The sequence below is a fragment of the Lynx rufus genome, unplaced genomic scaffold (genome assembly GCF_022079265.1).
Source record: "Lynx rufus isolate CCGP_SWC_20201006 ecotype Redwood Valley unplaced genomic scaffold, mLynRuf1.p SCAF_4, whole genome shotgun sequence".
NCBI lineage: Eukaryota > Metazoa > Chordata > Mammalia > Carnivora > Felidae > Lynx > Lynx rufus.
This window is the reverse complement of record NW_025814856.1, coordinates 146955263-147014469: the sequence shown is the minus strand read 5'-3', so window position 1 is coordinate 147014469 and position 59207 is coordinate 146955263. Positions and strand designations below refer to the sequence as shown.

Below are 59207 nucleotides of genomic sequence, written 5' to 3'. Positions count from 1 at the left end.
TTAGGAAACTTTTTACTAGTGCTTTTTTTCTAGTACTTTTGTGGTTTCCTTGTTTTATCTTTTAGTTTTGTTCCATCTGGAATTAACTTTTATATAAGGAATTGGTTCGCGTCACCTTTCAGACATATTCTTCAGGAATATGTTTCTCAGCATTTTATACGTGTTCTTTAATTTTGATCTCTTTTTTCCCCACAAATGAACAGAGGGCTTACATCCAAATAGGTGACTGATGCTAAAATGCACCACTTCGAGGATGTCTAATGATTTCCAGCTTTCTCTCAACTGAACTAAATTTGTAAACTCTCCTTTTCTTATCGCTAACATCAACACATTCACTTTTCCATGTATACATGTCAAGAACTAAATATTCAAATAGATATATAAACATTGACGAACAAAGACGGCGATGCCGTTGAAAGCAAACAAACGCAGTTGCTTAAAATGTTCATCTGTGACCTCAGGTACAAAAATCCAATTTCTAGGAGGTTAGGCATATCAATGCATCATGTCCAAAAAATCCAGTTATTTGACCTTGAAACATGAGAGGAAGAAGGATGGGGGTTCTTTATAGTACGATAGGATCAGGGCTACAACAGGGGGCTTAACTGTGGGAGCCCAGAATTCCTGGAAGAGCCACAGGAAATATTTCCTAGAGCGGTGATCTTTGAGATTGGTCTTAATAGCGAGGAGGGCGTCAACATTTGAGGAGTCCAACATCCGAAGATTTGGTGACTGGCATTTCAGGTAGAGGAATAAGTGTGGGAAAGGTGGTTAGGCCGGAAGGGGCTTCTTAAAGTCCTCTCATCCTCCCCTCACCAAAGGAGGAAAGGATCCGCTGTCAGGCTTATTCTTACTGACTGATCATTTGACCTCATTCATGATAAAAGTATTGTTCCAACCCCGCATATACATTTCATACCTTCTTACCTTAAAAGGCTTTTCCCTCCTTAAACTTCTAACAAAAACAAAGCAGAGCGGCAGATTGTACAGGCAATAACTGAATGACCAAACTTAGTCAGGTGTGGTAGCCTTAGCTTCTCACTCCCAGAATGCCTCTCCTCACCGGCAGGAGGTAAACACTCTCCTTTGGGTCAAGGCCTAGATCCTGCCCTCGCACAGGTCACCTTCTTCCACATCGTTCCAGTTGCACTCCCAGCCTTTTTTCCTTCCTTGGTCTGAGCCCCCTACCTCCCACGAAGTCCCAATACACCCAGATCGTTATTACACTAAAAAAAGAATTTTTCAGTATTATTTAAAAACTTAATCCTACTTGCTCTCCTCCCTCAGCCCCAAGACTCTGCACATTTGAAATTAATTAAAAACTCAAAAAAAAAGAAAAAAAAGAAATTAATTAAAAACTTTTAATACCAGTATTCCCAGTTTAGCAACCACCAGGATATATCCCTGGACCTCCTATATAACACGGATTTTCTGCCAAGTGTGCTACGGGCTGTATTCCTCAGGCAGTGATGTTCTGGAACCGTCTCAGACCAGCTCGCCAGAACCCAACCTGCTCTTCCCTTCCCAACTCCACGTTCACTGATGCCACTTTGGTAGCTGAAATAAGCAATAGTGGGAGTATTTATATCATGCAAATCAGCAAGCGCTACAAAATCAAGGCTTTTAACAATCAGAGCCGATTGTTAAACGTTTACCAGCACACCACTGTTTTAATGATTCTTTTGGTTTCCAGTAATAGAAACCCACTTGAGCTAGAGTAAGCAAAAAGGGGAAATTATTATAAGAATCTGCTAGGGAAGTGTCGGATGCCTATGAATGCATAAACAAAGGGGTCTCAGGAATTAACAAGAATCAGGGACTTGGAAGCCATCACATCTCTCTGCCCTTCACTGCCGGTTTCATTCTTATCTTTCAGTCACTACCTGCCTTCTCTGGTTCCCAAAGTAAAGGGAACCGTGGACCCCCAAAATCTGCCGTAAAGTCCAGTCACCTGAGACTGATCTCTTTCCTGGTCCCAATTCCAAATCTGCAGGAAGGGACTCTGATGGAAAGAAAATCCTCCTGAAATCCATGCCTGCATGGGGTGAAAATGAGATGGGAACAAGCAGGATCACTATGTATCGACATTCATGAGAAGCAGGGGGAAAAAGAATCTCCCGGAATAAAAAAGGAATGAGGCGGTCAACTGAAAAAGGTCCACAGCATTTACGAAGATCTTTTCTCAGAGATTAATAGTTCCCACCATCGTCATCACAGGCAAAGTCCAGCCCCCATCCAAGGAGCACACACACTTTATTAGAAGTTATTTATCTTCAAGGGGCCCGTGGCTGGCTCAGTTCGTTAAGCGTCTGACGTTTGGTTTCGGCTCAGGTCACGATCTCATGGTTCATGGGTTCTAGCCCCACATCAGGCTCTGCCCTGACAGTAGGGAGCCTGCCTGGGATGCTGTCTCCTCTCGCTGCCCCTCCCTTGCTCAGTCTCTATCTCCCTCTCTCTCTCAAAAATAAATAAACATAAAAAAAAATAAACATTAAAAAAATATTTTTAAATAAATGAAAGAAGTTATTTATCTTCTAGGTGAAAGGAGCTCTCTAAGAATCACAGAGAACAAAAAGATGGCTAAGACCCTGTATTAGCTGCAAGTCACAGCAAAACCAACTTAAAATGCTCAATAAGGCTAACTTTCTTGCCCAAAAAGAAGTCGAAAAGTAGGATGTTTCCAGAATTTGTTAATTCAGCAACTCAGGTCCTAATCTCTTCCATATTCTTGCTGGGAAGTGTTCAGAGTAATTCCATTTGGATACAGGTAGCTGTCACTGTTGCAGCCATCGCGTGCAGACTAGACATCTTTCACCAAATGAAAAGGGACCACTTCTTCCCTGTGCAGGTCTTTATAAGACTGAAGAAACCTTTCTCAGAATGCCCCCCACCAGCAAACTTCCCTTTCCAGAATTAGCTGCCATGCCCACGTGTGAACCACCCGCTGACAAAGGAATGGGGGCAAGAATGAAAACCCCCACAGATGCAAAGAGACAAGACAACCCTGGCCTGAGGTGGCATTTTTCCAAGTCCCTTTGTCCCACACTCAACTCAATGACCTGTTAGTCTTACTAACTCTGGCTGCAGACCCTTCCACTGGGGCCTGGTTTCTATCTCCCTGCTTCCCTCTCTTGATTTATACTAATTAGTAACAGAGTTGGCTCCCCACCTGATATTCTCACTGCTAAATCAAGATTTTGAGCCCATGAAACTTCATGGTGACAGAAGGCCCTAATAAATGAAGACAATACTAGACAACAGGTCCTTGTAATAAGGCAGCTTGAGGAAGCATCTATGAAAGAGGCCAAGCTCCAAAGATAAAAGGTAAGAACTAGAAGAGGGCATTGCCTGGGATTATAACATTTTTGTTTTTTAGAAAAGTATTTCATGCATGTCCTTTGCGCACTTAGCTGAAATCTGCAATGAGAAATAAGTTATTCAAAGCAGGACAATTCTATTTTTTTTTTCATAATACATCATTCCACTGCTAACTCCTCGAGGTCTCTCTAATAACTTCCAGTCTCCATACCAAAAAAAGCTCCGTTTTCTGTTTTTATCTGTAGCTTCGTGAAATTTAGATATGAAGTGAAGCTCTTCTTTATGCTGAAAAGTGCCTATCAATGTACCGTTCGGTTCACATGCAATAGATACTTTAAAAAAAAAAAAGGTATCTTCTCCCTTTTGTCTCCTTCACCATTCCCGCATGTTTGTGCATAATTTGTATTTCCTCTTACCCTCCCGTGCACCTCTGTGACCACATGTTCCTGACAGATAGAGAAGATCCAGGTGGCCTGGTACTTGGAAACTTGTCAGATGTTATTCAAAGCAATAAAGAACACATCACACAAGTCTTTGGTATATTGTTACAGGGAAACCCTGTTTAGAACGTACTAATTGGGAATTTGCGATCATTTGAGGAAGGGCTGGCTGAAGTTAACCTTTGTACTATCTATGGAAGAAAAAAAAAAGAGTTCACTGAAGTTCTGAATAGCGTAAACAAGATTGGAAGGGGAATAATTATCTACTTAAAAGAACCAGTTGTTTTGAAAAGCTTTAGAAGTATCCTTTTACATACAAACAGGGTAATTATGATTTAAACAAAGGCTGGCCTGTTTCTAAGCCTTCTTTGAAATGTCAATTACAAATTACTCTTGTTTATTCATCAAGGCAAAACCCACCCCTGCTTACCAAGCAACAGTTGGTTAGCTTGCTTCCACCTACTCTATTTGAAAATAATAAACCGAAGCTCTTTTAAAGCAGTATCGTTTAATTCAAGCTTTTCACTAATCTTGACTGTTGGTCCATCCTACAGTGTGGGTGAAGAGTTACTAAGTACTAGCATACAGCAATCGGGAACGCAGAGTGACGACCGCCTTCACTAACTTGGGGGAAAAGCTGCCTGACACAGAAAATCTACAAAGAACACTACTCCAGAGCCGCGGCTTTTATTTCTCATTTTGCCAGAGTAAGAAACACATTTTGCATGGCAACTCAGTACGCACACACTGAAACAAAAACAGTACTTACCCTTATTATGCGCAGTACACTGTTATTTTCTATTTATTTTTTCATAAATGCTAGTCACAGCCCTCGAAAATTGATTTCACAATCTATGAATGGGTTGCTGTTTTGAAAACACGAGGATCTGTTGGGAGATAGCATTCCATCCTGAGAGAAAGGGGCTGGTGCTGGGGAAGAGCTGTGGTTGCTCCCAGATTTCTTGGCTCTCCTCTCAAATCCTTGGCCATCAACCTCACTGCTCTAGTCACTACTGCCTCTTCTTGTTCCTGGATGTGCTGTGCAAAGCTCGTTTCCTATCCTCACCAGCCCTCCCAGCCGAGTTTCCAGTTCCCTCCTTTTCTTCAAAAGGCCACCCTGAGTTTCTGCCTGAGCTATCAATAAGCTGGCCATGCTCACCAATGGCAGATGAGGCGAGCTGATGCTGTGAGGTCTCTCCGCTCCACGGTGGGGACCCTCCCCAGCTTTACCCAACTGCTCCCATCTCTGATGCTTGGCTCCATTTTCTATGAACAGTCCTCCTCTGGTATCTGGGCTCGGTTTGGTATTTAGGTCTCCCAAGTTCTTATCTAATTGCTCTCCATTAAGGACATGGATAATGTATTACCATCACAGTGAAAACAAAATCTTTATGGACAGACAAAACCCAAGACCCAGCTCCCCCACGCTCACCACGTCCGTGACCTCGGGTATGTCGTTCAATTTCCCTGACCCTCAGTTTCATTATCTGTGAAATTGGGAAAACACCTATTTTGCAGGCTTGTGAATCCTTACAAAAGGGCTTATGCTGGGGGCACCTGGGTGGCTCAATCGTCTGAGTGTCTCACTCTTGAGTTCGGCTCAGATCGTAATCTCACGGTTCGTGAGCTCGAGCCCCGCGTTTGGCTCTGCGCTGACAGTTCTGAGCCTGCTTGGGATTTTCTCTCTCCCTCTCTCTCTGCCCCTTCCCTGCTTGGGCTCTCTCTCAAAAAAAACAATAAACTTTAAAAGTAAAATAAAATGAGGGTGCCTGGGTGACTCAGTTGGTTAAGCTTCCGACTTGGGCTCAGGTCATGATCTCCCGGTTCGTGGGTTCCAGCCCCACGTCGAGCTCTGTGCTGTCATCTCAGAGCCTAGAGCCTGCTAGGGATTCTGTGTGTGTGTGTGTGTGTGTGTGTGTGTGCGCGCGCGCGCGTCTGCCACTCCCCCACTCGCACTTTGTCTCTCTCCTCTCAAAAATAAACACTAGAAAACATTTTTAATAAAACAAAACAAAACAAAACAAAACAAAACAAAATAAAATAAAATAAAATAAAATAAAATGCTTGCTTCAGTGCTGGCACATAACAAGCATTCTCTAAATGTTGCCTATTTTATCAGTATTATTGTTGTTATTATTGGCTTCGATTTAACTAGCTCCTCTCTTCTCCCTCCAAAACCACACCACCCAGTCTTGGAAGGCAGATACTGGTTCAGAGTTTGAGACGGTGTTCCCTGTAGACATAGTTCTCATTCCCCATTCTCCAGCCCCTCTCCAAATACCTCCTGTGTCATACTCTTCCTTCACTACATCCATCTGCTAGACCCTTGCTTCCACCCCATAGTTCTCTGCATTGCAGTGCTTGACAAGAAGTGTGATGCGTGATGTAAGCGTCCAGAAGTCAGTTGTGACCGCTTAGCTGCCTGAAGGGGCCACAGATAGGAAGCAAGCCCAAGAACCCCATGCCTTCCCTCAAGCAAGCTACCCAAACAGGTTACAACTTCAACCATGAAAAGCAGAGGTGGCGTACTTTATCCCGTGCGGCAAGGAGGGACTGAAGAACTGTAGAGCAACCCAGGGACCCCATCCTTACAGCTCATGTCAGGCTCTACAGGCAAGCAACAGCCAGCCACGACTAGTGTTTGCAGCCCTGGTTTTGTGAATTATCTCCTACCTCACAGGTTCTATTCCTCTCCCATTAATCCACTTCCAACCATGCCTGGCCATGCTTTGGATCCTCCCCTACGCCACCCTTGCCTTGTTCCATTGATTCTGTGCATTTCTCTCCTTGGCTTGGGCTGTCCCCCCAGCTGTACTGGACCTCTGTTTTGGTTTAATGTATTCACAAATTTACCCTAATCTCATCTTTACAGCCCCTGGTTTAACTCAATCCTGATTCCTTCTTCTACCCCCACTATCTCCTATCCCCCACTCTAATCTGTTCTAGCCCCCATGGATAAGACCAAGAAAAGTAGCAGTCTTTGATAGGACTCTTCAGATTATAATGTTTGTATTATATAATGTGATTTAAACTCTAAACCCACAAGCAAAACATCTGAGACACGGGTCCTCACTCTCTTATCCGGAAAATAGTCATCATCTTCCTTTTCCTGGTGAGATCATGTCGCTTGGACATCACTTCTGGCCGTGTGAGAGGTGGTGATTGACTTACCTTGAAACCAAGATCTTTTAGGGGCACCTGGGTGGCTCAGTCGGCTAAGCGTCCGACTTCAGCTCAGGTCACGATCTCGCGGTCCGTGAGTTCGAGCCCCGCGTCGGGCTCTGGGCTGATGGCTCAGAACCTGGAGCCTGCTTCGGATTCTGTGTCTCCCTCTCTCTCTGCCCCTCCCCCGTTCATGCTCTGTCTCTCTCTGTCTCAAAAATAAATAAAAAACGTTAAAAAAATTAAAAAAAAAAGAAATCAAGATGTTTTATCTTCAGAGAATAATGGCTAAGATCAAGGTAATTAAGAGCCCAAACTCTGAGGGGTGCCTGGGTGGCTCGTTGGTTAAGCGTCCGACTTCCGGCTCAGGTCGTGATCTCACAGTCTGTGAGTTTGAGCCCCGCATCAGGCTCTGTGCTGAGAGCTCGGAGCCTGGAGCCTGTTTCAGATTCTGTGTCTCCCTCTCTCTGCCCCTTCCCTGCTCATGCCCTGTCTCTCTCTGTCTCTCAAAAATGAATAAACGTTAAAAAAATTAAAAAAAAAAAAAAAAAAAAGAGCCCAAACTCTGAAGCCAGACAATGCGGGTCTAAATCTTGTCCCTGCAACCTGCTACTATATTTTCAGCTTGTTCCTTTGTTTTTTTGTGTTTGTTGTTTTGGGGGGTTTGGGTTTTTGTTTGGTGCTATTTTGGTAAACAACAAGCATCTTGATCATATCAAGTTAGAAATATCAGAATCATTCACTACGCCTTGGATATTGGCCCCTGTCCTGTCCTGTCTCTGCTTTCCCCAACCCCTCCTTTTTGCAGTCATGAATCTTTTTTTGTATTTATTCAGCTGCATTATTTATCTGTCATGTTTTCTGGCACTGTGCTGGGTCATAGAGATACTAAGATGACAAATCACGGACTCTCCCTTAAAGGTGGACAAATATGTATAGAGGTCAGAGGGACATGCAAAGAAATCCATTCATTAAAATGTTAAGGATGCTGAGATAGAGAATGCTGCAAAGTACGCTAGAGCATAAGGGAGTGCACAGTGAGTTCTGCCTGAGGGAACGACGTGGAAGAGGGTGTCAAGGAGTTAGGGAAGGTTTCATGGAAAAGGTTGATGCTTCAGGTGACTCTTGAAGTCCTGCTCTTCGCTCATGGCCTCAGACCTGTTCCAAAACTCAGGCAATCTGAACAAGACAGTCTCCACAAATAAGTTCAGAAATTTCACCCATGTCCTGGATTCTAGTCACCTAGTTCCAGTGGTTGGGGTTCCCACATTGCCCCCCAGTTCCCTTTGTTGCCATCAATTAAGAAATCTACCATCAGGGGTGCCTGGGTGGCTCAGTCGGTTAAGCATCCGACTTTGGCTCAGGTCATGATCCCACAGTTCGTGAGTTTGAGCCCCACATCGGGTTCTGTGCTAAGAGCCCAGAGCCTGGAACCTGCTTCAGATTCTGTGTCTCCCTCTCTCTCTGCCCCTCCCCTGCTCACACTCTGTCTCGCAACAATAAAGGTTAAAAAAAAATTTTTTTTTTTAAAGCTACTATTAGCAGGAGTAACCCCTGAGCCAAAAATCAGAGCTTGTGATCTCTCTGCCAGTAAGTCATGAAGGGCTCAGTCCCCAGTATCAGGTTGCAGTCTTTATCATATATAATATCTAAGTCCTTCCCCAATATTTAAGGCCTTCTTTGAACTCTAGCCCAGGGACTACAGTCCCTGCTGTTTATCTTGTCCTTGCCAGCCTTCTTCTCTGGGATCTGGGGCTTCCTTTCATATCCCAGCTGGGGTTCTGCTATCCATCTGGAGAATGGTCTCCAGAATGGCCACCCATCTACTGAGACCTGCCTGAATGACCCACTGCTGGGGTTCCCACTTAACTCAAAAGCCCAACCTCACATATGTCTGGATTGTGGCTAACTTTCCATAAAGACTCTCTCTGACCAAATCTTAGTCAGGCTCCTCTGAGCCCTCTTCACACCCAGATCTCAACTTTGGTGCCTGGCCCAACTTTTAGCAAGAATCCAGCTAAGTAAGTTTAGTGAGAGCTCCCTACCCTTAATATCTGATCAATATCCTCTTCTTCTATCTTTGATGCCTAAATCCTTGACTATCTTTAGCAAGAATCCTGTTAGGTCAGGTTGTCAAGAATCCTCTATCTTTGATGTCTCCTCTTAGTAATTTTCCATTCATTAACCCCCCCCACCCTGCTCCTTGGCTGTAAATCACCCCTCGTCCTTGCTGTATTTGGAGCTGAGCTTGATTTTCTACCCTATGGCAACAGATTTAACCCCTATTACAATACTCTTTTTCTTTTCAAGCAATGGTTGATAGATTTTTTTTTTTTGGTAGCACTTTGTGGCATAGTTTTTTTTAATTCTTTAATCTCAACTTTACTGAGATAGAATTCCAACTTTATTGGTGTATAACATGCATAATTTATAACATGTATAGTTTAAGGTGTATAACATGATGATTTGATACACATATATATTGTGACAGATTACCACAATAAGATTATTTAGCACTCCATCACCTCGCACGATTACCATTTTGCTGTGTGTGGTGGGAACCTTTCAGATTTACTCTTAGCAACTTTCAACTATGGCATTGTAACAGCATTGTTAACCAGAGTCCCTATGCTGTACATTAGATTACCCAAAACTTATTCGGGTCTTTCTCCAGGCTCTCTTCCTCCTCACCAACTGTAGCTGATACATGTGCAGCAATGCAGCTCAGATAGAGTCACCTGAAAATACGGACCTGGAGAATGTGATCCATTCCATGCCAACCAATGTCACCTAATTCATTCAGTCAGTCAGACCGTCAAAACATACGAATACATTTAAATGGTTTGTGAACATAAATATATTTTCAAAGAGCTTCCTTATTTGTAGTACAGACATAAACAAAATACAAATACGCAAGGAATAAAATATGTCTTCTGCTCTTTTGAATAAAAAAAACCCATAGGAGATACAGATCTTTGATGTTGTAACGGTGCCATAAACAAATTCACTGGCCTGTTTTTGGACAAGGGATTATCAGAAATTTTACCTCTTGGGTTCCAAGTATGTTTTTGTTGTTAGTAGAGAGACTCTAGTGTAAAAGCCTCCTCACCTAGAGCTCTGGTGATTTTTTTGTGTTTTATTCATCTCTTTCATTTGGCTTTGCGTAAGGTAAGGACTTGATAAAATTCAAATTTTGCTGTACTTTGTGCTAATGTCAGGTACACGATTTTCCTCTTGAATATCTGCCTTCGTGTGGGTTGTTCCTGAAGTGTTTTGAAGGAAATGGCGTGTCAACCACTCACTGGTTCTCATGGCTTTGCAGTGGAGGCAGGGCCTTTCCCTGGTTTGGTAGCTTCCCGCATTCCTTTGCCTCTGAGCTATTTTCCTCTTCTGAATACTAGCTGGTGATGGGTGATGTTCACTTTCACTCTCCTTCCACGAAGAGGCTCCCGAGTTAGATTCTTCACCGTCACACTCGGTAGTATCACTATCACGTTGGGTCTGATTCACCCGGCTGAATTGAGAATGGCGCCTGGCTCGTTTTTGTTCCAGAGAGGCGTTGACCAAAGTCACTTCAGAGTCAGTTACAGGGGTGAGTTGGCTCTGCTTTGGTTTTTTCATCATTTGTAAAGAGGCCCAGTCACCATCTTTGCTTTGCCACTTAAAGGAAGCATCTTTGCTCGCTAACAGCCAAGGAAACAGATGAATATGTTAGGCATATTATTGGTCACCGGAACTTCATATTCCCTAAGGAAGCCTATGGCACGTGTGGACTCACTCTCAGTTGCCATTTGCCAAGCCACCACTTTTCTCCACTCACTTGCAAGTGTTGGCGTCTCCCTGCATCTGTACGACTTGTACTACACCAAATCTCCTAAAGACCAGGAGGGTCAAATGGATGCTTGACACACTGCTTTTGAAGTTTTGTGGGCCCCTGATATAAGACCAAGGGAAAGGTCTCTAAGCCTTTCCAGAGAAGGACCCTTTTTTTTTTTTTTTTTTTTTTTAAAAAAAATTTTTTTTTTTTTTTTCAACGTTTTTTTTTTTATTTATTTTTGGGACAGAGAGAGACAGAGCATGAATGGGGGAGGGGCAGAGAGAGAGGGAGACACAGAATCGGAAACAGGCTCCAGGCTCTGAGCCATCAGCCCAGAGCCCGACGCGGGGCTCGAACTCACGGACCGCGAGATCGTGACCTGGCTGAAGTCGGACGCTTAACCGACTGCGCCACCCAGGCGCCCCTCCCTTTTTTTTTTTTTAACGTTTATTTATTTTTGAGACAGAGAGAGACAGAGCACGAACGGGGGAGGGTCAGAGAGAGAGGGAGACACAGAATCCATAACAGGCTCCAGGCTCTGAGCGGTCAGCACAGAGCCCGACGCGGGGCTCGAACTCACGGACCGCGAGATCGTGACCTGAGCCGAAGTCGGCCGCGTAACCGACTGAGCCACCCAGGCGCCCCGAGAAGGACCCTTTTTAACCTTGCCTTGAAGTCTTAAAGATTCCAGTATGTATGTGAATGTGATTTGGGTAGCGGGAAACTAAAAAGGATCTTTTCTCTACACAGTGAGTGTGATGGAGTTGTCTTTTGCCCAGCTGGCTGGCAAAAACAGATTGTTAAGCTTTCAGGAGTTTAATAAGATAGCTGTTAAAACACAGCCATTAGTAAAAATGAAATTATACAAACTCACCATTAAATCAATTTAGGTTACATAAATGTGATAAATATTCAAAACTAATCACTTCCTAATTATTTTATTACATTTTATTATGAGGTATGCTCTTAAAGCTATTTCTGTCCTATCTGGTTGGAAATACCACGTAATCATGTGCTACTCTGCATCTCTCCCCTGTAACATCACACTGGTAATTTGAAATCAGTTTTGATGGATGGCGTAGAAATCAACAAGCACTAAAAATCAGGTCTCGGTTTATGGTTTTGTGGATTGTCTAGGCTTAAAGTGATGAAAAACAGGTTACTAACGTAGGTTACATTTAAAAGTGTCATGGGCAGGGCGCCTGGGTGGCTCTTGACTTCAGCTCAGGTCATAATCTCTGGTTCTTGAATTCAAGTCCTGCATTGGGGTCCTCACTGACAGTGCAGGGCCTGCTTGGGATTCTCTCTCTCCTCTCCCTGTCCCCCTCCCTCTCTCTCAAATAAGTAAACTTTTAAAAAAATGAAATAAAATAAAAAATAAAAGTGTCATGGGGTGCCTGAGTGGCTCATTGGTTGCGTGTCCGACTCTTGGTTGTGGCAGGTGATGATCTCCCGGGTCATGGGATTGAGCCCCATGTTGGGCTCTGCGCTGGGCATGGAACCTGCTTGGGGTTCTCTCTCTGTCCCTCCTCTGCTCACACATGTGTGCACTCTCTCTCTCAAAATAAATAAATAAACTTAAAAAAAAAAAGTGTCATCCTGTAGCTACCACATTGTGAATAGCACCCAAAAACAAGGGAAATATGCTTCCAGAGTATTCTAAAACTATTATCCAATTCAGCAAAGAAGTCACATCATTGACAACCAGGTTAAGTTCTAACATATATCTTGTTTCTTTCATCTTACTCCTTAACTTAAAGGAAAAGAACATTCATTTTGGAGCTACACTTGTTCGTCCATTGCAGCCACAGGCCGGCCAAGGATGCAAGGATCTGGCAAAAATCAAGGAAAGCATTTAGCTACAACTGGCAATCTATATGGAATTTACTATAAAGTGTATTACATGTTTTGTTACTTGTAAATTGTGCGACATACATCCTTCATGTCAGCGACATTTAAAAAACCCCACATAGACACACATCCACATTTTTGGGGAGCCAGTTGTTAAAACACTTAACAGCACACCACAGCTTATAGGTTATTTAAAAAGATGTCATACATGGGGCGCCTGGGTGGCTCAGTCGGTTGGGTGTCCGACTTCGGCTCAGGTCATGATCTCACGGTCCGTGAGTTCGAGCCCCACATCGGGCTCTGGGCTGACAGCTCGGAGCCTGGAGCCTGTTTCGGATTCTGTGTCTCCCTCTCTCTCTGCCCCTCCCCCGTTCATGCTCTGTCTCTCTCTGTCTCAAAAATAAATAAATGTTAAAAAAAAATTAAAAAGATGTCATACAAAGCTCACAATGCTGTAGCAACCCGAATAATAAAGGCTATGTGAAGGGAGAATGTTGAGGAATGAAGCGAGAGCTTGAACTCTACCTACCAGTAATTTATTTATAGACTCTAGCGGCTCTGCAAAAGCAGGTAAACTGTCCTGGGCTAAAGCAAGGAGCTCCCGCAAGGGGCCACCACAGGTCTGGGGAGGCCCTATAGCCATTCTGGGCTGTTCTCCTCTGTACTTTGCTTTCCACATTCAGCACACATTTCTCTCATCACAGTCCAATACCAAATATGTACCCACGCTCACCTTTACTGACCGAGGTGCTGGTCCCACTGTCTTCATCCTTTTTCTTCTCTGACATCTGTTTCAGAAATACAGATTAGTAATAGCAATCTCAGTTGGTTGGTTTTCGCTTACATTTACTTGTAAAACACTGCTGCCCTAGGGGCACCTGGAAGGCTCAGTCGGTTAAGCGTCCGACTTCAGCGCAGGTCATGATCTCATGGTTTGTGAGTTCGAGCCCCGCGACGGGCTCTGTGCTGACGGCTCAGAGCCTGGACCCCACTTCAGATTCTGTGTCTCTCCCCCTCTCTCTGCCCCTCCCCTGCCCATGCTCTGTCTCTCTCTGTCTCTCAATAATAATAAATAAACATTAAAAATTAAAAAAAAAGTCCACTACTGCCCTAGACTCTTGGACAATGTCTAATTTTAAACATTCAGTACGATTCCATAAATTCTTTTTTTTTTAATTTTTTTTAACGTTTTTATTTATTTTTGAGACAGAGAGAGACAGAGCATGAATGGGGGAGGGGCAGAGAGAGAGGGAGACACAGAATCCGAAGCAGGCTCCAGGCTCTGAGCCATCAGCCTAGAGCCCGATGTGGGGCTCGAACTCACGGACCGTGAGATCATGACCTGAGCTGAAGTCGGATGCTTAACCGACTGAGCCACCCAGGCGCCCCCGATTCAATAAATTCTTACTGAGTTTCCATTACAGTGATCCATCTGCTGCCCACTGAAGATCAGTCTTTGATGCCGAATCTGCCAATGTGTTTTGAACCAAACCAAATGGAACAAAGACTTGAGAGAAAATAATACTGATAAGGATCTGTAGGTTATAAAGTTTTCCTGTATTCACACTGTAAAGACATGTTATTTAAACATCTTTTTTTTTTTTTGAGAGAGAGAGAGAGAGCTTGAGTGGGGGAGAGGGGCAGGGACAGAGGGAGGGAAAGAATCTCAAACAGGCTCTGTGCTCAGTGTTGATTCCCCTGAACCTGGGATCATGACCCAAGCAGAAATCAGGAGTCGGATACTGAACCGACTGATCCACCCAGGTGCCCCTAAATATCATTTAAAAACAGATTTGATGGTACTGGGATTGATTTTAAATTACTTAAAAATTTTTTTCAATGTTTACTTATTTTTGAAAGAGACAGACAGACAGACAGTGTGAGCGGGGAAGGGGCAGAGAGAGAGGGAGCACAGAATGTGAAGCAGTCTCCAGGCTCTGAGCTGTCAGTACAGCTCGAACTCGTGAACTGTGAGATCATGACCTGAGCCGAAGTCAGACGCTTAACAGACTGTGAGCCACCCCGGCACCCCTTAAATTACTTTGTAAAGGACATTTCATCAGGTCTCCTTTTATTATCTTTGAAGATCTTTACCAAAGTTCATAAACTTAATATCTCCTAAATCCTTTAGGAACTGTCCTCCAAAAGGCAACCATAACGCATTATCTGTGAATCTGGCAACAAAAAAGATATGGATTTCTTTGAAGAGTTCCAATTTCAAATATTCTAGCCCAATATTCCATAAATAAGTCTGTTCTATTGTTCAGATCCGTGCCCCATTTTTTGATGCTGAACGTGATTTTGCCAAAAGATATAAATATAAAGCAACTCTTTCAGAATGTATCAAAATTTTAGAAATACTGGTAACACTTTTGACACACAATAATTCTCACTAGGAATCTAATAATCCAGGGAATAATCCCCCAAAGAGAGAAGACTATGCACAAAAATAATCAGAATGTAATTAAGATAATATAAAACTCAAAATTCAAAAGGAGTCAATGGTTACATAAACTATGGTACAATCATCATATATAGTTGTAAAAACTATTATAATAAAGGCATGTCACAACATAAGAAAATGCATGTTATAATATTAAGTTAAAAATCAAGATGCATGGGAATGCAAGCTGGTACAGCCACTCTGGAAAATAGTATGGAGCTTCCTCAAAAAATTAAAAATAGAACTACCTTATGACCCAGCAATTGCACTACTAGGCATTTATCCAAGGGATACAGGTGTGTTGTTTCAAAGGGACACATGCACCCCCATGTTTATAGCAGCACTATCAACAATAGCCAAAGTATGGAAAGAGCCCAAATGTCCATCGATGGATGAATGGATAAAGAAGATGTGATACACACACACACACACACACACACACACACACACACACACACACAATGGAGTATTACTCGGCAATCAAAAAGAATGAAATCTTACCATTTGCAACTACGTGGATGGAACTGAAGGGTATTATGCTAAGTGAAATTAGTCAGAGAAAGACAAAAATCATATGACCTCTCTCATATGAGGAATCCAAGACACAAAACAGATGAACATAAAGGAAGGGAAACAAAAATAATATAAAAACGGAGGAGGACAAAACAGAAGAGACTCATAAATATGGAGAACAAACTGAGGGTTACTGGAGGGGTTGTGGGAGGGGGGATGGGCTAAATGGGGAAGGGGCACTAAGGAATCTACTCCTGAAATCACTGTTGCACTATATGCTAACTAATTTGGATGTAAATTTTTTTTTTAATTTTTTTTTTTTTTTTTTTTTTTTGGGACAGAGAGAGACAGAGCATGAACGGGGGAGGGGCAGAGAGAGAGGGAGACACAGAATCGGAAACAGGCTCCAGGCTCTGAGCCATCAGCCCAGAGCCTGACGCGGGGCTCGAACTCACGGACCGCGAGATCGTGACCTGGCTGAAGTCGGACGCTTAACCGACTGCGCCACCCAGGCGCCCCGGATGTAAATTTTTAAAAATTAAAAATAAAATTAAAAAAATCAAGATGCAAATTTGTATATGCAGTATGATCACAAGTTCACTAAAAATATGAAAAAAGACTAAGCAATGTCCACAAGTGTTAGCAATGGTTGAGTTTGAGTGAGAGAGTGTTAGTTTTCCTTGTAACTTTTGAAGTTGTCTCCAGTTAGGAAAAAAAATGAATTTTTGTAGAAAGTCCAACTTCCTTCGGGTAGAAAGTGCTGTTCTTGGGTACTCATAACTACAATCCAGGACCCTTGGCCCATTCCTTTCTTAATATCTGATCTCTACAATAGCAGGCAAGTATCTTTAACAAGGTGCCTCTCTCCTTTTTGGGTTACGGCAACCATTCTCTGAAAACCTTAAGAATGGAAACTTCTTTTAAGAAACCAGTCTTTTGAACAAAAGATACAATGGGCATTAAGGAAGGCACTTGTTGGGATGAGCACTGGGTGTTATATGTAAGTCATGAATCATTAAATTCTATTCCTGAAATCATTATTACACTATATGTTAACTAACTTTGATTTAAATTAAATATATATGTACATATATGTATGTGTATATATGTACATATATGTATGTATATATGTATATTTAATATATATTTATTTTAATATATTAACTTATATATTTTATATAATATATAAATATATATTTATAAATTTATATATTATATAGAAATTTTTATATATTATATATTTATAAGTATAATATATATTAATTTATATATAATATATATTCAATTTACTATATATTTTAATGTATACTTAATATATAATACATATATACATACATATATGTACATATATATACACATACATATACATACATATACGTATATATATAAAAGAAACCACTCTTAGAAATGATTGGGGGGGGCTTATTTTAAATTGAATATGTATAGAGATAATTATTAAATGATTAGCAGTTTATAAGCCTAAAAGTTATAGTAGTTGGTTATTTTCATGTAATCTGGAGTGATTTTTATTTCATTGCTTGCACTTTTCTATAATTTCTACGTTTTCTATAATGCATACTTTTGTAATGGACGAGGAAGGGGGAATGTTTAAAAACATTTATTAGGTTAATTTCATTTTCACAGAAAGCCTCTATATTTGACTTAATGTCACATTAAAATATAATCACAAAATCCTGAGAAAGATTTTGCATCAAGCTAAGTGGGATCATACGAACTGTGGTTATCAAAAGCATTTTATTAACTATCTGCGTGTGACTCCGTGAGTGAAAACAGCAGCAGAGCCTGCCCTGAGGAGTAGGGTAGAACAGAGGAGAGATCTAGGCTAAGGCTACCAGGGGACAACTCTGCAATTTCTCCGATTCACTTAACACCTCTTAAACTCAGTTTCCACATATGCAAAACAAGAAGCTTGGGCTGGCATTGTTGGGAAAAATACCAGCACCAGCAGTCTGAATAAACACTAAACAAATGTGTAAACTAAATATAGTGTTCATAGTCTCTGAAAGCAAAAGAGTAAATGCATCCTGAAGAGTGGCAAATCCAGAGGAAATCCCTGTGCCTCGCAGTGGAGGATAATTACCACCACATTTCCATCACACTTTTACCATTACTTCAAGGTTTGTAAATAAAGGCTCATAGGTTAGCAGAGAAAATGAAGTTCAAAGTGAAAGAAAAATTCCATCCTCCTTGACTAGCTCTCATATGGTTCTCAGATTTCAAACCTGGGACCCTTCAGAAGAAGCAGTTCAACCAATTGTAACTGCCATAAGGATACAAAGTGAAAGACGAAACCTCTAAGATAATTAAGGTTTTAATCAGCACTGAATAGATTTAATTCAACATTTCAGCTATGCTTTGAAGCAAACGAATTATATGGCAGGAAACCATGGTCTGTATCTCCTCTGTCACTAACCACTTGTGTGACATTGGACAAGTCGCTTGATTTCCTTGGGGTTTATCAATTAAAAAAAAAAGGAGGGATACTGATACCTTACTCGCCTACAGAAAGGAGGCAGGACAACGTGCTCTCTTCAGGTCCTTGAAGCTCAGGACTCTGGGACTCCAAAGAGCTGACGCAAGCAAAGGAGAAGAATAGCTTAGACCTCGTAAGTGGTCTTCATGAGGAAATTGCCAGGAATCAATTTCAATTTTTTGTTAATTTTCTAAAGTATCTTTTCTGGCCCATCCAGACAAATTCAATACACTTAGCTAGGGAGTTTAGGACACATATCAGCGATCACTATTCTAAATCTCCTTTTGGCAAAGTATCTACTTGAAGAAGCATTTAGACTTTAGATGAAACTTCTCAGGGGGAAGAGGTGGTGAGGGGAAGAGTCTCTGATTATCATAATGGAATCCAGCTGGCATAGATAGACCAACCCTCCTGCTCTCCTTCTAGAGCTGATGCAGCACTCGGTCTAGCTGCCCATTGCCAGCCCAGTGTTCTGACTGTAATGCCAAATGATGGAGGTTTGATTAATCATCAGCCTGTATTAATGGCCAGCAAGGACTCCATGTCAGCAATTTATAAGAGCTCGGTTACTCATAATACATTGGAGATTCACAGTCCTGAACATTTGGGCTATGTCCTTCCTAAGAGGATGGTATTTTCTTCTGCTAGTAGGTAGTCTAGAATGGCGACCTTCGTTCTGTTTAGTTTATTTCTACATCTTATCTGGCGGGAGAGTATAGTGCCTCATTCTACAAACTCCCAAATCCTACAACACGTCTTCTATAAATACGACAACTTTAGTATCTTTGATTAGAATTACGTGGCTACAAAAGGAATGTGGAGGTCATTCACCAGTAGGGAAGTTCATCCCAGCATTACATAGCCTATGGACAAACTGCAAACCTAAATGTCTCAGAATCACAGATTTGTTCTGGTGCAACCACCAGAAGTCATGCAGTCATGAAGTCATGAGGAGTGCTGCTGTGTGAATACGATTTGAGGAAGTGTTACAATATAATACTAAGTTTTGAAAAAGCAGGATACGAAAATATGTACAATACAATGCCAACAATGTAAGATCAAGGAGAAATGGAGAGAAATATATTGAGATAGAGAAAAAGAAAAAAAAAAACTAGAATATACTCCAAAATGTTAACAACGGTTATCTCTAGAGAATAGGATTACGTTAGCTTAAATTTTCTTCTTCATCCTTTTCCATATTCTTGGATGCTCTAGAGCGAGATTGCATTATTTTTAAAATAACTTTTAAAAAGTAGTTGGATCGAAGTAAAGTGAATTTATTTTATGGAAAATCCCCTATTCTACAGTCAACATATTATATAAAATGAAATTGGATAGCCTACCCAGACAGAAGCCCGCGAAAAGAACATCAGGACCAATATAATGACAAAATACCAAAGCAGGAAGCTCCCTATTGCCCCGCAAGAGTCATCCTTCTGGCATTCATAATCCTGACTTGGAATAGGAAAACTTAAAGGTAGGGGAGGAGGATCCACCTCCCAAAATAAGGAAAAAAGGTCTCCCATGATGGCTTCTCGCTTTGGAAATAAAGCATGCTCAAAAGAATGAAGATGACTGAGAAGTACTTCACTCCATGTGTATGACAATTTCCTTGGCAACCTATTATGACATACACTTCAGTAACTGTGACAGGAACCGGCAAACACTTCTTGGATTTCTAAGCTTTTGGAAGATTTACCTAAATTATTTCTACGAAAGGTTATGGTATTTACCCCCTACATCAATAGGGTGCATTCTGCCCTAATCTTTTTTTTTTATTTTCCTGAAATTTGTATACACTGTATTTTCCTTAAATTTTAACGCCTATACAATCTAAGTCTCTGAGGTATTCATTGATTTTTTTCAGTGTCTTTTCCATGTATCGTATCACATACCATATATAGATTAACACACGTGGGTCTAATGTGTTATAGACTGGATTGTCTTCCACCAAATTCATACGTTAAATGAATAACCCCCAATTTGACTATAATCACAGATAGGGCTTTAAAGAGACAATTAAGGTGAGGGGCATCTGGGTGGCTCCATGAGTTGAGCGTCGGACTCTTTTTTTTTTTAATGTTTATTTATTTGAGAGAGAGAGAGCACAAGCAGGGTAGGGGCAGAGAGAGAGGGAGACACAGAATCCAAAGCAGGCTCCAGGCTCCGAGCTGTCAGCACAGAGCCTGATGCAGGGCTTGAACTCACAAGCTGTGAGACCATGACCCGAGCTGAAGTCGGAAGCCCTATCGACTGAGTCACCCCGGCGCCCCAAGCATTGGACTCTTAATTTCGACTCAGATCATGATCTCACAGGTTCGTGAGTTCGAGCCCCACATAGGGCTTTGCACTGACAATGCAGAGCCTGCTTGGGATTCTCTCTCCCTCTCTCTGCCCCTTCCCTGCTCACGAGCTCTCAAGAATAAATAAATAAATAAATTTTTAAAAAGAGATAATTAAGGTTAAGTGAGGTCATAAAGATAAGGCCCTAATCCAATATGACTGATGTCCTTATAAGAAGAGTAAGAGACGCCCCAGGGGTATGTGGACACAGAAAAAAAAGGCCCTGTGAGGACACAGAAGTCAGTAAGCCAAGGAAAGAGGCCTCAGGAGAAAACAATTCCAACCTGGAAAACTGTGAAAAAATTTAATTTTTGTTGTTTAAGCCACCCACTCCAGGGTACTTTTTACAGTAACCCTAGCAAACTAATACATAATGCCAGCTATATATCAAATTTGGATAGTAGTACCATTCCTTTTTAAGCCTTCAACAAATGCACGATACCTTAAGGACATCAAGAGAGGAACGATGAGTCTGTTGTAAATGACATCAAATGTATACAATTTCCTAGGAGAGAGACATGGGATGGGGAGGAACCTAGTATTCTAATTTTGACTGTACATTGAACTCTTTCACTACGAACAATTTTTGAGTTAGTTCGTCTCAATCTAAAACTAGAGCAAAACGCTACTGCTGCTAAGGCAGTCCAAAAATTATTAAAATCGCAGTTAAAAAAAATCTGTTAGATCTTTTAAGAGCATAGCATACCTGCAGATTCCATTGCATATTAATGATAGGCAGTAAATAAATAATAATTATCTATTAAGGAAACAATTTTCTTCTATTTGACTTTAGATGCATTTTAGGAAACTTTTTGGTCATTGAGACGTACATGACGTAACAATCCACTAGCTTCTTGTGAAAAGGTGTGATGTTTTCATTAGGGTAACATTTCTCCACATCCCCAACGGCGGGTCCCAGCGCCCTGCTCTTCCTGGCTGTTGGCCCTGTGCTTTAGGCCGGCGTCGCCTCTTCCAGGAAGCTCTCCTTCCGGGAGCCCATCCGTGGCACGCCTCTGGGTTCACCTGCCCCCACGTCTCCTGCCCACCTAGGCCACCAGCTGGCTGAGCTCTTCCAGACACTAACCAGGGAGCTCCACTTTCGCATCCCGGCGCGGCTCAGTGGCACAAAGTAGGCGTTTGGATTCGTTCAATGAAACCAAACTGAACTTCCCGATGAACCTCTTTTCCCCCTCAGGATCAGTTCCGAAGAATATGCAAGAAAAGGAACGATTGCATTTTTTTAAACCTCAAAACCACTGGCAACTTTGACACGTTTGGGGTTTTCTTCTCACTGCTGCAACCTCATCACAGGGATATTTAAGAATTTACGCTGGGTCAGAACGCTTTTTTTTGTGAGAAATGCTTCGCTGAGGCTGATGGGTGTCTGGACACATTACCACATTCTTTACCCTACAATTGGCTACCCTGCTTAATAAAATCTGCTTTAAAAAGTGAGTCCATAAATGCTCTAAGGAAGCTAAAGTTATATTAGTATATAGAAATTCAGCTTGTTACAGTTATTTCTTTTTACTGCGGGTTCAGAGCTTGGTCTGAATTTTTGCTGCCCAACTTTCTCCCCGCAGCTGAGCGGGAGCCACAAACCCTAAAGCTGTTTCCCTGGTAACGTTCCTAGCTGTAGGGCTCCCAGCCGCCCTCCCCAACCTCCTCTTCTCGCGAGAAGGTCCGTTCTTCCGGTAACTGTCGTTCGGCAAACTGGTTGACTACGCCTTAGTGCTTGGCTTCGCGCATGTGCAGTAGAGAGTGGCGCGAGCCAGCAGCTTCCGGCCGAAGAACATGGTGGGTTTTCGGGGTCATTTTTGTGCTTAGTGGACGCGGAGTCCACGCGTGCTGTGGGGTTTCCACGACTGCGGATCTGCAGAGGGTTCAGCCAAAGGGGGGTGTGGCCAGGCGTCCCTCCACCTATAGCGGAAAGGCAGAAAGAAACGATAGGGGTTGCTGAAGTTTGTGCTGGGAGACCCAGGGAGGGAAGCTCTCGGGACTGGGAAGTTTTGACTCGCGGACTGGGTGGCGGGAAGAGCGCTGCTCTGTACTTTCTGGGCAACGACTCCAGATATGGAAGTCTTAATGTTTTTCTGCCGGAGATGAGGCCTAGCGAAACAAAGGAAATATAAATCCCACGTGGACCCAAACTGCACACTCCCCAGTCGCTCTCATCCCCTTCACAACAGGAGCGTTCACCCTTATAAAACTTCAATCCTCACACTTTATCGGCGGCAACACAAAATTGGGATCTTTGGCGCCCAGCGGTCCGAGTGCAGAGTTGTTTACGATCTTCTGCGTGAAGATGTAAGAGGAGAGCCTTAAAATTTTTTTTAATATTTATATTTATTTTTGAGACAGAGCATGAGCGGGGGAGGGGCAGAGAGAGAGAGAGGGAGACACAGAATCCGAAGTAGGCTCCAGGCACTGAGCTATCAGCACAGAACCCGACTTGGGGCTCGAACCTACAAACCATGAGCTCATGACCTGACCTGAAGTCGGAGGCTCAACCGTCTGAGCCACCCAGGCACCCCAAGAGGAGAGTCTTTAATGGCTTGTAGCTAATATGGAATATTTTCTCTCAAAGCTTGGTATTTTGAGGGGCTAGTCTTTGTGACATTCCAAAACAATACGGAATAATTGCACATAAAATCCCCACCCTTTTAAATTACAAAATAAGACATTTTTATTCATTGGAAGTGTTCTCTGAAGTGATGAGCAAGTTCTCTATTGATTACAATATAGTGCCTATAAAGTTATAATTTAGGGCTCCCTTTTCATACAATAATAATGAAATAAAAATTTTTGGAAAGACATTAAAGATAAGGGAAAATATGTGCAGTTTTTAGTTACAATTATAAAGGACACAAGTTGGATTTCTTAAATGGGGAAGTGATTTCTCTTCGTTAATTCCTGTGCTTTTTTGTTTTTGGATAGATGCAAGGGGAGGCAAATCCTAGTGCTTCCCTTATTGACAGAACCATCAAGATGAGAAAAGAAACAGAAGCTAAGAAAGTGGTTTTAGCCTGGGGACTCCTAAATGTATCTGTGGCTGGAATGATATATACTGAAATGTAAGTTCATTAATCAAAAAAAGTGAAACTTAAAGAGGACAGTGGTTGGTTCCACAGGTTTTTGTGTTTTTTTGATTTTAGGTGTTTTCTGTTGTTTGGTTTTTGTGTTTGTTTGTTTGTTTGTTTTTTAAGATTTTGAAAAGCCTTCTTAATTTTTTCAGGACTGGAAAGTTGATTAGTTCATATTATAATGTGACATACTGGCCCCTTTGGTATATTGGTAAGTAATTAATTTTTACTGTGATTTAGGTTTGCTACCAATGAAAAACTGCATTCATGCTTAATTCAGCTTAGTATTCATTCCTTCACTCCATAAATGTTCAAGTGTGTAGTGTGTTCCAAAAACTGGGAATATAGCAGGCAGGGAACAAGATCCTTGCCCTCATGGAAGGAACATTCTAGTAGAGGAATGTAGAGGAGACAAATTAAACAGTACAGTTCCAGGTAATCATTAGAGTCCTCTGATGAAAAATAACTTCTGGTGGTGGTGATTCGCATTTATTTTCTCTGAAATGCCTTCCCTAAATCCCTACCATGTCTCCTTTCAAGAACAATCAGATTTCTATTCCATTAATGCCTTCCTCAGGTTCCTCGTTCTGTCCTCCTCTCTACTTCTCTCTGCTCTTCAGTATAAAGAGGGTATAAAGAGTCTTTATGGCCATTAAAGTGAATTCTGTAGTCTAATACACATGTTAATGTGGAGTCCATGGTGTGGCAAGTGAATAAGCAAGAGTTTTGGGAGCACCTGGGTGGCCCAGTTGATTAAGCGTCCGACTTTGGCTCAGGTGATGATCTCACAGCTTGTGGGTTCGAACCCCACGTTGGGCTCTGCTGACAGCTCAGAGCCTGGAGCCTGCTTCGGAGTCTGTGTCTCCCTCTCTCTCACTGCCCCTTCCTTCCCTGCTCGTGCTCTATCTCTCTGTGTCTCTCAAAAAATAAATAAACATTAAAAAAATTAATAGGCAAGAGTTTTGGGATCTGCATACTGGAGTGTATAATCATGACTTCGGTAACTAGCTGTGTGCTCTTGCAAAAGTCACTTGACTCCTCTAGTCAACTGAAGGTGAAAATGTTTATTGTACAAGGTTGTGAGGGTTAGTGATTTTTTTTTTAAGATTTTTTTATTTTTAAGCAATCTCTACACCCAACGTGGGGCTCCAACTCAACCCTGAGATCAAGTCGCATGCTCCACCAACTGAGCCAGCCAGGTGCCTGATAATATTTTGAAATTTACTAGTAAATGCCATAGACATTATACATAATAGACATTCATTAAATGGTAACTGTTATGAGGACTAAGAAGATAGTTTTCAGTTGTGTTGTTAAATTGCTAAAGTATGAAGGGTTTTGTTTTCCACTCACCTTTTTAAATGTTATCCCTTCCATCCTCCCCCTTAAAAAAAATAAATTGTTCTCTTCCAGAGCTTGCCCTTGCGTCCCTCTTCAGCCTAAACGCCTTATTTGATTTTTGGAGGTATTTCAAATATACTGTGGCACCAACAAGTCTGGTTGTTAGCCCTGGACAGCAAACACTTTTAGGGTTGAAAACAGCTGGTAAGTGTTTTATATCTTTTGCAAAGGTGGGGGAAAGGTTGGCAATAAATCTTTCTCAATTTAATTTACCCTTTTTATAGACTCAGCTGGAAGGGACTTCTAAAGCCATCTGGTTCAACTATATTAAACAAGTCTATAATAAATTGTCTTAAGGCCAATGATTATCATTCCTATTTGTATAAACTGAATGGAAATACTATTCAACAACCTCATGAAAGTTTGTTCCATTGTTTAATTACAGTTAAAATTAAATGACTAACCCTTATGGATTGAAGCTAATCTCTTACTTTAAACGTATGGAAATGGTAAACCACTACTTTGTGTCCTTAGGTAATAATATGTAATTTAACAACCAAGTTATTCTGTTACTTTTTCTCTTTTCCTGAAGAAAAAGATTCATTTCATTAAGTCTGTTTTTATAGAAATTTTACTTATACATGCATTCACATATTATTTATTTATTCATTCATTCACTCATTCATTCATTCATTCTTTCCTTCCTTCCTTCCAGTTGTACAGACTACTCCTCCACACGATCTGGCAGCAACCCAAATCCCTCCCTCGCCACCTTCTCCTTCAATTCAGGGTCAGAGTGTGTTGAGCTATAGCCCATCTCGTTCACCCAGTACCAGCCCCAAGTTCACCACCAGCTGTATAACCGGATACAGCCCTCAGCTGCAAGGTCTGTCATCAGGTGGCAGCAGTTCCTATAGCCCTGGAGTGACTTACTCTCCCATCAGTGGTTATAATAAGGTAATGAATCTTTTTTCCTGGCCAGTCACATTATTTTAGAATTGGGAGCTACCTTGAAAATCACCAAATGAATCAAAACTCCTCATTTTCTCACTGACAGGACTGAGAAACAGTGGGTAATTGACTTGCCCAAATTGCCCATTTAAGAGCCAAGAACAGAACCCAGATCCTGATACCTATTCAGACGTTATGTATACCACACCCTAAAATGAAAGAAAAAAATCAGCTTTTGCAAAGATAATAGACTGAGAGTCACCCTCTAGGATCTTTCTGCAGGGTCTTTCAAACAAGTTGAGACTATGATAATTTTTTACTTTAGTTTTTTAAATCTATGTTTGCCCTCTTTCTTTGCTTGTTTATATGAAACTTTTATATATCCTTACAGAATCTTAATGCTTTTCATCATGTGGAGTATCTCCTAAGCTAAAAACTGGGATTGTTGTGTAGTTTGACTCTTCATGATGGACACCACCCTTCATGGGATGACTAGAAACCTCCATTCCAACTTCCACAAAGTGGGTTTGATAGAAGCAAAATTGACAAATTTGAAATTGTGACTCCTGCCTGAAGTGTAAGAATATAAAAGGAGTGTTAAAGGGGGCATGGTCACGTTTTCAGATGCTCTCACTAGTTAGAACTACATCCCTATAGCTGCTAGTTAAATGAGGAATGTTTGGAAGTGAAATCAACACACTGCCCTTACCCGTTACATAATATTTCTTTGTAATGAAATTGCATACCACTGGTTACCCAATAACAATTTTGGCAAATAATAACATTTAGAAAATTTTGTATAAGTTAAATTTTACCCATAGGCAGATATGACTTACAGTTTTTGTTTTCATGAGAAAAAAAATCACTCATAGTTTTACCAACCAAACATAATTTCTGTTTAATGGCTACTTAATACTCATCTAGTGGAAACACCATAGTTTACTCTTGAATATGTAAGTTATTTTTATTTCTTAAAAACGATTAATCTGTACTAAATAGCTCTGTATAAACTTGGTAACATTAATTATCTTTTTTTCTCCTAGACTGTAACCTTCTTGAGTACAGGATTGTGTGTTTTTATTCATGTTTGTTTTCTTAGCATAGTATATGAAATATCGATGCTATATATACATATTTGTTGAACCAAGTTAATACCATGGAAAAGTTAATGAAATGGAATAGTAATTTTTCTAGGGAAAAAATGCTGAGATTGACTAACAGGTAGAAAACCTAAATAAATAAGGAAGAAGAAATTTGAACTTTAATCAAATATATCTGCAGAATATATTAGGGTTCCGAAGTTTTGTCATTGAGTTCTTTTAAGTTTTCAAGAAACTTTTCAACTTTTGATTATGGAAATGTTGAAACATAGACAAAAACGAAGGGACTAGTACAGTGCATTTCTAGAGTCAGAAAACTGGATTGAAATCCTGGGACAATCTTGAGTGAATTACCTAATCTCTCATATCTGAAATTAGTATGGTAGTAATATTTACTTATTATTGAGAGGATAAAATAAAATAATGTACATTATGCATAAGATGTGCCCCTCAGCAAAAATAAACCAATTAGTGAATAGCGCAGATATCATCATGGCATATAGAAGGATCTTAGAGAAGGGGGCATCTGGGTGGCTCAGTCGGTTCAGTGGCCAACTCTTGATTTCAGCTTGAGTCGTGATCCCAGGGTTGTGGGATTGGGTCGGGCTCCGTGCTGAGCATGAAGCCTGCTTGGGATTGTCTCTTTCCCTCTGCCCCTCTCCCTGTTTGTGCTCTCTCTTTCTCAAATAAAACTTTTTTTTTTTTTAATAAAAAAAATAAATAAGAGAAAGCAGGGCGCCTGGGTAGCTCAGTCAGTTAAGCATCAAATCTTGATTTCGGTTCAGGTCACGATCTCAGGGTCGTGAGATTGAGCCCTGTGTTGGGCTCTGTGCTGACCATGGAGCCTGCTTAAGATTCTCTTCCTCACTCTCCCTCTGCCTCTCTCCCTTGCTCACACACTCACTCTCTCTTTCACTCTCAAAAAAAAGAAAGAAATCAATGTGGAAGAGGAGTAACATTTTTCTTTTCTTTTCAACTTTATTTCTTTTGCCACTATACTGGAGTAAATAGTTAATAAACTAGGTAATACCAGTGACCAGTAGTTGTATTTTTTTTAAGTTTTATTTATTTAGGTAGTCTCTACACCATACTTGGGGCTCGAACTCACCACCCTGAGATCAAGAGTTGGATGCTCTTCTGACTGAGGCAGCCACGTGCCTCCATATTTTTAAAGTATTTAACTTCATAAGGAAACACAAGTTAAATGTAAATTTTTTAAAATTCTTCTATATCCAATAAACATTTTAAAATAGTGAAATGGACATATACCAAAATAGGTCCGCCTATCAACTTTTTTCTGAATAGTACTTAGCACAACATTTTCATGTAATAGAATCGGAATATGTATTAAATGTTCATATGCTTTGATCAGATCATTTCCGTTCTAAGAATCTCCTGAAGGACATTTCTCAGAAATTAAGAAAAGATTTATGTAGGGGCACCTGGCTGGCCAATCGGTAGGGCATGTGGCTCTTGATCTCAGGGTCATGAGCTCAAGCCTCACGTTGGGTGTGGAACTTACTAAAAAAAAAAAAAAAAGAAAAGAAAAGATTTATGTACAGAGATGTTAACATTATTTACAGTGGCCAAATCTTGTAGATAATTCAAATGTATTGAATGTAAAAATAAATAATGGTACGTATGTATAATGAAATATTGTATAGCTAGTAAGAATAATATTACAGAGGATTTTTATAGGAAAATCCTTGGTTACCTTTAAAAACACAATGAGGTTTAGGGACACCTAGGTGACTCGGTTAAGCGTCCGACTCTTGAATTGGGCTCAGGTTATGATTTTACACTTTGTGAGTTGAAGCTCCACATGGGGCTGGGATTCTCTCTCTGCCTCTCTGCCACTTGTGTGCACACACATATGTGCTGTCTCTCTCTCTCTCTCTCTCTCTCTCGTAGAAAAAAAGTTAAAAATGAGGTTTAAAAAACAATTGTTTTGTTTAAAAATGTAAAAACAAAAATATATTGATATAGCTATATGAACTTAAAGATTTGAAAATACATAAAATATGAAAAGGGATTATATTACCTCTAGGTTGTAGTTCTAAGTATGACTTATTTTCTTCAAACTTTCCATTTTTTAAGACGTGCACATAGTGCTTTTTTAAAAAAATAGACTTTATATTTTAGAACAGTTTTAGGTTTGGGCACCTGGGTGGCTCAGTCAGTTGAGCGACTGACTTTTGATTTCGGCTTGGGTCATGGACCCAAAGGTTGTGGGATCAAACTCTGCTTTGGGGCTCTGCCCTGATGTGGAACCTGCTTGGGATTCTCTGCCTCTCTCCCCACTGCGCTCGCTCGCTCACTCTCTCTCTCTCAAAAAACAAAACAAAACAGTTTCACAGCAAAACTGAGAGGAAGGTACAGAGACCTGTCCTATACCTTTTGCCCCCCCCACGGGCACAGCCTTCCCAATATCAAAATCCCCCACCAGAGTGGTACATCTGTTCCAGTTGATGAACCTGCATTGGTACATCATTATCACCCAGAGTCCACAGTTTACTTTAGGATTCATTCTTGGTTGTGTACATTCTGTGGGTTTAGATAAATATATAATTCTGTATACCCAGCACTATGGTACGGTATCATATAGGGTAATTTCATTGCCTTAAAAGTCCCTCATGCTCCACCTATTCATCCTGTCCCACTCCTGACCCCGATCCCTGGCAACTACTGATCCTTCTGCTTTTTCCGTAGTTTCGTCTTTTTCGGAATATCATATAATTGGAATCATACAGTGCAGCATTTTCAGATTGGCTTCTTTTAGTCAGTCATGTGCATTTAAGGTTCCTCCATGTCTTTTCATGGCTTGATAGCTCATTTCTTTTCAATGCCAAATAATATTCCATTATGCAGATGTACCACAGCTTATTTACCCGTCCACCTACTAAAGGATGTCTTGGTTGCTTCCAAGTTTTGGCAATTACGGAATAAAGCTGCCGTAAATACCTGTAGGCAGGTTTTTGTATAGACCTAAGTTTTCAACTCCTTTGGCTAAGTCCCAAGGAGCACAATTGCTAATCAGATGATAAGTGTAGTTTAGTTTTGCAAGAAACCTCCAAACTGTCTTCCAAGGTGGCTGTACCATCTTGCGTTCCCACCAGCAGTGAATGAGACTTCCTGTTGCTCCACATCCTTAGCAACTTCTGGTGTTGTCATTGTTCTGGATTTTGGCCATTCTAATGGGTGCGTTACTTTCTGAAAGTCAAAAACCAACACAAAAGTAAATTTCAATAAGAAAAAGTTCTTTTATTTTGTATAGTTGGCAAGCTATAGTCCTTCTCCTTCTTCTCCATACCCTACAACTGTTGGACCAGTGGAGGGCAGTGGGTTGAGATCTCGCTACCGTTCTTCACCCACCGTCTATAACTCGCCTACTGACAAAGAAGACTACATGACAGACCTACGAACTTTGGATACTTTTCTTAGAAGTGAAGAAGAGAAACAGCATAGAGTTAAGCTGGGTATGTATATTTTTATTCAGATCCAACCCTTATTTTTGGTGTTACTTTTATGTTATCCTTGCCCTATTGTTTTCTTTATTTTGATAACTACATAAATACTTCTTTTTTACTAATATGTGTAGCTTATTACACATAAGAAATACATTTTGTTCTTATATTTTATAGAGTTAGAATTTTAAGTGCGCCAAATTTAAGAAGTAAAAGTTGAACTGAGAATTCTTGAACCTTTTATCTACATTAAGATTGAAAGCTTTTTCTATATATAAGTTATACTTTCTATTCAAAAATTGAGGCTATAAAATGTTTTTGAAGCGGTGCAGAGCAAAGCTTATTGAAGTGATAGTTGTCTCTTTTTGGTCCTTGGGAAGATTGGCATGACGGAGGGATAAAGGAGGGAGAACATATTTACTCCAGAAGTGCTGCTGTTTTTCAGAACATTTTCGAACTTCTCTTTAGTTTACTTTGAGAAACAGTGTTAGCAAATCTTAATCCATTTGGGGTGGATTTGATTATAACAAAGTCAATTATTTGAAACCAAATTAGGTTATTGAGCCACGTAATGATTTTTCCCCCTCAGGAACTTTCACAGAAAGCACATTAGGTGCTAAAGCATGGCCACAATGAGGAAGTCCGTTATTGGACCATGGCTCTTTGTGTCACTTGAAATCTCTCCATTGATTTTTAATTTAATTTTGCCTGAAAGTGCCAGAAATGTCAAAGAAACAAATCAATATTATCTTGTTATTTGTCAATGCATGCTTTTTCTTCTTGTGAAATTTTGAACTATTTCAAGTTTTCTGAAAATTATATAGAGTATAATGCAAAGAACAACCTATGTCATTCCCTCTCTTTATCTTTGTCTTATTGAGATATTTTCTGGCTTCCATTTTTATTTCCTCTTTGATCCATAGGACTTACTTGAAAGTGTTATTATTGTTTAAAAGTAATATTAGTGATTGGTGTTGCTTTTAATTTCCAAACATTGAAATGAAGGCTTGATTATCTTTTATTTTTCCTCTTAAGTTAATTGTGCTACACTAGAGATTGTGACCTCTACCCTGTTAATTCTTTGGTATTTTTTAAGACTTGCATTTGGGCCTGTTGTGTGATCACTTTTTATAAATGGTTTTTGGTATGTTGAAAAGGATGGCATAGGCTCTACATACTTGGCTCCATATTTGCTCATTGAACCAAACTTCCTGAACGTGTTCTTAAATTCTTTATCTCATTAATCTTCATCCACTTGCTCTGTTAGTAAGAAAGTCGGTTAAAAGCTCCCACTGATTGTTTTACATTAAATGTGTCCTCGTAATTCTGTTAGATTTGCTAAATATATATGAAATTATGTTAAGTGCATATAAATTCATGATTGTTAATATTCTGGTCAGTTATTTCTCTTATCTTTATTTTTATCTTTTATCTTTATCTTTTTGCCTTGAAATCTGTTTTCTCTGATATTAACACAGCTGTACTGATTTTCTTTTGGTTAGTATTTGCCTGGTGTATCTGTGTCCATCCTTATACTTTGAAATCTCTGTGCCTGTAGGTTTTAGGTAATTCGGTATTTATATAAATTAAATAGTAAGTATTTTTGTGAGGAGCTACTTTGAGACTATATAAGTATCTTCTTCCTCATCAAATTTGACTTACTGGCTTTAACATCCTTTTACGTTTCTTTTCAAAATTATTACTGTGTTGTAGTGGCTATCTCATTCCATCATTCCTTCTATATTATTCCCTTTTACATTTTTAAACATGTTTTGTGATAAAATATGCATAAGGTTTACCATTTGAACCATTCTTAAGAGTATAATTCAGTGGTATTCACATTGTTGTGCAACCACCTTTTACATTCATTTGTTGGCATTCTGTTGCAAGATAAGAACTTTTTCTTCTCCCCAATTATGTCATTTATTTTAGTGGTTAGATTGTTTCAGGTTTGGGTAGTGGGATCCTCTGGTTTCTGTTTTTTGTTTGTTGTTTTGTTTTACTGTCTAGCACCACAAGATATTCCAGGCTTCTCTTGTACTTTCCTGGTTAACTAGCTCTGGAGTCAGTCCATTTCTCCAAGGGGACCATGATTGCTTTTAGTGGAGAATGATGTTGAGAAATTAATGTCTGGGCACTGGATATGTCATTGTTGATGGGGTATCATTACTCTAGGTCCTCTCAACAGACAGCCAGGAATATATATGTATATACACACACAAACACACCTATATGTGTTTCCATATCCATCCACCTATATATTAAAAATCATGAGTACATACTGATACCTCCAATTGCAGTCCAACTATGCAGGGTTTATTCTAGCCTCCTCCCTTTTCATATTTGTAACTCCTTTCTCCAATAGTAAGAAACCAGGCACTCACATTTACTCTTTCTCACACACTTTTTTTGCTGCCTGGCCACTTCATCCTTAACTATTTCGAATGCATCTCCCAAGAATGTGAACATTTTCCTTTCTGACTATAGCGTAATTACCATACTTGAGATACTAGTGTTATTCATATTCACATTTCTTCCAATTGACCCAATAATGGCCTTTGTAGCTTTTTTTTTTTCTTTTACTGGTGCAGGATCTGATCAAGGATCATTTTTCCATATTTAGCTGCCATGCTTCTTTTGTCCTTTTTAATCTAGAACATTTGCGCGTCTTTGTTTTTTTTTTTTATGACATTTACATTTGAAGAAGTCAGCCTAGTTGTTTTGCAAATTTGGATTTGATCATTTTTCATTATTGGATTAGATAAGAATCAGTTTAAATACGATTTTTTGGCAAGAATACAACTTAGGTGGCAGTGTGCTCCTTTCAGCATATCACATCAGGAGACTCATGATACCATTTTGTCCCTTTATTGGTGAGATTAAATTGGATCAGTTGGTCAAGATGATGGCAACCTTGGCCTTTCCCTTCTGTAATTAATAAATAATCTATAGTGCGATACTTTGAGACTTGTGAGTCCTGTTCCCCAACAGCCTTTTACCCGGTGGTTTTAGCATCTGAATGAGTTAATGCAATGGTGGTTGCAAAATGGAGACTTTCTAATATTTTCATTTCTTCTGCATTTAGTAGTTTGGCATTCTTCTTTTGTCCCCCTTACCCCACAGTTTGTGCTGCTGGTTGGTTCTTCCATTAGCAGTATCTAACCTGCTGTTTAACTCACTGAGTTTTTTCATTTGTTGTGGGTGGGTTCTTTTTTTTTTTTTTTTCTCCAGTTTTCAAGGTTTTACTTGGTTCTCTTTCAAATATGCATGATTTATTTTAGTGTATCTTGTTTTGTTCTTATGTTTTCAATTTTTTCCTATCTCAGTCACTTTAAACATGACTTTCTAAAAGTCTCTGTCCTGTAGTTCAGTTATCTAAAGTTCTCGAAGGTTAAATACTCACATTTTTGTCTTGTTGATTCCTTTGCTTGGAACCCTGTTTCCTCTTGTGATTTATGTATTTGTTTGTTTTTGGTAAGTTTATCTGCAGTACAGTTCTATCTGTTCTCTTCTATCCTGGGCAGGCTGGATACAAGCCTTGTCTCCTCCTAGCAGTTTTGTATTTGCCTCTGCCAAGTACCTAAGGAGTATTATGACCTTGAACTAACTTAGGTAATTTCTGGGCTAGGAGGTTCCTGGATTTCACAGGTAGTATAAATGGGTGTTCTAAACCCATATGTAAATGGATAATTTTTAAATCCCCATACAACTTAGATGAGTTTCCTTACTATTTCCTGGTGCCAGTGGACAGATTTTTTTCTTATCTACAAGAATGTGGCCATTTGAGGTTCTTGGCCCTATGCTGGCTACAGGGGATAGAGGTAGGAGAAAAGGGTCTGAGTCCAACCCTACCTCACCTTTGCCTCATTACCATTTCCCACTTGGGCAGTGAAATCCAAACTGATAGGTTTCCCAAAGCCTACAGAATTCTCCAGAGCAGCCACAGCATCAGCTCACAGGGATGCTGGGGAAAAATAATATTTCCTGCCCTCAAGGAACTCAAATTCTGTTTGGGTAAAAAGACAAACTATAGCCTTAAAGTGTAATAACTGCTCTGGTAGAATCCTCTGGAGGATTAAGTCCCCATATTAACTATTAACATTTCCTAAAAGTAAATTTATAAATTTAAAAGTGTAATCGGCAGTCTCTTTGAATGCAACGCAGGAATTATTACAGGCTATAAAGAGAATGCGGTGTAGTACAGGGAAGAGTGAGTGGAGCTGCTGGCCCACAGAGTAGTGTATTAATAGGAAGCTGTAGTCGTACCATTCAGAAAGAGCTACTAAAAATTCAGGCAAGGAACTTCCTTAGCCTATTTATTTCCTGAGGAAATTTGTCTTTTGTTTGTTTCTTGCTGAGTCATTTGAAAGTCTTAGAGAATGAAACAAGCCTAATTTTACAACAGAAATAAACAGATACTTTCAACCACTTGATTGATATTGCTCAGAAAATGTTCTTTTTAATTTTTAGCATAGGCAGTCTGTGTTCTCTAAAGAAGAGGTAATGTCAGGGAGGAGGGAAGAGAAGAGTCCCTTGGGGCTTTGTCTTCCTTGATTGCCATCGCCTAGGTGCCCAGATACCCAGTGTTCGTGTGCTAACTCTAAGTGTCACAGTTACTACAGCCCACACTGATGCTCTTTAAATTCATTATTGTAGGGAGTCCAGATTCTACCTCGCCTTCCACCAGTCCTACCTTCTGGAACTACAATCGTTCTATGGGAGATTATGCACAGACATTGAAGAAGTTTCAGTATCAGCTTGCCTGTAGGTCTCAGGCCCCATGTGCTAACAAAGATGAGGCTGATCTCAGTTCTAAACAAGCTGCAGAGGAGGTAAATGGAAAAGAAAAATGACTTAATATTTCTGATTGCAGATTGTTAGAAAGTCTCTTCTACTTCTGGAACATTTTTTGTCTGTAGTCTTCACTTTTCCTGGCCAGAAACATAAATCTGGCACACATTAAACACTGGAAAGACTCCTATGTAACTTCGTGTATCTAAAACTGAATTGTATTGTACGTTTTATTCTTCGTTGCATACAGTTGACATTAGTATCCTGCCTAAAACATTTTTCTGCACTCATTTATAAAAAGGTATCTCAAGTATCTATTTGTACTTAATATATACAAGACTCCTGCTTTTAAAATACATTTGGATTAGAACATTTGAACTTGATCAGTTTAATACCAAAAATAAGATTTTTGTTTTGTTCATAAAGCAGGAATGTTCTTTAAACATACCAACATAAGGAATTTTAAAGATCTATCTGTGCATGAATAGCAACCAAGTGGGTAGTAAGAAAATTCTTGCATATTAATTAGATGAATATCAGTGTTGATGAAGTTGTTTTTCAGATTTTTTTTCCACATATTTTTGAGAGTTGAGGAAAGTGACCAATTTCTGACAAGATTTTTCCTCACTGATTGTTCATTTGAAACATATTTTTAATAGGTTTGGGCAAGAGTGACTATGAATAGACAACTTCTTGATCATATGGATTCGTGGACAGCTAAGTTCAGAAATGTAAGTTCTGACATTACTCTTCAGACAATATTGTTGCCTCTTACTATGCGAAGTGTGTTATTAGAATATTATTTAGAGGTGTTAATTACTAATTAGAGTATCAGAATTAATTATTATGAAAAATGCAATATGGATGGCACATATGTAAGGATAAACATGACATTTACCTTATGGTGTCTGTTTTCATCAGATTGTTTTTCTCTCCATATTTAGTAAATCAGTTTCTTTTGAGTGATAAAGAAATAACATATCTAGTTATTAAGATCTTCCCAACAGCTCAATTTTATTTATTTTTTTTCAAAAATTTTTTTTCAATTTTATTTTTCAAAGAGCTTTTCTGGCAGAACCTTTTATATGTCTAGAGATATGAGGGAAACAAAAATGAGGTCCTTGCTCTCAGGGAACTTTTTAATTAGAGAGAGAAGGTAATATATATTATAAGCTCCTTCAGAATATTTCAATTTCTTCAGTTGTTTTAGAGAAGAACCCTCTTCTCTTTGGCCAATTCATACAGAATAAGTGAGTTCCCTTGTTTCAGCCTTGCCTCTTTCTACCCCTCTGTAGTCTCTGTATGTCCCAAGTTCTGTTGGACACGCTGGCCCCCCTCCACTGCAGGTAGTTCCACTTGGATTCCACGGAGGCTGCCACTTCTTCCACTATTTCACCCTTCGACACTCATCCACTCACTCTACATCTTCGAGAAATACATTGAAATCACTTGTCTACTTTTTTATTCTTTTACTATAATTTTAATTAGGTATCAGGAGGGAGTAGTGAAAAAGCAGCCTGTTTTCTTGAACCAGAAGCACTGGATGGCTTTCTAAACATAAAAACTCCCTCAAGAAGATGAAAGGTACAACATAGGGAATATAGCCCTGAACCCCTTGGGTAATTTTGTTGCAGCCCAAGGGTGGCTCGCGAGTAGAATGCATTGAGTACATGTTGGAAGAATGAATGAGTAAAATGATGTCCTAGTACTGTACTCTCTTTTATTTCTAATTACAGTCTTGAAAGTTTCAAGTTTTTTGGATATTTTTTAAAAAGCAGTGTGCATATAGCATATAATATTGTGTAATACTACTTACTAGCAGAGTCTGGTTAGCACGTGGTGATCAAAGACATTAATATTTGTAGCAAAACATGTGAATAGTCACACTAAGTGTGTAAATAGCCTCATTGGAATTTAGTTCAGGCCTTGCGGTATATCTGATTTGCTTGCTAAATGGATTACTGAAAAGTTTTGTTTTTATAGATTTCTTAATTCACAAATTTGTATAAGGAATTGTAGACTTGTATTTCATCGGAAACTTTTTCACCCTTCCATTTTATAGTTAAACAGAAGCATGGAAATAGAACTAACATAGCAGTTAAAGTTGCCACGAACACCTACGCGAAACACATAACACACGAACAACTCAAATGGGGTGTTTCCTTGGACAGTCTTTTCACATCCAGAATTAGATTGATGTTAGCCATCCAAAGTGGCATTTGAAGTTCTAATCCTAAAGGAATATTTTAATATGCATAAACCAGTATCAAATAGATCTGTTTTCCACGTAGTTAGCAAATTGAGTAAGCCTGCTGAGTTAATTATGTTAGTTTGAAAACTGTCTTTTTAATTACAAACCAATATAAACACGACATGGATAAATGTATGATAATTGCTGTAGAAATGTAAATCGGAGATTATCCTTTTAGCTAAGTATAATAACCACAGGAAATTTTGAGAAAAACTTAACTAAAATTTTTATATTTTCATCAGCAAAAAGCAGGCATATGTGATTTAGGAGTATAACTTTTTACACTCTGCTGGCTTGCTTACTTAACTATCTAGACTTCAGGTAGCTACTACTTCATTTTCTTTCACTATATTCTGTTAATATTCAAGTACAAGACAGTAAAAATATTCTTAGTGTTTCATGAATATCATTATTTGAGAAATACTTTAGAATTATGTGTGTGAAATCTTTGCCTTGTTTCTTCCCTAGTGGATCAATGAGACAATATTAGTGCCACTGGTACAAGAGATTGAGTCTGTCAGCACACAGATGAGACGAATGGGCTGTCCCGAGCTTCAGATAGGAGGTATGTGAAAATAGAGACCAACATTTGATTTACCTTCAGTGAATCTGCCAAGTAGAAATTTTCTTTTTTTATTGGGCTGTTTAACAACTTCCTTTGTTATCTTGAGGTGAGGACAAAACTAAATGTTTATAATATATATTAGAATTTATTTGCTGTACAGTTCACCCTTTAAAGTCTACAATTCAGAGATTTGAGTTGTGCAAAAAGAATCAAGTTTAGAATATCTCATCACCCAAAAAGGAAACCCCACATAACCTTTAGCAGTCACCCTGTTTTCCCAATAACGCATTCCCCAGCCCAAGGCAACTACCAGTCTACTTTCTTAAATTTTTTTTTTAATGTTTATTTATTTTTGAGAGAGAGAGAGTGTGAGTGTGGGAGGGATAGAGAGAGAGGGAGACACAGAATCCGAAGCAGGCTCCAGGCTCTGAGCTGTCAGCACAGAGCCTGATGTGGGGCTCAAACCCACAAACTGCGAGATCATGACCTGAGCCAAAGTTGGATGCTTAACCAACTGAGCCACCTACGTAGCTACTTAGGCGCCCCCCACGAATCTACTTTCTATCTCTATAGATAAGTGTGTTCTAGATATTTCATATGAATGGAATCATATAGCATGTCATTTATGACTGGCTCTTTCTTTCACTTAATATGTTTTCAAGGTTCATCCATGCGTGTTGTGACATTTATCATTGCTTCGTTTCATTTTATTGCCAGACAATATCCTGTTATATTGATCTACAACATTTTGTTTACCCATTTATCAGTTGGTTGACATTTGAGTTTTCACTTTTGGGCTATTATGAATAATGCTGCTATAAAGAGTTGTATGCAGGTGTTCGTGTGGACATAGGTTTTAATTTCTCTAGGCTAGAATGACTGAGCCATGTGGTAATTCCATGTTTATTCTTTTGAGGAACAGCCCCAGACTGTTAGAAAGTAGCTGTGCTGTTTTACATTCCCACCAGCAGCGTATGAGGGTTTCAGTTCCTCACATCTTCACCAACACTTGTCTGTCCTTTTTATTATAGTTATCTTAATGGGTGTGAAATGGTTCCTCATTGTGGTTTTGATTTGCATTTTCCTGATGTCTACTGATGTTGAGCATCTTTTCTTGTGCTCATTGGCCATTCATACATTTTCATAGGAGAAAATACCTTTTCCGATCCTTTACCATTTTTAAATTCAATTATTTGTCTTTTTTTTTAAAGTTTGTTTATTATGAGAAAGAGAGAGAGAGAGAGAGAGAGAGAGAGAGAGAGAGAGAACGAGCAGGGAAGGGATAGAGAAAGAGGGAGAGAGAGAATCCCAAGCAGGTCCCACACTGTCAACACAGAGCCCAACATGGGGCTCGAACTCATGAACCATGAGATCATCACCTGAGCCAAAATCAAGAGAAGGACGCCAAACTGACTGAGCTACCCAGGTATCCCTGGGTTACTTGTCTTTTTATCATTGAGGTGTTTTTTATGTTCTAGATACAAGTCCCTTGTCAGATATTAATTCCAAAGTTGTACAAAGCATAAAGAATGTGTAACAGTGCTAATTGAAAATCACCTATTTTCAACTCTTTTACCTGCAAAAAATGAAACTATTAAGGTTCCATATAATTTGCTAAAAATATATTTACCATAACTTATTTAGGGTTAAGTAATTAGGTTTCAAAATAAAAAGGAATATTTTAGTCAAGCGCCTCTTTCTTATTTTTTTTATTAAAAAAATGTTTTTAATGTTTGTATTGTTGTATATTTGAGAGAGAGACAGATAGAGCATGAGCAGGGATGGGGCAGAGAGAAACGGAGACAGAATCTGAAGCAGGCTCCACGCTCTGAGCAGTCAGCACAGAGCCTGACACAGGGCTCGAACCCATGATCTGTGAGATTATGACTTGAGCCAAGGTCGAATGCTTAACCGACGGAGTCACCCAGGCGCCCCTCAACCACCTCTTTGTAGAGAATAAATTTTTCCTTGAAATATTTAAGTGCTTTGGATTGCACATTAGTACTTTCTACTTACTTTGCATGTCTTTTATTTATTTTTTTACTTTGGGTGTCTTTTGATCAGCCTTTATTCTCTGGAGACTAAGAATAGAATTGTATATCCCAAAGGTGTCTATTGAGTATCTAAGTGTTTCATGTGTAATTTGTATAACCCTCACATCAACCTTGAAAGCTAGCTGTCAGTGTCCCATTTTATGGATGAGGCTGCTAAGACACAGATTAAGTATCTTGCCCAGTGTCAACACAGAACAGTGTTTTGAGGCCAGAGCTGTTAGACTGCAAAGCCCAAATAGTTACTTTCTAGATCTTGGTAATGTTATTTGAACCTGTGCTTGTTCTCTTTGAGCTTTCTTTAAAAGCTATAAAAATGTTATTTTCTACAACATTTTACCAGTGTGATGTGCTTTTTGAAAAGAACAACATTGCTGGGGGGGGGGGGGGCGCCTGGGTGGTTCAGTCGGTTAAGCGTCTGACTTCAACTCAGGTCTTGATCTCATGGTTCGTGGGTTCAAGCCCTACCTCAGACTCTGTGCTGGCAGCTCGGAGCCTAGAGCCTGCTTCAGATTCTGTGTCTCCCTCTATCCCTGCCCATCCATCCGTTCATACTCTCTCTCAAAAATAAATAAAAACTTAAAAAAAAAAAAGGGCAACATTGCTTTGTGACTACAAAATGCAGTGTATATTATGTTCATTGTAGAAAGGCTGGAAAGTAGAGACAGAAATACACAAGAATATTATCCATAATTCTGCTTCCAGAGATAACAACTATCAATTTTAAGTCACAATTATTATTTTTGATTATGATACTAACTACATATATGTATATCAATTGTAAGTTATACCATAATATAACATTAAAATTTAAAAACTATATTTAGGAGCTGAGGACATATATTACACATGTACATTTTTTTTAATGTTTATTTTTGAGAGAGAGCACTTGTGTGCACAAGTGGGAGAGGGGCAGAGGAAGGGGGACAGAGGATCTGAATCAGCTCTGTGCTGACAGCAGAGGGCCCAGTGTGGGGCTTAAACTTATAAACTGCAATATCATGACCTGAGCTGAAGTCACGCTCAACCAACTGAGCCAATTTAAATTAGCGTCATACATGAATAGATAAAGAAGATGTGGTATATACATACAATGGAGTTTTACTCGGCAATCAAGAAGAATGAAATCTTGCCATTTGCAACTACGTGGATGGAACTGGAGGGTATTATGCTAGGTGAAATTAGAGAAAGACAAATACCATATGACTTCACTCATGAGGACTTTAAAAGACAAAACAGATGAACATAATGGAAGGGAAACAAAAATAATATAAAAACAGGGATGAGGGACAAAGCATAAGAGACTCATAAATATGGAGAACAAACAGGGTTACTGGAGGGGTTGTGGGAGGGGGGATGGGCTAAATGGGTAAGGGGAACTAAGGAATCTACTCCTGAAATCATTGTTGCACTATACGCTAACTAATTTGGATGTAAATTAAAAAAAAAAAAAAATTAGGGTCATACAATTTTGTTGACTGCTTTTTCCCCCAATTTTTCTATTTGTTAAATATTCTCCAGTACTGGTTTTGTGGCTAGATTGTATTTTTTTTTTTTTGTATGTGTAATACATTGTATTTAACTGATCTTGATTATCTAAAATGTAGGGCTTTTTCCCTTTGTTGTTATTAATAATGCTGTGAGTAAATACCATTTTGCCTAAATCTTTGTGTACATTTGTAATGATTTCTTGGGGATAATTTCTTAGAAGTGGAGTTGGGGCACCTGGGTGGCTCACTTGTTTAAGCGTCTGGTCTTGGCTCAGGTCATGATCTCAGGACTTGTGGGTTAGAGCCCCGCTTCAGGCTCTCTGCTGTCAGCGTGGAGCCTGCTTCAGATTCTCTCCCTCTCTCTCTGCCCCTCCCTCACTAGTGGGCACACGCACATTCTCTCTCTCTCAAAAATAAATAAACATTAAAAAAAAAAAAAAGAAGTGGTTAGTTCAGTAGGAATAAATACATCAAAGCTTTGATGATGTACCTAACCCTTTGAAAAGCTTATACCAGTTTATACTCTAGCAACGTGTCACAGAAGAATGCCTTTTTCCCCAACACTGGATATTACTAGTAAGGTTGGACGTTCTGAAAATTTTTGCTTATTAATTTCTTTGTGTAGTTGTGTTTCCTGATATGATAAGAGAAATCACTGTCATAAAAAGTTTCTACTTGTCAGTGGCTTAAGAGGCAACTTTTTTTTTTTTTTTGAGAGAGAGAGGGAGCACTTGAGAGAGGGAGGGGAAGAGGGAAAGAGAGGGAATGAGAATCTTTTTTTTTTTAATTTTTTTTTTTGTTTATTTTTGGCAGAGAGAGAGAGAGAGAGAGAGAGTGAGCATGAGCGGGGGAGGGGCAGAGAGAGAGGGAGACACAGAATCCGAAGCAGGCTCCAGGCTCCGAGCTGTCAGTACAGAGCCTGACGTGGGGCTTGAACTCACGGACTGTGAGATCATGACCTGAGCTGAAGTCGGATGCTCAACCGACTGAGCGACCCAGGCGCCCTGAGAATGAGAATCTCAGGCTCCATGCTCAGCAGGAAGTCCAACACTAGACTGTGTCTCACGGCCATGAGATCATGACCTGAGCCAAAATCAAGAGTTGGACACTTAGCTGACTGAGCCACCCAGGTGCCCCTAAGGGGCAACTTTTAACTCAATGTGATTTTTTTTTTTAAGTTTATTTATTTATTTTGAGAGCGAGCGAGCGAGCAAGCACAAGCGGGAGAGGAACAGAGAGCATGGGAGGGAGAGAGAGGGAGAGAATCCCAAGCAGGCACTGTCGGTGCAGAGCCCGACGTGGGGCTCGAACCCAGGAACTGTGAGATCATGACGTGAGCCAAAATCGAGTTAGACACATAACCAACTGAGCCACCCAGACACCCCTCAACGTTGGTTTTTTTTTTTTTTTTTAAGTTTATTTATTTTGAGAGAGCTCTCACAAGCTGAGTAGGGGTGGGGCAGAGAGAGAATCCCAAGCAGGCTAAGCTGTCAACGATGAGCCCTACACGCAGAGCCCCACTGGGGGCTCAAACGTACCAACTGAAAGATCGTGACCTGAGCCGAAATCAGAGTTGGTCACCTAACCGACTGAGTCACCCAAGCACCCCAGCTCAACCTGATTTTGAAAGCTATCGTGTATCTTTTTATACATACCCCACAAAAAAAATTTGTATTAGTTGTCTATAGATTTACCGGAATGGATCTGGCTCCTGCTTTTGGTGTGTGTGTGCAAGTGGTGTGTGTGTTTATAAATCTGGCCACCATGCCAGAAGTAAAATAAATTGTAGGTAAAGGAGATAATGCTCATCGTGAAAATAAACTATTCTATTCTTACTTTCACTTATTCCTTCAACGCCTATTGAAGGAAGAGACCCACATGAAGAATAATCTGTGTCCTGTGTGTTTTGTTTTTAACAGAGGCTAGCATTACTAGCTTGAAGCAAGCTGCTCTGGTCAAAGCTCCTCTCATCCCGACTTTGAACACGATTGTGCAGTATCTAGACCTTACACCCAATCAGGAATACTTGTTCGAAAGGATTAAAGGTAACTAGTAATTTGAAGAGGAAAAAAATTTCACTACTTTGAGATTTTATAAATAAAAGTAACAAGGGGAAAAAAATTTTAAGTATCACTTTTTTTTGTTTTATGAACATATATTTAATTAGGGCTTAGTTAAGGCTTATTGTACTTGAATAACGTTTGGGTTTTATATTTCATATTGCCTAACTCTTGTCAAAATGATGTAGTTAGCCTTAAATGTGCTCATTAATTGCATTCTGTAGAGGGAAACTTAAATGTGAGCTACATGGGCTGCAGTAAATATTTCACCTATTTTCTACCCTTAAACCACTAAGAACGGGTGCCACTGTGACATTCCTTATCATTTTAGCATGTTGGTCCTTCTTTCTTTCAATTCTTGTAATGTATATTTAATGTGTTGCTACTTTGAATTTCTGTTATATTCGGATTATTTGGAGGGAAATGTGACCTTCTGAGGAGACGGACGTGAGAATCAGGAAAGTTAGCCTCCCTGATACTCCCAAACTCTCTTTATGCTTCCCTGCTTTTATTTGGATAAACTGTAAAATGTTCTCATCAGTAAAAAAAGCTTTAGAAATAGTATTTCACTCTTCAGATTTATCATAAATCTTAACTTGAAAACATTATGGTACCCTCTCTCCCCCAGGTTTGGACTGGGGTTCAGAAATAAGCATTTTTCATGACTTTTAAAAAAACTTTTTATTATCAGGAGAATTCAGATATTCCTAATACTAAACACAACAGTGTGCTCAAGCCTCCTGTACACAGCCCCTGGGCCTGGCAGCCTTTAGCCTCTCGGCACCCCTGGCCCTATCTATATCCCCATCTACCTGCTCCCCTCCTGTGTTATATATAGTTCTATGTGCTGTTGTCACTTCATCTGTAAACAGCTCTGTATGTGTCTCAAAGATAAGGCCTTTTAAAAACATAACCTCAGTACAATTATCACACCTATTATTTAAAAAAAAAATTTTTTTTAACGTTTATTTATTTTTGAGACAGAGACAGACACAGCATGAACGGGGGAGGGGCAGAGAGAGAGGGAGACACAGAATGAGAAGCAGGCTCCAGGCTCTGAGCCATCAGCCCAGAGCCCGACGCAGGGCATGAACCCACGGACCGCAAGATCGTGACCTGAGTTGAAGTCGGACGCTTAACCGACTGAGCCACCCAGGCGCCCCCACACCTATTATTTTTAAAACAATTTCTTTATATCATGAAATATATAGCCTATGTATGTACGGATTTCCATCCATCCATCCATCTCATAAAATGTTTAATTACTTTGTTTGGTATTGCTTGAATTGGGATTCAGATATTATCATATATTGTGACTAGTTGATACAGCATTTTAGTTCCTTTTAAGCTATAGGTTTCCTGTCCATCCTTTTTTTCATTTGCAACTTATTTGTTGAAAAAACCGGATTGTTTGTCCTGTAGAGTTGTCCACGTTGTGGATTTTACTGAATGCATGCCCATGGGGTATGGTTTTACACGATCCTCTGTCCTCTGTATTTCGTGTAAATTCAGGTTGCGATATTTTGGCAAGCAAGATTGCCTGATAGATAGCAAGGTGTTTGTATATCCAGAAAGAAATGTGTGTGCACACATATATACAAAGTACATATAAAGTATTGTTATATTCTAGATCAAATATACAAAAAAGCTTAAAAAAATTGTACTTAAAAAAGTACAATGAACAGATAGAGGCCTTCTAGATTGAACAGTTAGCAACATTTTGCTACAGTTGATTCTCTTTGTCTACATATATACACACACACACTTTTTTTTTTTTACCATTTGAAATTCATTACAGACCTCATTACTTGTTAGTATGATAATTCCTAAAAATGAGAACATTCTCCTACATAAACCCAGTACATTTAACAGACCTTTAAAATTAGCAATATTTCTAAAATCATCTAATATATAATTCATATTCAAGTTTCCCAATTGTCCAAAGAATGTTACTCTTTTTTTTCCTAACCAGAATAGAGTCTAGTTTCACACATTACCTTATGGTGTTTTATCTTTCTTTGGTCTCTTTCTCTAGAACAGTTCTGTCCCCCTTTTCTCCCCACATGACCTGGACTTTTTTAAGAATCCCGAATGGTAGTTTTATTCTGTGTTTTGGAATTGTCTGGTTTTTTTTTTTCATGGTGATGTGTGAGTTACTATTTTATATCTTGTGTTTATGTTAGGGTGTTTTCATCAGGTTTTGAAGGTGTTATGCTTCCCTTATTGTAACCCCTTAGCCTTTTCTTGTTCTTCTTCTTTTTTTTTTTTTTTTTTTTTTTGCATATTTTTGGCTTCTTAAATTTCATCTTTGTTGCTTCAGAACTTTCTCAGGGAGGCTGTATGAGTTCGTTTAGATGGAATAGAGGTGGAGACTTCAAAGGACGGAAGTGGGATACAGACCTGCCCACTGACTCAGCTGTAAGTCACTACTTCTGTTTTCTCAGTTTAACATTTTCCCATGTTAATTGGATTTATGTGCTTTTATTTTTCCATTATAAAAATAAATATTAAAAAGAACTTAGAAACTAAGAAGTAAAAGTTTAAAATTGTACCAGCGTCTATCTTAACCACTGCTAATAGTTTGGTGGGGTTTTTTGGTTGTTGTTGTTGTTGTTTTAATTTTTTTTAATGTTTATTTGTGAGAGAAAGAGACACAGAGTGTAAGTGGGGGCGGGACAGAAAGAGGGAGACACAGAATCTGAAACAGGCTCCAGGCTCTGAGCTGTCAGCACAGAGCCCGACGCAGGGTTCAAACCCACGAGCAGTGAGATCATGACCTGAGCCAAAGTTGGAGGCTTAACCAATGAGCCACCCAGGCACCCCCTGGAGAGAGAAAATCTTTTAAGCAGGCTCCACACTCAGTACGGAGCCTAACGCAGGGCTTGATCTCACAACCCTAAGATCATGATCTGAGCCAAAATCAAGAGTCATATGCTTAACTGACTGAGTCACCCAGGTGCCCCAAGATTGTGCTATTTTTTAATGTTTTTATCATAGTTGTTATTATCCCATACATAAAATTTTGTATCCTTTTTTTTTTTTTTTTCACTTTTGTTGTGTAAGTATTTTTTCATTATTACCCAGTGTCCATTAACTTTTCCTATGTTGGACCTAAAAGTTTGAGAAATGTGGTAGGGGAGGAACCTTTGTTTTTCTGTTTTAAATAATATTGTAACTGGGGCGTCATGGTGGCTCAGTCGGTTAAGCATCCGTCTTCAGTTCAGGTCATGATTTCATGGTTTGTGAGTTCGAGCCTCACATCGGGCTCTGTGCTGACAACTCAGAGGCTGGAGCCTGCTTCGAATTCTGTGTCTCCCTCTCTCGCTGACCCTCCCTCATTCACGCTCTGTCTCTGTCTCTCTCTCTCAAAAATAAGTAAACATTAAAAAAAAATTTAAATAATATTGTAAGGAATATCATGGTGCATGTTTATTCTTGGGGATTATGGCTTTAAGAAAAATTCCTGGAATTAAGATTTATGAGATCAAAGAGTGTAAAGTTTTTGAACATTTAAGAGTTTCAAGATCATGTTTTTTATTTTTTAATAGTGACCGTCAGTGTGGAAAACATAAAGCTTCAAATGATGATATTCAAATTGAGAATGTATGTCTGTTTTTATCTTGGTTTTTTGTTATTAACTATATGAGTATGAATGATCCACTTAACAGAAGACTTGGAATGTCTTGCTTTGTCTTTTCATTTTATAGATTTCATCTTATAAATATAACTACTTGAAAGCATTTTGCTAGTTCTCTCTTTAGGGAAACATTTAAAGATTGGAGTCATCATAAACAGCACTGTTTTTAAAGGGCTTATATCTATGATAGATTTTCATGCCGATTTAAAAAAATTGTTTCCTCATCTTCAGATCATCATGCATGTATTTTGCACCTACCTTGATTCCAGATTACCTCCACATCCTAAGTACCCTGACGGGAAGACATTTACTTCTCAGCACTTTGTTCAGACACCAAATAAACCAGGTATAAACCTCCTAACAGAATGAGTTGAGATTTTCACATGAGATATATCTAGAGGTTTAGCTTGTTTTTTAATGTAGCGTATTTCCTTTACAGATGTGACAAATGAGAATGTTTTTTGCATCTATCAGAGTGCTATCAACCCTCCTCATTATGAGCTAATCTACCAGCGTCATGTGTACAATCTTCCAAAGGTACTTACTTCTTTTTAAAAAAAAATGTTAGTGTTTATTTATGTTTGAGAAAGAGAGACAGAGTATGAGCTGGAGGGGGCAGAGAGAGAGGGAGACACAGAATCTGAAGCAGGCTCCAGGCTCTGACCTGTCAGGACAGAGCCGGACGCAGGGCTTGAACTCTTGAACCGTGAGATCATGGCGGCGCCAAGGTCGGACACTTAACCGACGGAGCCCCCCAAGCGCCCCCAAAGTTACTTCTAAATGTAGAAATGGCTATTGAGGAAGGTCATGGTGACTTGCTTTGATAATATTTTTTAAATTAAAGTCTCTTGTCTAAGGAACAGGTAAACTGTTTAAATTAGGGAAAATGAGTTTCTTAAATGTCCCTTTTTTAAACTATAAAAGTAATATATGCTTAATTTGGGAAAGTATAAAGAAGAGAGCAGGGGCACCTGGGTGCCTCAGTCGGTTAAGGATGCGACTTTGGCTCAGTTCATGATCTCATAGCTCACGGGTTTGAGCCCCACATCGGGCTCGGCATTGGCAGTGCGGAGCCTGCTTGGGATCCGTGCTCTCTCCTCACTCTCTGTCCCTCCCCCACTCACACTTTGTCTCATGATAAATAAATTCTGAAAAGAAAGATCACTCATTCCATTACTTAAAGGCAGCTATTGTTAACGTTTTTGTTGTATTGCCTTTGGTAAATTTCATTTTGGCCTTTTCTCTGTGCTATTTTATGGGTTGAAATCGTATTATTTATGTAGTTTTATTTCCTTTTAAAAATTAACTTCCTTAAAGAACTCTTTTGCACTGCTGGTGGGAATGCAAACTGGTGCAGCCACTCTGGAAGACAGTATGGAGGTTCCTCAAAAAATCAAAAATAGAACTATCCTGTGACCCAGTAATTGCACTACTAGGTATTTATCCAGAGGATACAGAAATGCTGTTTTGGCGGGGCACATGCACCCCAATATTTATAGCAGGGCAATCAGCAATAGCCAAAGTATGGAAAGAGCCCAAATGTCCATTGATAGATGAACGTATAAAGAAGATGTGGTATATGAATACAATGGAATATTACCTAGCAATCAAAAAGAGTGAAATCTTGCCATTTGCCACAACATGGATGGAACTAGAGTGTATTATGCTAAGTGAAATAAGTCAGAGAAAGACAGATATCACATGATTTCACTCATATGTGGAATTTAAGAAACACAACAGATGAACATAGGGGAAGGGAAGCAAAAATAAGATAAAAACAGAGAGGGAGACACATCGTAAGAGACTCTTACAGAGAACAAACTGAGGGTTGCTGGCTGGGCGTTGGGTACGGGGATGGGCTAAATGGGCGATGGGCCCTAAGGAGGACACTGGTTGGGATGAACACTGGGTGTTATATGTAAGTGATGAATCACTAAATTCTATTCCTGAAATCATTATTACACTCTATGTAACTAACTTGGATTTAAATTTTTTTTTAAAAGTGAATGGTAGAAAAAAAAAATCTTTCTTAATTTAATAAACTTAAATATAATTTTCCATCCTATAAAAATATTTCATAGAAATACTTTTTAATGGCTATAAAAAAGTTATCATTATATGGGGTGCCTGGGTTGCTCAGTCGGTTAAGCATCCGACTCCGGCTCAGGTCATGATCTTGCAGTTTGTGAGTTCAAGCCCTGCATCGGGCTCTGTGCAGACAGCTTGGAGCCTGGAGCCTGCTTCAGAATCTGTGTCTCCCTCTCTCTCTGCCCCTCCCCTGCTCACACTCTGTCTCTCAAAAAATAAATAAGTGTTAAAAAAATTTGGGGGGGGGAGGGCAGCACCTGGGTAGCTCAGTCGGTTGAGCGTTCGACTTTGGCTCAGGTCACAATCTCATAGTCTGTGAGTTTAAGCCCCGCATCAGGCTCTGTGCTGACAGCTTGGAGCCTGGAGCCTGCTTCAAATTCTGTTTCCCTCGCTCTCTGCCCCTCCCCCACTCATGCTGTGTCTCTCTCTCTGTGTCAAAAATAAATAAAAACATTAAAAAAATTTTTTTCTTAATTGTTTTAAGTTTATTATAAGATTGTAACACAATTTATTCAACCGTTCCCCTACCATTGAACATTTTGGATGTTCTAAATCTTTGTTTTATAAATACTGCTGAATATTCATCTTTATGGATATAGCTGTCTACATTTTGGGTAATTTCGTTAAAGTCCAAAAGTGGAATTCTAGGTTACAGAATATTTTCAAAGCTTTTAAAATATATTATCAAACTACTTTTATACAAAAGGTTATGTACCAGTTTACATTTCTATTCAGGTATCTTACTCTTAACTGCAGACTTCAGTTCTATTGATGACCTTTGTAGTTATTGTTGTTACCAGCTTCTTTACAAAAAAATTTTATATTGACTATAATCATAAATCGTGTTCTCCATCAGATTCCTAGAAGAGAGTATTAATTGCTTTTTTTTCAAATTTAATATTCCAGCTTTATAAGTGTTAATATTTTGGGCCATTGAAGTTTCTGTACAAATCCATGCAAATGAAAGTCTGAATTACACGGAATTCTGAGTTAGTAGAATGTGAATTGATAGGATCTGCATTTATCTTTTTGTTTGGTTTGTATAATCTTTGGCTTGGCTTGGTTTAAATCTTGCTGTCTTTTTTTGTCTTTGTTCCAGGGCCGAAATAATATGTTTCATACATTGTTAATGTTTCTCTACATCATAAAAACCAAAGAGTCAGGAATGCTTGGGTAGGTATTGATGCTTTAAAAATGCAAGTACTTAACTTATTTACTGTTTTTCTTCCCATGTTAAGATTCTGCAGAAGCAGCATCATATATTGAAAAGATTGTGGAACGAACAAGAGATATGGCTTTTGGCACTAGCTCAGCCCTGTCAGTAACCAGTTCTATTCTCTTGGGCAAATCCATTGATTCCTCACCAACCTCCATTTCCCTACTGGTTTCCCTCATTGGCTTTACGGTTGTGTCCCTCAAGAAGCAACTCTGAGGATGTATATCAAGCTCTTGCCAATTTAAAATTTATCAACAGAACAAAACAAAAGCCATCCCATTTCAGACACAGCCTTCTGCAAAATGTTTATACTTCTAGAGAGACTGAGTCAGCACCCATTCCATAATATTATTAACTGGGACGGAAAAATGGTCAGTTGAAATTGTTTACTTTGTTGTTCTAAATATTTAGAATGAAGCTCATGTCCTGTTTAAATAAATTCAGAATTGTCATATGGTCATTTTGGTGATCCGAAATATTAGTATATCAAATAATATTTTGAAGCAGGAGGGCTGGTTAAGGCTGGAGAAATCTCGTAATGCAAGGTCTAGAACTCTCAAAACCTGAGGTTAAGAAAATGTGAAGGGAAAGGCTTGGAGTGGAGAATGTCTGGGGTCCATTCCACTTCCGATATGCATGCCTCTTTTCAGTTTAGCTTAGGCGTCCTGTTTTATATGTGTTTTAGAACTACATTGTCTGATAGAGCAGCCATCTATCACATGTGACAATGAGCATTTGAAACAGGACTAATCTGAATTGAGATGTTCTGTAAGTGTAATGTTATATAGACCAGAATTTGAAGACCCAAGAAAAAGGGGGGTACAAAAGATCTCATTAATACTCTTGTGCATTGATTACCTGTTGAATTAATACATTGGATATATTGGATTAAATGAAATATATTACTGAAATTTATTAAATCTGTTTCTTTTTACTTTTTATAAAAATTTTAAGATGTCTATTAGAAAATTTAAAATTATGGGGGCATCTGGCTAGCTCAGTCAGTAGAGCTCACGACTCAATCTCTCAGGGTCGTGAGTTCAAGTCCCAGGTTGGGCATAGAACCCACTTAAAATAAAAATTTTTTTAATATAAATAAGATTAAATGTAAACAAATAAATTTAATAAATTAAATATAAATAAAATTAAATATAAATAAAATTTAATAAGTAACAAAAATAAATTAAAAATGTAATTAGAAAAAAATTTTAAATGATGTATGTGGTTTGCATTTCACTGACATCACATTATATTTCTACTGGACAGTACTGCTCTAGAGAAAGCCAAGTTCCTGTCCTTAAACATATTAGATTCAAAGATTTTTAAAAGACATAAACAGTCCAAAAAATTTTTTTTTCACCAAATCAGTCTAGGTTTTAATGTGATTCCTATCAAAATCCTAGCAAGTTTTTTTTAGTTCTCTTCTTAATTTTATTTTTTTTAAATTTACATCCAAATTAGTTAGCATATGTAAAAAAATTTTTTTAATATTTATTTATTTTGGGGGTGGTGGGCAGAGAGAGAAGGAGACACAGAATCTGAAGCAGGCTCCAGCCTCTGAGCTGTCAGCACAGAGCCCATTGCAGGGCTCGAACTCCTGAGCCATGAGATCATGACCTGAGCTGAAGTCAGACGCTTAACCGACCCAGCTACGCAGGATCCCCTTTTATCATATATATATACACACATACATATATATATGTATGTATGTGTGTATATATATATATGTATATATTTTTTTCTTTAATGTTTATTTTTGAGAGAGAGAGAGAGAGAGAGAGAGAATGAGCAGGGGAGGGGCAGAGAGAGGAAGACAATCTGAAACAGGGTCCAGGCTCCGAGCTGTTACGACAGCACAAAGCCCGACAGCGGGGCTCGAACCCACGGACTGTGAGATCATGACCCAAGCCGAAGTCTGACGCTTAACTGACTGAGCCATCCATGTGTCCCATTGTCATATATGTTTTAACATAAGAAAGATTAAATAGGAAACTCACTTTTGTGAAGCATCTAAACTAAATATTCTTCTTTCCTTATTTTTTAATTACAAAAGTAATACATGCCCAATATGCAAATACTTAAATGCTACAGCAGTGTATAGACTAGAAATTGAAAATTCCCGTCTGGTCAGCCTCTCAATCCCACTGCCTCTGAGTACCCAATGTTAGCAGTTAAAAGTGTATGTTTATAGACTACTTTCTGGGAATAAGTTGATCTGGGTTTTAGTTTTCATTTTGTTTAAACATGTATTGTGCCTAAACATATTATCCTATGCTTTTTTTTTAATCTTTTTTTTTTTTTTTGACATTTATTCATTTTTGAGAGACAGAGACAGAGCATGAGCAGGGGAGGGGCAGAGAGAGAGAGGGAGACACAGAATCTAAAGCAGGCTCCAGGCTCTGAGCTGTCAGCACAGAGCCTGATGTGGGACTCAAACCCAGGAACTGTGAGAGATCATGACCTGAGCCGAAGTCAGACGCTTAACCGACTAAGCCACCCAGACGCCCCTGTGCTCTGCTTTTTAATCTCACAGTTTGTCTTAGACATTCTTCCATGTCAGTAAATACAGACCTTTTTCCTAAAATTTCTAGCAGTATTTAATTATAAATATGTGCATGCATATGTATTAGAAATATGGAATATGTTATAAATATAATGTTTTATAATTATTCCTCACTTAATACTTCAGAAGGGCTATTTTGAAGCCAAGAATTAATTGAAAAATACTTTAGGGGTGCCCGGATGGCTCAGTCAATTAAGCATCTGACTTCGGCCCAGGTCATGATCTCAAAGCTTGTGGGTTCGAGCCCCAGGGCTGACAGCTCGGAGCCTGGAGCCTGCTTTGGATTCTGTGTCTCCCTCTCTCTCTCTGCCCCTCCCCTGCTCATGCTCTGTCTCTGTCTCTCAAAAATGAATAAATGTTAGGGGCGCCTGGGTGGCGCAGTCGGTTAAGCGTCCGACTTCAGCCAGGTCACGATCTCGCAGTCCGGGAGTTCGAGCCCCGCGTCAGGCTCTGGGCTGATGGCTCAGAGCCTGGAGCCTGTTTCCGATTCTGTGTCTCCCTCTCTCTCTGCTCCTCCCCCGTTCATGCTCTGTCTCTCTCTGTCCCAAAAATAAATAAACGTTGAAAAAAAAAATTAAAAAAAAAATGAATAAATGTTAAAAAAAAATTTTTTTTATAAAAAGATATTTTAAATCAACAGCGAGTATTTGTTTAATGTTTATTTATTTTTGAGAGAGAGAGAGAGAGAGACAGAGTGTGAGCTGGGGAGGAACAGAGAGAGAGGGAGACACAGAATCCAAAGCAGGCTCCAGGCTCTGAACTGTCAGCATAGAGCCGGACACAGGGCTAGAACCCATGAACTGCAAGACCATGAGCCCAAGTCAGACGCTTAACTGACCGAGCCACCCAGGCACCCCTCGAATGTTTGGTTTTAATTGAAAGTTTATCTTTCCCTCTCTAGATCCAAATTGACATTTTGATGCATTAATGATTTGTCATGATAGCTTGAAGTTGTGTTGAGTGCTAGGTACGCTTTGTCCACATAAAAATGGAAAATTTTCAGAAGTATTTAGGAGGCTGGCTCAATCTGTAGAGCATGCAACTCTTGATCTGGGGGTTATTAGTTCAAGCCACGTGTTAGGTATAGAGCTTACTTAAAAAATAAATAAAGTAAAATAAGATAGAAATATTTAGTGGGGTAATGACTTACTCAGAGGCCAGGAAGAATTCATACAATTTTTAAAGTGCGTATCTTATTGAGCAACTTAAATGTGGAAAAGAAACATTTCAAACTAAAACTAATACATCTTTTATTTATTTGAGATTTTTTTTCCTTAACCAAGGGAAAAACTTTGAAATTATTAACTTTTTTTTTTTTTTTAATTTTTTTTTTTTTCAACGTTTATTTATTTTTGGGACAGAGAGAGACAGAGCATGAACGGGGGAGGGGCAGAGAGAGAGGGAGGCACAGAATCGGAAACAGGCTCCAGGCTCTGAGCCATCAGCCCAGAGCCCGACGCGGGGCTCGAACTCACGGACCGCGAGATCGTGACCTGGCTGAAGTCGGACGCTTAACCGACTGCGCCACCCAGGCGCCCCTGAAATTATTAACTTTTTAAATGATTGATTAATCTACTTGATACATTCTAAAACAATCAAATGCTTAAAAACTATCCTATAACTTAAAGGAAATAAGCAAGTGGCTCAAATAGAGTCCATTTGGAATCATTCCCATAAAGCAGCAGCAGATTGATCCAAATACATTATCCAGTCAATGCCAGATATTTGTGCAGTTACTGGAATGAGATGACTGGTTTACTTACAAAAGGGGGAAAAAATCTAGACAGAATTAACTGCACAACAATTTAAGTGTTCTGTTCAGCAAATAAACTGTAAATAAAGTTTAAAGCTAAAACTAAATGACAAACTGAGACAAAATTTTATAGTTGCAACAGATATAGCAAGTCCAAGCTAATATCCATCATATGTAAAGAGCATATATAAATTCATTGGAAAGAAAATATATAGAAAAATGGTCATAGACATGAAAAACTTGCACAAAAAAGCTTTGTGCATATGGCTAATAATCACAAAAAGATGCTGGTTAGCCTCATAAAACAAGCCAAAATTAAAACTTTTTTTCTATCAGATTGAGATTTAGCATTTGCAGGGGTTTTTTGTGTTTTTTTTTTTTTAAGATTCTTTTTTTTTTTAAATATACCCAACATGGGACTCTACACCCAACATCACAACCCTGATACCAAGATTTACATGCACTACTGATTGAGCCAGCCAGGTGCCCCTCTCATTGGCAGTTTTGGTAAAGAGTTCCTTGAAGAAATGGGAAAAGCCAATTAATATATAAATGACCTTTTTTGAAGGGCATTTTTGTAATATGTGTATATATATTTTAAAATTTTTGTCAAAAGCAATAACTATTCATAATTTTACAAGTCCTGTGGTGCTATAAGTTCATGACAGAAATAACCAGTTCCCTGTTCCCCAAGCCCACTAAAGACAGCCACCTGAAACTCTCTTAGCCTTTTTCTTCTGATATTATTATAGTTCCAAATAATAGAGGCATGCGGCTGTCTCTTGATTCTTCAGTTTGGGACATCGGAGGTTGATTTCTTACTTTGTCAGATGAGTAATCTCTTTCTCTTATAGCCCTCTCCTTTGTACTTTGAATACCGTATAGTACTCTCTAGAGTAGAAGTAGATTTTTCTTTTTGTTTATATATAAGTAGGGTTTAGTTTAAGCTATATTAAGAATTCCCATGTACAAATTCACTAAAGCATCCATAATAATTAGTAAATTCTTAATTCGGATTTAATAGGTAAAATTCTCTAAGAAACCTAGCAGCTCTATATCATATCCTCCATGTAAAAAATTTAACTGCTACCTCTACTTTAATCTTGCTAAAATTATTCTGTAATATTCCTTGAATTTTCCACACCCTGTAAACGCATTTGTCCTAAATTGGGGTTTTAAGCCCAGTGAATGGCATTAAATGTTATCAGTTAAATATGTATTCCTTGTAAAGACTAGTTTTTGTTATTTGAAGAGACCTTAAATGTTTGGAAATCAATTCAACTAAAAAGTTTTTTTTTTTTTTCTATTTATAGGAGAGTTAATCTTGGTCTATCCGGTGTGAATATTTTGTGGATTTTTGGCGAGTAATGTGGGTCGTTTAATTCCAAACATTAGGACTTTTATTTGATTGAACCAGGAGTTGAATCTAAGCATCTCTGAGTCACTGTGTCTTTTGAAATAAGATACATGTGTGTGTTAACAGACTCTTTTAGATTTAACGAAAAATTCGCTATTACGAAACTTCTTGTTAAAGTATTTCCTGTGTTCTCTACACCGAGAGACATTACCTTCACTTTTTTCATTACCTTTCAGATTTTTCAGTTGTCTGTGAAACTGCAAACCTTCAGATATCTGTTGACCCAAAACAGTGCAATTTCCCCTTAATTAAGAAATTTGAGTCCTTTTTCATTGTAACCTACAAATGAGAATCATCCACCTGATTTTTCCCCACAAAAAAATTATTTTTTCAATCGCATTATTTGGTGTAAATACTTAAAAAGAAACAAGGAAATTGCTAATTCACCTTTTTTCTCTCTTTACTTCCCTGTTGTTCTATAGATCAGCCCAAGGCCCACATGTAAAGAGATGAGATCAACTTGTAGGCAATGTATTATTAGCCCATGTGCATTTTTAAATAATATTGAAAGAGGTTTGACAGTGTTGGCATGTTTAGAAGTCAGCTCTCAGATTAACTCACAGAGTTAAACTATCTGGGTCTTAGGTTAAAAGGCTGAAGACATTAAGAAACTCTTGCTTTCTTTTTAATAATTCAATCTGACTGTGTTATTTTAAGAGTTCTCTTTTAAGATCATACAATATCTGTTTAAATTTTTTTAGATATGTTCAAAATATCTGGAGAGTAAGAAGTGACTGAGTTTTGCTTGACTCTATTTTCTTACGTATCTATGAATAGGACCTTGAAGGCTAGCTAGCAGGTGTGTTTGTTTCCCGGATTGACGTCCTATTAGAGACCACTTCTGTCACCTTACGTAAACCTGGAAACAAAACTAGAATCTTCTGAGTAACTGCATTTTGGTCCTACATGTGCATCCCTTTTTTAATAGTTTGTAAATTCTGTTTTCCAACAAGTCGTTCCTGTGTTTTGAAAGTCCTATGTCCAGAGGAAAGGAGGTTTCTTTTCACTGCTTTTGATGTATGTTGAACATGTTTGCTGTGGTATTTTAGAAGAAAATGTCAATTAAACATGTTAAATACGAGAACATGTGAAAATCTAAGTACTGTTTCAAAACTTATTGAAGGTGTCACGGAATAACAGTTGTTACATGGTTAACATTCTTTATTAAAGGGAATAAGGGAAAAATTTTAACACATTAAGACAAAGGTTTTTTTTCTTTATAGGACTTATGGCAGCTTTTAGTCCAAAAATTCAAAGCTATAATATTTTTATTTTGTGACTATCAAGAAAATATAATATGTGGGAAATATACATGTAAAAAGACTAGAGATACATGCTAAAAAAGAAAAGTTCTTTTGTTTGCATACTGTGAGTCTAGCGTGGGTTACTATATTCTAGGTAGTTTTCCTATACTGACTAGTCTCCACAAGTGTTTGAGCCAACTCATACTTTAATGTAGCCTTTATTAAAAATACTTTGATAAATTAGTTGGCATTCACACGTCAGGAAGACAGTGCACTGCAAATATGGTAAAAATTTTTTGGGTCTTTGTGTTAAAATGAGTAAATACCTACTTTAATTAAATGTTATTTATAGGGTATTTTTCACGAGTTTTTCTTTTCATTGCTTGACTCATCCTTGTGGGATCAGATCCACCAATTATGTTGATTTTAGATTATGTTCTCTGTATCATTTATCCTTCCCCCCCCCCCCGCTATGAATATCAGCCTTTACTTCAGCCAAATTTGTTTTAGGAGCGTATCTAGGTGTTCATAATTTAGTTCCCACGAAGACATAAAAATGCTGTGTTGCTTGGCTTTCTCAAACTGATATATGGTACACTTTAGACGGATATTTCCGTGGTGAAGACATGTAGCATATGGCTGGCACTTCTAAACCCGGCTTTGGAACAGAAGTCCTTTATTTTTTTAGAATATCAATCTTTTAAATGTGGACTTTTCCTCAAAGGTCAGTCTTGGTCCTGTGTTTCCCTGTCTCTGCTTTTCCTTAGAGATCTCATTCACTCCACAACTTCGTTTATCACCTCTCTGCATCTGATTCCCAAATTTACCACCAACCATAACGTCTCTCCCGCCTGGGCTCTGGCGTCCGACATTTCCATTCGCGTGTCCTGTGGACTGTGCGACCGGAACTGAATTCACATCTGCCAAAACCCGCTCGCTCTTCTAACCTCCCTTTTTCTGTTCATTGTACTACCAGTTGCCCACGCTCAAAACTCCGGTGTCATCTTTGATTCCTTCGCTCCCTGGGTCCCTGATCCAATTAGGCAGCAAACCTCATCCATTCTTTCTTAACAGTGTCTCTTGCAGCTGTCCCTTTCCCTTTCTGCTGCCCCTGTGCTCATTTGCACCCTTATCAACTCACATAGGACCACTACGACAGCCTAATTCATCTCGCAGCTTCCTAATTGTTGCCGAGCTTCCAGACTTTCCAATTCATCCCGCACATTCTCTTCAAATTCATCTTCCTGAAACACCTGTTTGATCATTTCATTCCCCTGATCAATTCCTTAGCCTGACATTTAAAGCCCTCCACAATCTGGCCCCAAGCTAGCCTTCTCCTCCCAGATCTCCCAGAGCTGCCGCTCGCTGGGCTCTCTGTGCGCTTCCTCCCGCTTGTCCCCCTCACTCTCTGGGGAACCCCCAGAGCAGCCTGCCCCTGCCTTGAGACTTCACTCTGATTAAACCTGCTATTTTTTGGAGCTAGTCCTGACCACTCCAGCTGGCAGTCATTTCTCCCCCAGGGTGATTGGATCCGTGCCCCTTTTCTGGCACTCAGCAGCCATATGAATAGGTTCAGAAGTGACTTTTGGTCTAACGGTGCGTCCTCGTATCTTTTCTCATCTGCCAAAAAGAACGGAGTTTTTTACTAGTCTGAGCTGTCCTGCTGTTCGGGACGACTTGACAATGGCTAAAGCCACCTTCTGGGAAAGGCTTGCATTCTCCTCTTTGAAGGACGCCTTTCGAGCAGCCAGGCTCCCTGGC

At 39.2% G+C, this 59207-nt stretch overlaps 2 protein-coding genes across 4 annotated transcripts; one reads left to right on the top strand and one right to left on the bottom strand.

The window, feature by feature from the left end:
- Positions 1-10106: 10106 nt before the first annotated feature.
- On the bottom strand, positions 10107-19564 carry SSMEM1 (serine rich single-pass membrane protein 1). Its single transcript, XM_047095116.1, has 3 exons — positions 19382-19564; positions 13322-13376; positions 10107-10603 (listed from the first exon to the last, which is right to left on the bottom strand). The coding sequence occupies exons 1-3, from the start codon at positions 19562-19564 to the stop codon at positions 10107-10109; spliced, it is 735 nt and encodes a 244-aa protein (XP_046951072.1).
- A 2553-nt stretch (positions 19565-22117) lies between these two features.
- TMEM209 (transmembrane protein 209) lies at positions 22118-57802 on the top strand. Of its 3 annotated transcripts, none has more exons than XM_047096441.1 (15): positions 22118-22178; positions 23319-23455; positions 23617-23675; positions 24878-25009; positions 25521-25762; positions 30131-30332; positions 34977-35152; positions 35771-35842; positions 37831-37927; positions 43388-43513; positions 45849-45946; positions 47397-47511; positions 47605-47702; positions 50353-50426; positions 56099-57802. In XM_047096441.1, exons 1-15 carry the CDS (start codon positions 22176-22178, stop codon positions 56151-56153), a joined length of 1686 nt encoding a protein of 561 aa, XP_046952397.1. In that variant the 5' UTR covers positions 22118-22175; the 3' UTR covers positions 56154-57802. The 3 variants fall into 3 exon arrangements, 2 of the variants coding, with proteins under 2 accessions (XP_046952397.1, XP_046952398.1); XM_047096442.1 differs by lacking the exon at positions 22118-22178 and adding an exon at positions 22185-22688; XR_006965188.1 differs by lacking the exons at positions 50353-50426; positions 56099-57802 and having other exon boundaries at positions 47435-47511; positions 47605-47694.
- The last annotated feature ends 1405 nt before the right edge of the window (positions 57803-59207 follow it).

What these genes read in the sequence shown, in the direction of transcription:
- SSMEM1 (XM_047095116.1), bottom strand. Translation starts at nt 19,564, where the DNA reads ATGGGAGACCTTTTTTCCTTATTTTGGGAGGTGGATCCTCCTCCCCTA. An exon ending in TTTCGCGGGCTTCTGTCTGG is followed by an intron (nt 13,377 to 19,381) that starts GTAGGCTATCCA and finishes TTTCTGAAACAG; the next exon opens with ATGTCAGAGAAGAAAAAGGA. An exon ending in CAGCACCTCGGTCAGTAAAG is followed by an intron (nt 10,604 to 13,321) that starts GTGAGCGTGGGT and finishes CTTGGCTGTTAG; the next exon opens with CGAGCAAAGATGCTTCCTTT.
- TMEM209 (XM_047096441.1), top strand. An exon ending in CCATCAGTGGTTATAATAAG is followed by an intron (nt 25,763 to 30,130) that starts GTAATGAATCTT and finishes TATTTTGTATAG; the next exon opens with TTGGCAAGCTATAGTCCTTC. An exon ending in GGACAGCTAAGTTCAGAAAT is followed by an intron (nt 35,843 to 37,830) that starts GTAAGTTCTGAC and finishes TTTCTTCCCTAG; the next exon opens with TGGATCAATGAGACAATATT.